Source organism: Telopea speciosissima, chromosome 10, assembly GCF_018873765.1.
Source record: "Telopea speciosissima isolate NSW1024214 ecotype Mountain lineage chromosome 10, Tspe_v1, whole genome shotgun sequence".
NCBI classification, from domain to species: Eukaryota; Viridiplantae; Streptophyta; class Magnoliopsida; order Proteales; family Proteaceae; genus Telopea; species Telopea speciosissima.
In genome coordinates this window covers 19,847,126-19,919,214 of record NC_057925.1, presented here as the reverse complement: position 1 = coordinate 19,919,214, position 72,089 = coordinate 19,847,126, and the positions used below count along the sequence as shown (strand labels likewise).

The 72,089-nt window shown below is 40.0% G+C and overlaps 4 protein-coding genes and 1 non-coding gene across 5 annotated transcripts; 2 read left to right on the top strand and 3 right to left on the bottom strand.

Annotated features, from left to right (window-relative positions):
• Positions 1–23,835: 23,835 nt before the first annotated feature.
• Positions 23,836–26,742, bottom strand: LOC122643402 (receptor-like protein EIX1). The gene has a single exon (XM_043837026.1). It carries the CDS (start codon positions 26,740–26,742, stop codon positions 23,836–23,838), a length of 2,907 nt encoding a protein of 968 aa, XP_043692961.1.
• Positions 26,743–29,265: 2,523 nt separating this feature from the next.
• On the bottom strand, positions 29,266–29,351 carry LOC122644439. Its single transcript, XR_006330368.1, has one exon. It is a non-coding gene; the product is annotated as a small nucleolar RNA snoR14 (small nucleolar RNA).
• An 18,695-nt stretch (positions 29,352–48,046) lies between these two features.
• On the top strand, positions 48,047–49,336 carry LOC122643401 (UPF0481 protein At3g47200-like). Its single transcript, XM_043837025.1, has one exon. It carries the CDS (start codon positions 48,047–48,049, stop codon positions 49,334–49,336), a length of 1,290 nt encoding a protein of 429 aa, XP_043692960.1.
• Positions 49,337–51,015: 1,679 nt separating this feature from the next.
• LOC122642934 (pentatricopeptide repeat-containing protein At2g02980, chloroplastic) lies at positions 51,016–53,217 on the bottom strand. The gene has a single exon (XM_043836548.1). The coding sequence runs from the start codon at positions 52,990–52,992 to the stop codon at positions 51,199–51,201; it is 1,794 nt and encodes a 597-aa protein (XP_043692483.1). The 5' UTR covers positions 52,993–53,217; the 3' UTR covers positions 51,016–51,198.
• A 15,283-nt stretch (positions 53,218–68,500) lies between these two features.
• On the top strand, positions 68,501–69,787 carry LOC122643400. Its single transcript, XM_043837023.1, has one exon. The coding sequence runs from the start codon at positions 68,501–68,503 to the stop codon at positions 69,785–69,787; it is 1,287 nt and encodes a 428-aa protein (XP_043692958.1).
• Positions 69,788–72,089: the final 2,302 nt, after the last annotated feature.

Below are 72,089 nucleotides of genomic sequence, written 5' to 3'. Positions count from 1 at the left end.
TAAATTTTGTAATTTTCTATGTCTAATTTTATTTTTTGGTAAAATTCTCTACGTCTTAGACTGATGAAAGCCACGTGCCCAGTCTCTTCACAACATGGGGACCAGGAATGGAATAATGTGGAAAATAACTTTATGGCTCAACCTAATGTCATGGAATGATGGAAGTGAAGAGAAAGGTTCATTAAGAGTCATCTGAACGACTTCTGCTACTTCTTCAGCTATGGTTTCTAATGTAGGAGAGTTTGAAGATTTCTGAGGAGAGATCAAAAGGGCTGGAGCAACCTCCATCCATGAATGAAAATACCTGACGCCTTGCCATTCAAATTGCAGCAAACCTCCAAGTACTAGGTTAAATATCTCTTCTTTTCTTCCTTAATTATCTCTGGTGGAGGAGAGAAAGAGAGATCTTATGAGAAGATCAAGATGGAGCTATAAGAAGCCTTCTTTACCAAGGGATGAGAAATTTAACTTCGTTCTCAATCAAATCAAATTGGTTAAAGTTTGATCATTTTTTAAATTCGTGTATTTGTATTTGGATTCCAATTTCTTCATAATTTCAGGGTGTACCCTAATGAGAACAACTAAATATGTCCTCTTATTCTCTCAGTTGAACTGTTTGTTTATTTCTTCCTCTTGAATTCGTGAGAGAAAATAGATTCATGCCCCATTGTTTTCGAGGTTCCTTAAAAGCAAATTAATGGAAAACAGTTTATTGGACTCACTGTGTTAATGGTGGCTCTGTGGTAGGAATGTTTGCAGTTGAACAAACTTCTAATGTCTTGAGTTGTTAACCCAAATTTTTTCCCTTTAACCACCCGTCCCTTGCCTATTTTGGAAGGACTGGACAAGAATCCACCACTGTCTCTTCCCCCTTTCATCGTCTGCAACTCATATTTCTAATTATCTATTGGGTTAACCACCAATCTTGACTTAAGGTAATGAAACTGACGTGCTTGCAACGCAAATTATTAAAGGAACACATAATCAATGTTGGACTGAGTTAAATTTCTCTTCCTGTCCTCCTTAATTATCTATGGTGGAGGACAGACTGAGAGATCTTAGGAGAAGATCGAGATGGAACTATAAGAGGCCTTCTTTACCTTTCCAAGGGATGGGTTTCTGTTTACTTGGTGGATGGAATGGAGAGAAGAGGCAGAGGGTCATGGGATGCCAAAGAACCTGTGTTTCCCATTTATAGAGGAGAGAGTCTTAAGTGGAGATCCTGAAAATAAAAACTTGAAGAAGCCATTAACGGTAATAAGGCAAGCCAAGGAAACCGTTACTATTATTACCCAATCTGAGGGAGGGAAACGTGGGAAGAAGAAGAAGGAAGACAAAATTGGTCTGGATTTAAACCAGGGGAGTGGGGTAGTTAGACTGAGAGTGAGAGAGGAGTTGTAGGTGTCACGTGGTGTTTGCCGAAAAAGAAGAAAGAACCAGGAAGAAAGAACGAGAAGCGATGGATGGGGACAGATATGACCCCTCTATAGGGTTATGGGACCCGCCTGTAAGGTGAGGGACCCATGTCCCATGGAGGGGTCAGATCTGTCCCCACCCATCCCCATGTGGGTAGCTGATCCGGATTCGGGGAGGAGTGAGGGAGGGGAGAGAATGTTAGGTTAGGTTAGAGTTAAGTTGGGTTAAGGTTGATTACTGTCATCCGTTAGATCAGGTAGTGCCACATGTCGTGATTCTTGGGGTACTTATAGGAACTTATACATGATGGAAACTGGGGGTTGATATGAGTTTCGATTAAAAACCAGGGGCTGATATGTAATTTACCCTTTAAATTATCCCTTCCCTCTCTCACATTACTGACTTTACTATCTCCTGCACTCTCATACTACAAACACTTCTTCATACACATGGGTAATCATGCAGTGTAGGGGAAAAATTTTTGCTGCTATGCCCATAGCAGGAATGTTCCTGCTACAAGGCTAGCAGCCAAGGAAATGGAATAATTCACTTCCCCTTTCGGTTCATAAATACCCTCCTTGGTTTTAGTATTTTCTAATATATCCTTTAAGATCCCATTTCTTTGACTGCCAGCCTTGTAGCAGGATTGTATCTTGCTACTAGTGTAGCAGCAATATTTCGTTCCACTTTACAACATGTCATCCATCATAACCCTACATGACATGACGTGTCACACAAAGTAGTTCATTGAAATTGAGGTATTCGAAGGTTCTCTAGCGCTTTGGACTCTCTTTGCTCCCCTTTTCTTCTCTCCGTTCTATACTCCTTCTCCTCTACCATTTCCTCTACTGTGGCCCTAAGAGGTTCTGGTTCCCTGTTCACCCCACCGATTATAGTGTCCTATGGTTGTGTACTGAACCTTGCATTGCTCCTTTGGGGCTTTGCTTCCCTGATTCTGGTTGAGCACTCTCATGGCCTCTAGGCACTCTGATTCTTGCCATCATCCTTATCACCGATCTTCAGATCATTTTGGTCATCGTCGCAGTTCCCGGATGAATGAGGCCTTACCGAGTTATATATGGATTTCAGCACTGAACTCTTGCCCAATGAATGCCCCTGACGTGGAAGCTCACTCTCTTCATAGGTTTACTATTGGTTTTCCCAAACCTCAAAGGGGGGTTCTTGGCAACTTTCTTGGTAGGCTGTGGGAGCCTCTTGGAGTAATGACTATTCTTTGTTTTGAGAAGGCATGTTTTTATGCTGAATTCCAAACTTCGACTCAAAGGGATCAAATTCTGACGTTAGCACCATGGTGGTTCAATCTGTGTTTGATACAAGTGTTCAAGCACCCTCCTCATGACCCATATTTTTGGTATGAAAGGGAAACGTTCTAGATTTGGGCCCAGGTTAGTGGGATACCTGATAACTGTTTCTCGACCAACTTGGTTCGCCAAGCGGTTTCGTGTGCTGGTAAGGCACTTGAGGTTCAACTGAAATTTGCTGATTTGGGACTACCACAGGGGACTATAAGAGTCAAAATTGCTTTTAAGAAGCGCCGGTCCGTTAGTATTTCCTCTAAGATCCGGGACGAGTTGGGTATTGGATACCCTGTGGATATTTGTTATGAACTGCTACTTTTTTGTGAGTGCTGCGGATGTATCTGTCATGACATCGATCATTGTCCTTTTCTGAGGGGGGCCCAGGATCCAAACCTACCCCTGTTTAGATTTGACCGGCATGCTGCGGTTCCTCCTATACAGGTCAATATTTACTCGGTGCCTAATGAATGAAGCATTGCTAGGGCTGAACGGTCTCCATCTGCTTTGGAGGACTCATATGAAGGCGAAAGGAAATCCTTGGACCAAACCCCTATCAAGCAGGCTTGTGTAGAGTATTCTTCAGTTTTGGCCATTATTGTACCACCTATGCTGGCCCGGAGGGATTCTACTGGCACTTTTGATACTAAGAATCTGCCTGAACTGAATGCTGTACGGACAGAGACTCACTCAAATTTCTTTTCAATGGCTGAAGAGTTGCAATGGAATTGTGTTGGTGTGGCGAGCCCAAGATTAGTGCCGACTCTGTTGTCTAACGCCCCTCCTAAAGTGTCCATCCATCAAGTTTCTGAATCTATGAATTTATTCCACAACACGGTCATCGTTAGTGTTGGCTCTTCGGGGGCGTAGTATTGTAAGCAGGCTGTGTCTTTGGGTGCAATTTTTGTGGGTGCTCAGAGCGCACTGCTTGTGTCCAAGAAGTATAAAATAACTTTTCCTGCATGGCCCCCCACTGTGCTCGTGGAGTTTGACAAACTCAAGGACTCACTTTCCTATGTTTTGGAACTGTCCTTTGATCCCCAAATGCTCATTCCTATGCTTCAAGATTGGTTTTCTGCCATTTCAGTCTCTGATAATGACAAATTGCCTCTTCATCCTCCTGTGTACTCCTCCATCCCCACCTACTGTGTCAGTAACCCCGACTATCCTTCCGCTGAAGCCTAGGTAAGTTACTCTTTCTCTTATTATTATTCTCATGTCTTTGAATTGTGGAATATTTTCTCTGTTCTCCTCCTTTGCCTCTCCCTTTCCTGGTTTATACTGGAAGGTTGATTTTTGAGACGTGGATTTCACCCCCAGGGTTACTCTTAATTCTTAGTTATCTCTTATGTTCTACTTTCGTGTTGGTTGTACTGTCTGCCTACTGTAGTTCTTTGTTGCCTGTTTTCCGGTTTGCTTGTTTATTTACTCTTGTTGCTTTAGCATGCTCTATTTTTTGTTTTAGGTTTGGTGTGCTTCTGTTCTATACTTGTATGTTTTCCTTGTTTGCCTACTGACTGTTTGTTGGGGCCATCATGATTCTTCTCTCTTTGAACGTTAGGGGTTTAAATAATCGTTTCACATCCCACTATCTTCACCATCATTTAACTAAATTCTCTCGTGATATAATTTTCCTTTCTAAAACCAAGGTGGTGAATTATGATGATTGCTGTTGTAAGGATATTACTTCCAAGTAGCGTTTGGTGGCCTCTTTACCTAGTATTGGGGAAGAAAAGGGTTTAAAGGGAGGGCTTTGGGTTCTTGCTAAACCTGGTCTTAGACACCAATTGCTTCATCTCCATGCACATTTTATTTCCATCCTTGTCAACGGCTTGAATATTACCCCATTGGTTGTTGTCTGTGTCATATGCTCCCCCTCACGCTTCCGACCGCCCTACATTTTGGGGAGTGTTGGACGACTATATTGACACTTGTGAATGGGCATTTCCCTTGAACCTTTGTCTTTCCCTGGAACCCCCTTTACTTGGACTAATAAACAACGCAATCTGCTATTAATTAAACAATGTCTGGACCGACCATTTGCTAACCCTACCTTGCTACTTCTTTTTCCTCTGTCTCGCATGCACAAATTGCCTTCGGTGGGCTCGGATCACAATCCCATTGTCATCCACACCTCTCCTTATGTGAAATCCTTTAACAAGTGTTTTCATTTCCAATTTGCCTGGACTTATCAACCTGATTTGAAGGACTGGTGTTCCCATAAATGGGCCACCCTCTCTCCCGAAACCCTCCATTCTAAGCTACCTTCTTTGAGTAAGCTGTTACTTAATTGGAACAATCAGGTTTTTGGAAACATTGCACATCTACGAATTAAATACCTTGACCACCTTGGAATCTTGGAAGATATGTCTTTTTTTTTATTCACAACACTTGAATATCAACGATCTCTCCATGCGTTTGGAGTGGATCTTTGCTGCTGAGGAACCCATTTGCCTCCAGGAATCCAGACATGATTACATTTTTAGTGGTGATAGGAACACTCCATATTACCATTCTTGTGCAAAGCTTAACATTAGGAAAAGGCACACCTACCAACTCCGTTCAGAGGAGGTGATACTCTTGAGGATCCAATTTTAATAGCTGACATTTTTTCTAACCACCTTGCTAAGATATACACTTCCTCTAATCCTCTCGACTCTGATATCATTGGAGGTTTGTCTGACCCAGTGATCCGTCAGGAGGATCATCGATCTCTCCTCTCGCCCCCTTTAGGAAGTGAAATCCACCAAGTAGTTTTTTTCTATGGTGGCCTTCAAAGCCGCAGGAATGGATGGGTTTCAGGCACAGTTTGTATCAAACTTTTTGGGACCTTATTGACCCTGATGTGATTTGGCTTGTGCATTCACTTTTTTCCACTAGGTCGCTTCCTCAAAGGTTGTTTGAATACCCCGATTTGTATGATGATGCTAACACTGCTAATGACTTCAGGCCTATTAGCCTCTGTAATGTTTCTTATAAGGGACAATTACTATCACTACCCTACACTTAGCCTATATTTCTTAAAACTAACCTACCTTAAACTTCTTTCCTAATACTCCCCTACTTTTAAACTTTGACATCTCCTTCTGCCCTTATGTTTTTAAATACCCAGTTCACCTAGTAACCTGCTAATCTATTTAATCTACCATTCATCTTCTATTTTTTACTTTTTTTTGTGTCATTAAAATGGTACAAAATGAAACCACTCACCCACTTCTTTTCTCTCCTAGTTTTTACTACATTTGGTGTTTTTTATTTTATATTTTTTCTTCAATTTTCTAAATTATTCATTTTTTATTCAACATTTCATTCTCCTTGTTCTTCTTCGAAGAGATCATGGTTCTAAGTATCGGTATCATATCGGGCAATGCGTACCTGTTTTGCTAGTCACTAATACCATCACTGTGCCGATACCTTTTCGGTACCACGCTAAATACATGTAGGGCTGTAAACGGATAGGATTCGGCTTGGATAGTGCTATATCTTTATCCGCATCCGAAATCCTTATCGGATAGTGCTAAACCGATACGGACACGGATACGGATCGGATGTTTTATCCGTTTACATGTAAATATAGCCTTTCGGATAGCTATAGCCTATCCATATCCCCATCCGTTTAGCTTTCTGACGGATTCAAATACTGCTAAACGGATACGGGCACGGATACGAAAACAAATTTTGGCTATTCATTTACACCTCTACATACAGGGGTTAAAATTGTGTGCAAGGATATTGGTAATGCCAAAACATCCTTCAGTTGGCATCATCCCTGAGTGCCTACAATACCAACCCATTGTATTCCACCAACCTTCTTACACACGTCGGTACAAATGGTAACTGATCTCTGTTCTAACTCTCGTTGGAATTCTTCTTTACTTAACGATTTATTCCCTCCTTGATTGTTTTATGAAATTTTAAGACTCTCTATTTCAGACTCTGAGGATCAGTGGAAATGCTCCTTAACAAAACTGGGACTTTCTCACTCGACATGCTACCTACTACCTCCTTAACAAATCTATCCACTTGGGGCACTAACGAGGATCGGAGTGTCTACTGCAGGTTTACTGTCAAGGATATTATCTCTCATCGGCTGCCGGTCGAGCCTACATGTTTTCTTTGTGGTGCTCGTGATGAAACCGAATGGCATTTTTTTATATCTTGTGAATGGACTAAGCATGTCTGGGCATCTGGGCCCCTCTGCCTGAGAACAAAGAACCTTAGCAGTCCCAATATTGCACATCTTTGTGCCTTCCTTAGCTTTGGATTTGACTTCTCCTTCCTCATTTTTTTCCATTTTTATTTTAAGTTGTTATTTTTTGTGCTTTGTAAGAAATAATGTCTCAAGAGGGTTGTCTCGGGCCGACCCGTACTTGGTTTTATCTAATGTCAATTGTTGGATGTGCTATTTGAATTTTTAACCCCTCCTATTAATGCACTCACATCCCCTTCCCCCCAGAATATAACATAGACCAGTAATTATAGTACCCTGCCTAATAACGATATCCCATTCCCTATTCTATGCTGCGCAGGCCTCTCTGAATCGTCCATGAGCCTAACTAACCAGGGGTATTCATGCTTTTTGTTAGATGGCAAAAGTGTTTTTGTGTCTGCAGGAATTTCGCGTTCAACTAACCCAAGGGAGGCTGAGCTAACAAGATTCTTGCAGGGGTGGAAACATGCGCTCTGGAACGGATTCAATCCAAAGGAGATATGGATATATAACCATGGTCTTAGTTCGTTTTTGTGACCTAACTCTCACATAGCTGTAACATGGAATATGCTCTTTTTTTTGTTTTTAAGAAGTAGCAAAACTCACCTCTAACTTTACTACTATCCCCATATCTCTAAAACATAATCAATGGACGGCTTCTCTCCAATCCAATATTTTAGCTACCCTCCGAACTAAGGATGCCTCCAAGTGTTTTGTCTATGATGTCCATACCCTCCGAACTAAGGATGCCTCCAACTATTTTGTCTATGATGTACATACTTTTCTTCTTTTTTAATAATAAACTTCCTTTTTTCTCATCCAAAAATAAATAAAATTAACAAAAAAAGTAAGCATCCCATACCAGCTTCCTAGGTTGGTAGGTTCAATGGGGATTTTACTCCTCCCAGGTTCCCGAATGTGTAGGTTCCTATAAGTACCCCTTACAATCCTGACACGTAGCAGAGGTGGTCAAACGATCTCATTGTAAAATAAGATTTTCAATTATTAACTAACCTTCCTTATCTAAACCCATATCCTGACCCTGATTAACCAAACCATACCCCTACCTTCACCCTGGTTTACTATACCATTGTTGAACGATTCAAAAAAGGGTTTTCCATTTTTCTCGTTAATGCCGTTGCTGGAGAGGAAGAAGGTGAACCAGCGGCTGTGAAGCTCCCAGTTGCAGCGCTCTGTTGGAAGGAAAAGGCTCGAATACACAAATTTAACTTCACAGATAGATAGAGACAGAATAAGAGAGGTAGACAGATACAGATAGATAGAGACAGAATAAGAGAGGTAGAGGGAGATGGAGGGGTGCAATAATAAGATATTAGCAGGCGATGACATCCAGTACGACAATAGGATAGTAGGCACTACCCACGAAATTAGGATTGACGGTGGTTACAGTAGGTTAACTTTGAAAGAAATCTTAAATGGGAGACAGTTGCAGAAGGCTCGATTCAAATCAACAAAAGAAATAGGAATGAGAGAGAGAAACTGCCATGTTACTGTGTATGAGAGCGTGAAACAAAGAGAGACACTAAAGTAATGTGGGGGAAATATGTTAATTTGGCGGGAAAATATATCCAAGTTGGCACAGGAATGTTCCAACTTCAAAACCAAACAAATGGAATCAATTAATGGTCAACTACCTCAATTGATAATCCCTTGGTAACTAGTGCTTCTTCAAGATGGGTGGGCCCCACACCCCTCTTGTGAGAGGAACTAGGGAACTGCACCGGTCAGAGAACCGTAGGTGCAACAAATTCTACCTCCTCCCCCTCCTCTAACGAGTCCACATTGTCTACGCTATTCAATAACCCACGTCTCAATCCTTCATTCATTTCTTCTTCTCCGCAGTAACTCCCCTCTAACTCCTCTAAGTCTTCTGGCTACTCCATCTTCTCCACCCTCTTTTTCCCATCAGCCTAAACCCTCTTGGCCAAGAATCTTTCTAATCTAAAACCTTAGGCACACCCATTTCTATCTCCATCACATTTCTTGTACCCAATTATATCCCCAAATCTCTTCTTCCCAGAAACCCTAACCATCATATACATGGCATCAAAAAAGCAGTCGGGAATAGTCTTTGGAGACCCTAAAATAAACGACGACTTGAAGCAAGTAATGGGTCCTTCATCATCTCCAATTCACATATATACACCAAAATCCCCAACTCTTCTATTCCCAGAAACTATACCCAACATATCTACGGGATCACCATCAGAATCTGGAATATTTCTGGGAACATTCCAAGTTACAGTTGGAGAGTATGAGAGTGACGGTGATTTGGAGAGCAACAGATGTTCTCTAACTGACAACGACGGAGATTCATTTAAGCATGGTTCCTCAACCCCCCAGGTAAGTTTATTCGACTCTGATAAAGGGCGGTTTAGTTGGTATCTTTATCAGTCTAGAAACATCGAACAAGGAAGAAAGGTCATATATCAACATGTCTCTGCTTTAAATATCCCCCATCTCTTCGAGGGAAAGTTGAATTTGCTCTATCCTACCATAGACTGCTACCCTGTATTAGTAAGACTGTTCTACTGCAATATGCGCATTGAGCAGACTGGCTCAACCATCAGAATTATTTCTTTTGTCAAAGGAGTATATTTTGAATTTGGACTCGAAGAATTGGACTGTATTCTAGACTTAGAGGCATTGGACACACAAAAGTACTTCCCTCCATCCATCCGTTTAAATGAATTGGATGTGGCCAATGAGATTTTGGAAACCATTTTACGCAAATCTCCATCTTCTCCAAACCTTAAAATAACGTCCAACCATTTGAACACTGTAGCAAAGGTGCTACATTTGATTGTCCAATCAAATATACTACCCCGTGGCAGTAGACGTGATTTAGTTCGTCCTTTTGAAGCATATATCATTTACTGTCTGATGTGTGAAAAGAAAATATGTATGTCTTGGATCATCATGAATCACATGGTGTGGTTCGGCATTCACAGTGACCAAGGGAACCTCCCATATGGGCGCCTCATCACTAAAATTCTACAACATTTCAATGTTGATCTCACCCATGAGGTTACTATTCAACCACCTGCAGATATTGACACCAACAGTCTGAAGATGCTCAAGATTCCAAACACCACAACTCTCACTGACAGTCATGGAACTGATTGATTGTCGGGACACTATTTGTTTCTTTTTGGGTTGTAATTGAACATTTCATGCCACATTTCTACTCTTAAGTGGACTGTTTATTTAGATACAATTCTTATGTTTTGTGGATTTAATTTTTATGGGGTCAATTGACCATTACCTCTCTTTGGATCTGTGTGTGGGATAATGTTTCTAATTTTGCCTTTTGTGTTTTTGTTGAAGCAAAGCTTTTTGGAAATTACCTCCATACTCATATATGTTGGGTATAACCAAAACAACGAATCAGGCTGTGGTGGGCAATAGTGTATACAGCCCATCTAACCTGAAACCCTAGTCTTTCCCATAAATACTATAGCTAGAGGCCCCAACATATGCAGGTGGAAGTGGAGGATCCGGACTCCAACATATCCAGTTTATTCAAAAGTTGATATGCAGGGTGTATTGCTTCAACCAAATTTGTGCTTAAACCCTAAACCCTAACAATTTATTCATTTGATATACATTTTTGTGCATGCCGTTTCCTTCCTCATCATTACATTATTCGTACGAATTAACGACCGTAAAAGAAAGGGAAGGAAATTTAGTGACCAAGAGAAGAAGGAAATACAAGGCACTCTCCCCTTATAAAATTATTCTTAATCAATGGATATTGAGCCTTCAAATATTGAACACCTTTTCATTTTATTGCCCAGGTTTGTTGCTCATCTAAAGCCTTTCCATGAATTTCTTTTGGGATACTATTGGAAATGTTTTGTGGGGACTTAGTCTTTGTCTTCAACGTTTGCACCTCTTTGACCTCAGGAGGAGACTTATCTCATCTCGCAGGTATGTATGGATGTATAAGGGTGCCTATGTATATTGGGATTAAAGGAAGTGGACAAAGTAAACTCATGAAGGGGTACAGTTCGCAGCCTAACTTAGCCGATAAAAAATCAAGTATTATGGTCGCCAAAATGTCATTTTTTCATTTCCATCATTGCTTTTTTACTGGAGTTTGCCCCAAAACCCTTATACTTGCACATCTTGGCCAAACTCTTGCAACACAACTTACTTTAAAACTTCATTATGCCTTATGATAGACTACTTTAGTTACATTTCAGCACAAATGATAAACCCTTAAGTTCCTATTTGTTGATTTCTCTATTAAATCATTTGTCATACGCTTAGGGTACCGCCTTTATTGAAGTTTCCCTACCCCATGTTTAATGGGAGCTGCTGAACGTTGCAGCAAAAGCTATAGTTGTTATTGATGCTGGAAATTTATTTCGTTCTCCCATACACCCCTTCAACCTAGGGCATGCTCTGTGAAAACCTAGGACACACCCAAGGTGATCCAATACATTTCGTGCTGTCTATGTTGGAATCAACATTATTGAACGTAGAATTAAATTCCTTATCATTTTCATTCGTATACTTTTGCCCATTCTTAATGTCAATTAGTCATTAAACCACCCTTCTTATTGTGCCTCATATCCTCAAATACTTGGTGCTTAATCATACGAAAGATAAACTCCATATACTTCGTTACAAAGGGACTATATAATGCTAATCTTGCATTTTTAGTGCACATAATATCAGATCATCTCACTTTCTCTTTAGAAATTTTGCATTATTCTCATCAGATTTGTGCATGGACAATCCAAATGAAACAACCAAATCGTTCAAGATTGAGGATTATTTTCTATTCACAACTCATCTAATTTGTGCAACCAACATGACTACTAATTAAAGTAAGCTATTTTTTCTACCGGTTCTCCACCACATTTTTTTGCATAACTTGTTCCTAGGTAGTACAGCCCCTAACCACAAGACTTAACACGCCACACAACATTTTTCAATGAATACCAAAAATTTTTACATTAATAAAGCAAGGACAATTGTGTTGCAATTTCATACATTTAAAGTAAGTATAAAAAACATATCACACATTACTGTTACTAATTACATATAAAGTATACTAAGGAATGAAATACCCAATCATTATTCTTAATACTAAGAAAAAGCAAGTAAATGTGATTGCCACTATAAATTTCATGCAAGTCCCTTCATTCAAAGAGTTGTGTGACCCTCCATAGACATCTACATGGCTTTGATGACTTTCATCCAACCCGGCTTTGACAATTGATTTCATCTCCAACGATCGTTCATGGACATCACCACTCAATATATTCCTTTGCGATACCCCTTCTATCCCATCTGACTGTTGACTGGAATTGTATAATTTGAACATACTTTCAGCTTCGGAATGGCAACTGTAAGCCTTATACATAATATTTGGATAACGAAGGACATGCATACTGCATTCTTCCCAACTCATGTAAATTCCTGGTTTACACCCCTGAAAGACAACATAATACTTTTGGCCCATTTTCCCTCTTCAACGATCTGCAACCCATTATAAGATTTTAGCATGACTATCTAATTTCCACACAACATAAGGGAACTACTTGCCAACAAATTTCAGCCTTTGACAGAAGAGTACGATACAGTGGTTCCTATACATGCTGGTTCGATTAACATCTAATTAATCTAAAATCCCAACATTTAAATCCATGCAATAGTGGTCATCAACAACAGTTTTTTTTTTTAATCCATACATAATTACATCAAATGCCTATGTTACCAACACAAATCAAATACATTACTGAAATTTTTTTATTTCTTATTTTTTATTTTTTGGAATTGGAAGCTTTATATATATAAATTTTGTATAGAGGGGGGGGGGGGTTTGAACCGGGGAGGGGATAAGGTAGCAGCCAAGAGACTTGAACTTGAGACCTCCTAGTGACCATGGGCATCAAGCGCACCACGGCTCACCAACTGAGCTAGGCAGTTGTTGGTACATTACTGAAATTAACCCATACTAGTTCTTATGATACTCTAACAATAAGACAATTCAGACCTCATAACAATCCAACAGGGGGATATGTTACATGCGATAAATACTCAAATCAAATACAAATCAAACTAAGTGTAGATCTAAACACACCTCCATTCATATGAACGAGAAAAATAACTCTACATTATACACATCCATTTGATAACAAATAACTCTGATATTTCAACACTTTAATTTCTATACACTTGCATTCAACATTGTTCTTCTATGGAATCCTATATGTTAGAAACACATAGTTGTCCATTAACACAACTTGTTAGGAGACATCCAACCAAACCCACAATCCCACTTCAATATAACCCACATTCCAACTTCATCGAAAACCCATAACAAAACGACCTGACCTCCAAAATTGGGGTAAAATGTAACATGAACAGTTACTAAAACCCATACCTGGGTTTTGAAAACTTAATTAAATAGCAGGACTGAATGAGTTGAAGGCAAGAAAACAAACTTTGGGTTTACCACATTGACAATAGAGTAATAGACGAACTGATTGCTACAGGAAGTAGATACATAAATATTAGGGATCTGAAATGTATCGGAGGTGGAAGAAGATGAATCAGGGTAAATCTACAGGGGACAATTTTTTTTCGCACACAGATTACCCATCAGGTTTTGACCGATGGGGTTTGGGTGTTAAAATGGATGGTAAGACTTAAAGAAGGCATTCGAAAATGAAACTAAAAATCATTAATGAGTTCTGGTTTAAACGTATAACAGGCACAACAAGAACTACAAAATCATTAACGACTTCTCATTTTTATGTCTAACAGCCACAACAAGAACATAAACTCATGAATAAAGCTCATTATTTTAAACTAGGAAAATTTATATCGGAAAGTAACCTCTCTAAATTGTAGTCGCGGTGCTGAAAAATAAACAACTTCGATATACCGATGAAAAAATCCTCACGATAATGGAAATGCCGGTGGTCCCTGTTTGTTCAGAGCTATGGAAGACAACAAATACTGAAAAACCCTCTTTTACCCTTTCCAACCACTACGTTATATGACGTTTTGCAATATCCTTCAATTCCACACAACAATTTGGATTGTGCAATAGACGGATTTGTCCTCATTTTTCAAAATCTACTTCAAAAGGAAAATTATAAATCAACTGTCAGGTTGTCAGACTAACACATAAATGCTGAAGGCATAATCGACGCCTCAAAAGTAACCGTCTGATATGGAAGGTCAAATTTCAACAACGCCTTTCCAGCCTATTCCCACGTACGTTCCGCGACCTTTAAGCCTATTTTGAATGATATGATTATGAGGTGAATGAAATGATGTTAAGTATATGTTGAAATGCTGTATGACAGGTTGTTTGTGTACAAAAAGTATGAGTATGTAAATGAGAAATGTGAATACATGTACAAGGTATGTAAACAAGAGTATGAGTTATGTGAACAAGTGTATGAGTCTATAGTAGTAGCATTATGAGAACATGACCTGATGAATACCATCCCTTTCAATAGGGGGTTAGGTACTGGATGAGGTTTCTTACGAGATATCATTCGGGATTACAAGTTATCCTTCGGGACTACGAGTTATCCTTTAGGACTATGAGTTATCATTCGGGACTACGAGCTATTGTTCGAGGACTATGAGAACACGAATACGAGAATACGCTATGTCATTCCTCTCCCGGCTGCGATCTGGGATAAAAGGTTGAATAGATGATACGAGGTAAGGCTAACCTCAACTATTATGTGCACAATCAGTATTTCACAATATTGACTAAGATCTAAAATATTTTATAAATATTCTTTTCAGATGATGAGTTCAAAGGAGAGGTGTGCACAACTCCAGACTCTATAGGTGTGAGTGCACGTGGTGCACTAACCTTAAAGATAGCTCATGAGAACTTATGATGTTTGGATAAATAATGTGATAATACAGTCTTTTGATAAATATGTTGAAATTTAGTATTTGTCATCAGTATATGTATATATAATGTTTAAACCTTAAATCCAGCTTCAACTGTTGTTAAATCTTCTGTTGTGTATGTATGTGATGTATGGGAGTTAGGTTATTATACAAATGTGAATGGTGGTTTCTGACTAATGCCTGTGAGGGCAATTTCTTATACCCTACCCGGGTTTGGGTCGTTACACTTAATGCATAATAATGAGTAATTATTAGTGCATTCACTGGGAGGACTCCAACCGTGCATCTACTTGTGCACCAAGTCTTCCAGATTTTCTTTCTCTATTTCCTTTCCTAAATTCTCTCTACTTTCCTTATCTTATTCACTTGTATCCATATCAAGATTCTTCCCCACACTCTACGGGATTCTATAATATAATCTATATCTATATATTCACATATGATAATGAAAACGTTCAAGCTTTCCCACTCAATATCTTCTCTATTTGACATGCTATCAGCCTAAACGGTCTTGGCTTTTTGATTATCTTCTTCTTTGTTCTATTCTCTCATCTGCCGAAGCTGTTGCAACCAGTTCGCCATTCTCTCCAGTCGGCCTTGCTACCGATCCCAATTCCCCTTATTATCTCCATCATTCCGATAATCCGGATACCGTTCTCATCTCCACTCTACTCAATGCAGGCAACTACCCTACTTGGTGGCGCGCTATGCGGATGGCCCTTTACGCCAAAAACAAAACATGTTCGTCGATGGCTCCCAATGACCTCTTCTTATGATATTCAGATTTGGGGACGATGCAACTTTATGGTCTTGTCATGGATCATGAATGTCCTCACTCCTACTATCACCGATAGCGTGTTATACACCGATACGACTTCCTTAGCATGGAAGGACCTTGAAGAACATTTTTCTCGCAGCATTTGGTCCGCGTGTGTTCCATCTCAAGCGATCGATTTCAACGATCCAAAAGGGGACTGATTCTCTTTTCATCTATTTCACTCAGCTCAAGATGATTTGGGACGAATTGACATCGTATGTCCCGCTTACCACGTGCACGTGTGGGGCTTAGTCCTCTCTTCACATGACCAGCCAACAAGAACGCATGTACCAATTTCTCATGGGCCTTGCCGATAGCTATGCTGTTGTTCGCTCCTAGATCCTTACCATGGATCCTCTCCCCGATGTGAATCGATGTGAATCGGGCTTATTAGCTTCTTCTCCAAGAGAAGCAATAGTGCGTGCTCTCTCTCCCTACCATTCCCAACACAGCGGCAATGGCGGCCAATCGTCCCCTATAGGTAAACCGCAAGGCCATGGGCGCCCCTTCTGCGATCACTGCAATGTGTTTGGTCATACATGCTCTACTTGTTGGCCCCTCTATGGCTATCCACCAGGCCATCAGCCACGCAACCGGCGTTCATCTACTGGTGCTCTACCGCCTAAGGCTACCTCTCTAGGCCGTTCCTTACCTCAGGCCCATACTGCCACCACTCAGGCCATTGCTGCTACCATTCCTACTACCACTACCGCTACCGCTGCTTCGACTCCTCTTCTTGGCCTCACCTCGGCACAATACCAGCAGCTCCTCACTCTTTTAAGCACCAATGCTTCCCCCTCTATTGTAAACCTCGCTGGTATAGAGACATGTCTGTCTGTTTCAGGTATGATTCTATTTCTTGGCTATTCGACAGTGGGGCGTCCAATCATATGACTTGTGATCTTTCTCGGCTTACCGATCCCATTCCTGTCTCTCATACTAAACCTGTCCGCCTTCCTAATGGCACCACTTTACCTATAACCTATGTTGGTACCCTTCACCTTAGCCCTACCATCACCCTCAAAGATGTTCTATATGTTCCCTCTTTCACATTTAATTTGCTTTCAGTTAGTAAACTAACCTCTTCTCTTAATTGTTCTACCTTTTTTTTCCTTCCTTTTGTGTTATACAGGACCTGTCATCAAGGAGGCTGATTGGGATGGGAATCATGCGTAATGGACTTTATTATTTCTCCTCCTCTTCTCCGCACACCACCCATTCTCCTGTGTCTTCACCGGCTGTTCGTGACTCTTCTTCGCTGTGGCACATGCGTCTTGGTCATCCTTCTACGGACCGACTTTTTTGTTTATTTACTTTTGTTCCTGATGTTCCTAAATTATCTATTTCCCTATCCCCTTGTGATGTTTGTCATCGTTCTAAACAAGTGTGTCTTCCTTTTCCTCTTCGTAGTACAAGATCTTTATATCCTTTTGATCTTGTACATTATGACATTTGGGGTGGTTACCGTACTACATCTCTCTCTGGTGCACATTATTTTTTAACTCTTGTTGATGATCATTCTCTTTGTGTTTGGATTTATTTATGTGTCATAAATCTGAAACCTTTTCTTTGCTTACTTCATTTTATGTGATGGTTAACACTCAATTTAATTGTCGTATTAAAAAATTTCATTCTGACAATGACAAGGAGTTTCTCTCAACCCCTTTAAGACAATTTTTTTCCCAACACGGGATTATCCTCCAGCATTCTTGTATGGGTAGCCCACAACAAAACGGGGTCGCCGAACGCAAGCATCGACATCTCCTTGAGGTTACCCGTGCCTTATGCTTTTAGGCCCATTTACCTATTCGTTTTTGGGGGGAGTGCGTACTCACCATTGCCTACCTCATCAACCGTCTCTCTACCCCCAACCTCAATGGGCAAACTCCCCATGAACTCTTATTTAACCAACCACCTACCTATGACCATCTTCGGGTTTTTGGTTCTCTATGTTATGCCCATAACCATTCCCCTGGTCATCAGAAATTCGACCCACGTGCCACTCGTTGCATTTTCTTGGGTTATCCATTTGCCCAAAAGGGTTACCGCGTTTATGACCTCACCAATCATATGTTGTTCATTTCTCGCGATGTTGTATTCCATGAAGAAATTTTTCCCTTTGCCACTCATCCCGATCCACCTGTGCCGCCATCTGTGTTACCCCTTCCCACTCCTGATCTCCCTTCTTCTCTCTCCTCACCACCTCCTTTACTACCCTCTTCCCCTCCCCGGTCTTCTCCATCACTGCCCCCTCCTCCACCCTCACCCTACTCCCTCCTCGTCGTTCCACTCGCTCTCATATTCCCTCCTCTCACCTCAGGGGTTTTGTCTGCTCCTCCTCCACCACTGCGGATGATTTCCCCTCCATGGTGCTGCCCGTGACAGGTATTGTTTCTTTTCCCATTCAAAATTATGTTTCTTATAGTAATTTTTTTGATTATCATTATTCTTTTTTATCTTCTTTATTCACTGACCATGAACCTACTTCTTTCACTGAAGCCGTTAAACACTCCCACTGGCACATTGCCATGGAGGATGAAATTCATGCTTTGGAACAAAATGATTGTTGGTCTATAAGGCTTGCCTCATTGTTGAAGGCTATACTCAACAGGAAGGCATACATTACATAGATACTTTTGCTCCTATCACTAAGCTCGTCACCGTCCGTAGTCTGCTTGTAGTTGCAGCCATTCGCGGTTGGCATCTCCACCAGTTGGATGTTCATAACGCATTCCTCCATGGTGGTCTTCATGAGGAGGTATATATGTGTTTCTTGCCTGGCTATTCGGGCAAAGGGGAGACCCATTATTGCCGGCTCAATAAGTCCTTATATTTCCTCAAGCAGGCATTCAGGAATTGGTTCTCTACTCTTGCCCGTGCTCTGAAGGATGCTGGTTATCGTCAATCTTTGGTCGATTATTCTCTCTTTGTCAAGTCCACTGCTGCCTGCTATACTGCTGTTCTTGTCAATGTGGACGATATTATCATTGTTGGTGATGATCAGACTGCTATTTAGGGCCTTATTTCATTCCTCTAGTTCCACTTTCACATCTAGGACTTGGGTCACCTCAAGTATTTTCTTGGCATAGAGGTTGCCCGTAGCCCCATAGGGATATTTATCAATCAGCGGAAATACACACTCGACATCCTCTCAGAGGATGGTTTGCATGCTTCTAAGCCTGTCGCCTTCCCTATGGAACAAAATCTTCAGTTGAACCCTGATGCTGGCTCGATTTTGGTTGATCCCTTTCCTTTTGGTGGCTTATTGGTCGTTTAATTTACCTCATCATCACTCGACCAGATATCACATTTGCCGTTAACTCTCTCAGTCAGTTTATGCATCAACCCTGCCAACCACATATGGATGCCGCGCTTCGTGTTCTATGCTATCTCAAGTCTTCTCCTGGCTCTGGTGTCTTTTACTCAACCACTAGCGACCTCCATCCTAGTGGTTTTTTTTATTCAGATTGGGCTGCCTGCCCCACTATCTGTCGCTCGGTCACCGGCTTTATCACTTTTCTTGGCAGTAGCCTATTGTCTTGGAAGTCCAAGAAACAGCACACCGTCTCTTGCTCTTTCGCTGAGGTAGAATACCGGTCTATGGCTACCAAGGTTCAAAATCAGGGTATCGGACTCGGGATCGGTCATGGTCGAAACCTTTCTGGATCAGGATCGGATCGGTCCAAATTGGTCAGGATCGGTCCAAAAACCCCCCAAAATCATTTTTTTTATGGATCGGGTCATGTATCAACCAGAGTTGGTGGGTGTTGTGATCTTGGGATCGGATAGGCCGATATTATCTGGATCAGATCGGTCAAAACCGGTTGGTATTGGTCAGTATCGGTCAAGATAATATAAAAAAATAAAAAAAAACTTAAAAACTTTGAAAAAATAAAAAAATATTCAGTTGGATCGGTCAAGGATCGGATCGGATCGACCAATCCAACCGAGTTGGGCGATCAAATCAACGATCCAGTCAAACCTTGTTGTATCGATCAAATCTCAGGATCGGCCTCGACCAATACCGATCCAATCCAGCCAATATCAGCCGATCCAATCCGATACCTCAAACCATGATGGCTACTACCACTTGTGAGCTTGTTTGGTTGCACTCTCTTCTAGGTGACCTCAGTGTGTCTCACCCTCTTCCTATGCAGCTTTACTGCGACAACCAAGTTGCCCTCCACATTGTGCCTAATCCCGTCTTCCACGAGCGCACGAAGCATATTGATATTGATTGCCACGTTGTCCGTGAACATCTTCAGTCTGGTTTCCTTCTCACTGCTCATGTTCTTTCCCACATGCAGCTTGCGGATATTTTCACCAAGGCGCTCGGGCATGATCCTTTTCACCTTTTATCCAAGTTGGGCATTCATAACCTACACGCTCCACCTTGAGGGGGAGTATTAGTGGATTCACTGGGAGGACTCCAACCATGCATATACTTGCGCACCAAGTCTCCCAGATTTTCTTTCTCTATTTCCTTTCCTAAATTCTCTCTGCTTTCCTTAGCTTATTCACTTGTATCCTTATTAGGATTCTTCCCCACCCTCAATGGGATTCTACAATGTAATATGTATCCATATATTCATATATAATAATGAATACGTTCAAGCTTTCCCACTCAATATCTTCTCTATTTGACAATAATCATATTCACTAACCTCAAGAGCCTCAAGTGTTGCTCCTCCTCCAAATGGCCAGATCATGAAAAAAATCTCTCTATGTGGATCTATAGGAAAAAAAAATTTATTTTATGTTTCCAATTACTCACAATATATTGATCAGACGATTAAAAAATGGTCATAGTATTGTTTTAAACAGATCATATTGTCAAAAATCCATATAATATGCCAATTTTTGGATTAGGCAAACTTTGTTGTGGGATGCATTCAATGGAGGGTCATGATCCTCTTAAATGACATTTGTCACTAACAGTCATGCCCAAACTCATTCAATGACATTGCCTTACATGGACTATAAACCATTCTCATTCTCAAAATTTTGTTAGAACTGATTGTACTTCTACTTATGATCCAAGTTTTAGAAAGAACAAAAGTGCCAAATTTAATTCGAATTTTGATCTGCCTGGTCATTTATGTAATTTTTGTTTCAATCAATGCACCAAATTCATTTTCAATCGATGTTGACAACTATGAATAACACCATAGCCAAGCCACATTTTTCCACAAGACTTTAGACATGTTTTATTTTTTTTTATTTTTTATTTTTTTTTATGGTGTATAAATTTGGAATTGTATTTTGGATGATACGTCTAAAGGAACAATCATCACCATAACCAACTTGGCTTATAGCATTGTTGAATTTTGGATGATATGTCTAAAGGAACAGTCATCACCCAAAGGACTCTACTTTTAATAGTTAATTGAGGCCCAAAGGAACAGTCATCACCATGTTGCCTAGGTGACCCTCTTTCTTCTTATCTCTTCGTCTTGTGCACTGAAGTTCTTTCTACCAAACTTGTCATTGCCCAACAAGAGAATCACATTTAAGGTTTACAAATTAAAAGAGGGGGAAAAAGCATATCTCATATGGCTTTTGCTGACGATTTAATCTTATTTGGAGAAGCCTCAATGTCGGAAGCAAGAGCCTTTAATAGGGTGTTAGAGGAGTATTGCAGATTTTTTGGACAAGCCATCAATATAAATAAAACTAGGGCTCAATTTAGCCCTAGTGTGGATTCAGCCGTGAAAAGCCAACGGAGAGACTTCTTTCAAATCAGTCCAACTACGTCTCTGGATACCTATCTCGGCATTCCTTATATTAGTGGTAAGTTATCAAAAAATCACTGCTCAGATCTGATCACAAGGGTGTCAAAGAAACTACAGCATTGGAAAACACAATTTTTGAGCCCAGCAGGAAAACTAATTTTGGTCCAATCAACCCTTTCTGCCATGCCTCTTTACACTATGTCTTTCTCAAGCTCCCTTCATCTATTCACAAGACATTGGATGCCACTAATAGGGAATTCTTTTGGTCAAATGGATGCAAGTCTATGGTTCCCACAGTCTCTTGGAAAACAATTTGTCAGCTGAAAAGGTTTGGAGGCTTGAATGTGAAATTATCTGCACCCATGAACCAAGCACTGGTAGCCAAGAAAGCATGGGTGCTTCTTATATCACCTATTTCTCTTTGGGGAAGGATCATGAAGGAGAAATATTTCCCTAATACCTCCATTTTAAATGCCAATTGTCCTTCCACTGCGTCTTGGGGATGGAAATCTGTCTGCACGACAAGAAATCTTATTCACAAAGGTCTTTTCATGAGAGTTGGAAATGGGCTCTCAATAGATCCATGGACTGACTTTTGGATGCCCGATCAACCTCCTTTGGAAGCCCCTTTTCCCCTCCCCCTTGAAGCGCCTCGAAAGGTGGTAGATTTGATTGATCCTTCTACAAACTCTTGGAAGTGTGATCTGATCTTTCATTGGTGGCCTCCGGACATTCTTTCAGAATTCTCTCCATTCCTATTCCTATCTTCCCCAATAATGATAAAAATATATGGGCAGCAACTTCCAATGGTATCTTCTCAGTGGCATTGGCTTATAGCATTGCAATCAATGGCTACATTCCTTCAACTAATACCTCTTGACTCAAGGTTTGGCACCTCCCAGCTGTTCCCAAGGCACAACATCTCATTTGGAAGATTCTTCATCAAAAAGTTCCTTTGCCGGATCTATTGAACATTAGAGGTCTCAATTTAAATCCTTATTGTCCCTTCTGCCATAACCAACTTCAGTCTTCAGATCACTTGTTTTTAGGTTGTCCTCAAATTCAGCAACTTTGGCATCAAGTCGGTTTATTACCTCAAGCCACAGGTCACAATATATCTTCTCTGATTTTGGAGCTTATGCAGAAACAAAATAATTGCAGTAGAGACAATATTCTTATGATTGCGACTTATTGCAGCATCATTTGGAACATATGGATTGGGTATTGAGATTTCATCTTTAGAAATCAGAATTTTAATCAAAGGGACATTCTTAGGACAATTTCAGGAGGTAAAGATGTCATCGCTCATTTCCAATTCACAAGAAGAAGGTCGCCTAGATTCATCAAATGGATTTCCCCGCCACATTCTATGGTAAAGTTTAATGTTGATGGAACTAGCAAAGGGAATCCAGGTTAAGTAGGGATTGGGGGTGTTTGTCGAGACTCCAATTCATCCTTCTTATGTTGTTTCTCAGATGGAATTGGCTGGAATTATGCTCTTATTACAAAGGCTTTGGCAATGAGGAGGGCCATTCGGCTAGCTCTTTCCCTCAACTTCAGGAAAGTTATTTTCGAAAGCGACAACCTCCAGGTGGTTCACATTCTAAGAGGTATTTCTTTGGCAATTCCTTAGAGGATAGCTCATGTTATTCAAGACTGCTTTCTTCTTATTTCTTACTTTGAAGAGGTCTATTTCAATCATTCTCTTAGGGAAGCCAACGCTGTAGTTGACCGTCTTGCCTCCTCTGATGCTACTGATCAAAGAAGTGTATTTTGTTCTTCCCATCCCCCCTCCTTCATTTCTCCTTTGTTGTATGCTGATCTTGCGGGAACCTTGTTCCCTCGTTAATAAAAGTTCTTTACCAAAAAAAAAAAAAAAGTGTTGTAAACCTAGAACTTTTCTAACGTCAGATGTCAGAATACCATTAAAGTCTTATTTTGAAATCATTCAACTGAAGAGCAGTATAAGACACGATATATTATATTCCATACCCCAAAACCAACCAAATTGAAGAACTCAAGCCAACATTGAGCTCAAGTTAGCTTATAGAGGGAGAGAATCCTATGGAAATTAAAATCTTGAATTTTTTTTTAATATCTCTAAAGCAGGTTTTTCCCTCTTCCTCTAATTGAACCTTGTCAATTATAGCCATAATTTAGGATTTTATCCAATTATTTTCCAATTAGAATTCCCAAGCTGCTCTTTCGGAGTTGAAATTTGTTTATGGAGTCTCATAAGGCCTTGGTTCCTGATGGCTTTAGAGTATAACTTCTTCAAAATTTATGGGCTTTAGTAAATGTGTTAATTGTTTGGACACACACACACACACACACACACACACACAGAGAGAGAGAGAGAGAGAATGCTATTATTAGTTCATAAACGAGCATTGATCAAACTATGCAATTTCGCTTACATCTGATGGTTTAGCCAAAATATTTGTCTATCATATCAGCCAAAAACTGAAAATATGCAAATCTCCAAGATTTTTTGAACAGTAAGGGACCCCATACACACAAAAAGCCAACCACAAATCCCAAGGCCATGCTGACATAAAACCCTTCCATTTGAAAGACACTGCCTTCATCTTCTCTTCTAACATCATTGTTAAGCCCATCTTCAATGCAATTCTGTGTGAGTGGAGGTCCACAGAGTTCTGGGGTGTTGCCTATAAAGCTGGATGCATCAAAGCTTTGGAGCTGGGTACTCAATGGAATAGTACCTGACAAACTGTTATATGACAAGTTTAAGACACTCAAAAATGTTATCTTTGACATGCTTTGAGGAATTTCACCAGAGAGTTTGTTAATTGATAAATCCAGAGATTCCAATAGTTTCATGTCCCCAATCTTCTCAGGGATGTTCCCAGTCAAATCATTTCTGGATAAGTTCAACGATCGCAACCCAAGAAGACTTATCAATTCTTTGGGAATCTCTCCTGACAAATGATTGTCTGCAAGGTCTATGGTCACTAGAAGCTTAAGAGTATTGCTATACTCAAGCTCGTTTCCTTTGATAATCACCCATACCTCCTCAACTTGACTTACATAATCTGAAAGCAGAATTTCTCCATTTAATGGGAGTTTTGAGAAACTCATACGTCCACTTGAATTTTGTTCTATGGCCATAGCACTGAAATTGCTGAAGCAGTGTGGTATGGTTCCTGAAAGGTGGTTATCAGCAAGGTCCAGAATTTGAAGTGATGATAGATCACAAAGTTCTTGTGGAATGCTACCACCAAAATTGTTTGAATGTAAGACCAGAACTATTAGCTTTGCTAGGATTTTCCCCAACCATGTCGGTATGCTTCCAGAAAACTCATTCTTATCGAGATCAATGATCTGCAACTCTCTGCAATTTTGCAAAGATGAAGGTAATTCCCCAGAAAGATGACTATTGCGCAAATGAAGCGATTGAAGCCCAGATAAAGAACCCAAAGAATCTGGAAGATTTCCAGTGAAATTATTGTTTCCCAAATTTATTGCTTCTAGTGATTTCCAATTCATCCAACAATCAGGGATCTCTTCAGATAAGAGATTGTCTGAGAGATCAAGAAGTTGCAAGTTGCTTGGTTCATCCATTTCTTGACAAAGAAAATGGAAAATAGACCCAGAAAAGGAATTTTTGGAAAGATCTAGCTGGAGAACATTGGAAGAGAAATGAGGCAGTGGTCCCTCGAGGTTGTTTGAACCAAAAAATAACACTGAGTCAACAGAATCAAGTTTCAGTCTTCTTGGGAGCTCACCATGTATCTGATTGTTGGAGAGATTTAAATATGAAATTTGTGAAGTTAAGTTCCAAAACCAAGAGGGAATTTCATCAGAAATTCTTGTATAAGATAAATCTAGGTAAGAAATGTTCCTCTGAGTTTGAAGCCATGCTGGGAATTCAGGTCCTACATGCCATGATCGCAATTGTATTGCTTTGAGTTGGAAGGGAGGAATCCAATTAGAGCTGACTTTCAAATACAATGAGTTTGAAGATGCGTAGAATGATTTTAGTCTAGTGAGATTGGCAAAGTGAACCTCAGACACCTCACCTTCCAAGAAATTATTACAGATGAACAATTCCTCAAGCTGCGAAAGTTGTCCAATACTTTCTGGAATAGATCCATTCAATTGACTACCAACCAGATATAGTATTCTTAATGATGACAATCTTCCCATGGACGGAGGAATTGAACCAGAAAACGAGTTTCCGTATCCCAATTGGTCACGCCAAGAACCTGAGAGATACAATTCCTGCAACTTGGAAAGATTTCCCAATGTTGTCGGTAACTCACCTTTGAGCTTATTGCCCCACAGGTAGAGCCTTGTGAGTGAAGTCATGTTACCAACTGCACTCATAATTGAACCTTTCAAATTGTTATTGGAGATGTTAAGGGTTACAAGACTACCCAAATTATACAACCAACCAGGTATGTCGGAATTAAAATTGTTTTCAGAGAGGTCTAGGGCCCTTAGAGAAGTCATGTTCTGAAGACCACTTGGTATTGGACCATGAAAAGCATTCTGTCTCAATTGAAGAGAAACAAGGCCCCTAATAATGAACAACCACTTTGGAGGAGATGAATTGAAATTGTTTTCCGAAAGGTCAATGATGATGAGTGATGTAAAATTAACAAGTGGGGCAGGAATATCAGGAATTGGATTAAGTTCACATGATGATAAGATTAACTCTGTTAAAGAAGGGAGGATATTCAATACCTGCAAGTAATCAGTTGCTTTGCTAAGGTTAACTCGACTCATGTCAAGGTATTGCAGGAAAGAAAGATGAGAAACCCATTCAAAACTCTCAGTATGTAATCCAATTCCACCATAAGATGAAAATAAAGAATTAGTACTGAGATCAAGATAACGCACACTTGATAGATTCCTCAGCTGATAAGGAACCATTCCACCAAAACCAGCATTAGAGAGGTTAAGATATCTCAAGCTCTTAAGGGAACCAAGGAACTCAGGAATGCGAATACCATCAAACCTTTTCACACTTAGGTCTAGGTACTTCAGATGCTTCAGCTCAACTAAAGAAGGACTTATCTCTCCACCCAACAAGGAATTCATCATATGATTAGCATCAAATTGTTGTCTGAGGTTGAGCTTGATGACATGTCCAGTTCTGTTGCTGCAACTAACTCCTTTCCATGTACAACAATCCTCACCAATCCAAGATGAGAGCCAATTTGTTGGATCTTTAAGTCCCTTCTTAAAGCTGAGAAGGGCTTGTCTCTCTATCTTACTACAAACCACTACTTTTGTGTTTGTACCAGTAACACTAGAGTTGGTGGTTTGTATGCATAAGAAAATAAACAAGAGAAGCTCAAAACTTTTCATGATAAACTAAGAACAGGGTATGAGAAAAATAAGGAAAGTTGTTCTAGTAGAAGATATGTGAGTGTGAGAGAATGCAAAACTTCCAGATAATTTATAAGCCAAGGATAGTGCAGGGAATGTTCATGTGAACGAACTCTTAGATGGAATCCACTTTTTGAAAATGTTGCTTTTGAACGACTGTGAGTCATTCATGAACATTCACTCCTGAGCCAAGGAGAAAAATGTTATGTAAGCTTCGTCAAGGGGAAGGAGCTGTCAATCAATCACAATTCTCCATCAAGTAAACAAGTCAAGTCATGTCTTGTCAGAAGTCAAGTTTTCAACAACTTACAATGCTCTCGATCATGTGGAATTTAGGAAACCAAACAGGCAAACAAACAAAGAAGGGGCAACTATATACGCTACCCTACATTTAGCTTATATTTATTAAATGTATCCTACCTTAAAATTCTTTTCTAATACTACTCTACTTTTAAACTTTTACATGTTTTTCTACCCTCGTATTTTTAAATACCCTGATTACCTTTCCCTTTCACCTATTAACCTGTTAATCTATTTAACCTCTCATTCATCATCTACTTTTTACATTTTTTGTCATTAAAATAGTGAAAAATGAAAGCACCCATCCACTTCTTTTGTCTCCTGTTTTTTAGTTCGTTGGTTTTTTTGTTTTTTTGTTTTTTCTTTAATTTTTTTATTTAATTAATTTTTTATTCAACATTTTATCTTCATCGTTCTTTTTCGAAGTTTGAACAAATCATGGTTCTAAGTATCGGTATCGTATCGCCTATATCGGGTGATACGTACTTGTTTTGCTAGTCACCGATACCGTATCAATAGCACGGTATGGACAAGGGGTAAAATGGACATAAAACTCATTTTTAAGGAGATTCAGGGGTAATTTTTCCCGATACAGCCGATCTTGTATCGATATTGTATCAATTTTGTAGGTTATTGATACCCTTTCCAATACCGTGGGTCGACTCTCTTCAAAGCACCCCACTTCTCTCTCTTCCTGTTTTTATTTAATTTACTTTTTATTATTTTTGAAGAGAGTTGATCTGTTTCATGGTTTTAGTATACAATATCGGGACGAGTATCAGTAACCTGCAAAACCGATACGATATTGGCCTAGATAGGCTGTATCGGACAAAATTACCCCTGAATCTCCTTAAAAATGAGTTTTCTGATCATTGTACCCCTTGTTTGTACGGATCGTGCTACCAATATGGTATCGGCATGGTATTGATATCGGTGACTACCAAAAGTGGTACGTATTGCCCGATACAATAACGATACTTAGAATCATGATCTGTTCTAAGAAGAACAATAAAAATGAAATGTTGAATAAAAGATTAATTAAATAGAACAATTGAAGAAAAAAAAATGAATGAAATAAAAAATGGAAGAGAGAAGAAGTGGATGGGTGTTTTCACTTTTTACTATTTTAATGACAAAAAGAAAATGTAAAAAATAGACGATGAATGGTAGGTTAAATAGATTAGCAGGTTACTAGGTGAAAAGGAAGGGCAATCTACGTATTTAAAAATATGAAGATAGAGAGAGATGTAAAAGTTTAAAAGCAGGGTATTAACAGAAAAGAAGTTTAAGGTAAGGTAGTTTTAATAAGGGAAAATATCATCCCCCTCCCTTCTAAGTTTGCCTAATATCAATCCAATACCCAAGTTTTGAAAAATATCTACCTCTCTCTTATTTTATAAAGATTATATCAACCGTACCCTAACCATGTAACGGTGTTAAAAAAAACCTGTGTAAAAACAAAACTACCTTTTTTAATATCTATTGAAAACATATGCATTTCTCCCTTGTTTATGAAAAGATTATATTACCCTTATGTAGAGTTAAAAGGCAAAAGCCTTTCTTCTCCCTTGCAACCCTTTTGCCCTCCTGAGTCTTCTTCTCCGTTTGTTCTTCTTCCTCTGTGCTTCTTCTTCCAGCACCACCATCATCGCCACCACTGCCGCCACCATCAAAACCCCTTCTGCGATGAAGGGTTATCAACATTTCTTGCAGAGAGTCCCCGAGCCACAAATGTCTTCTGAGGGATCATTCAAAAATTGTTTGAAGATTAGTGATTTTTTAACCATTTCAGCAAAGTCTTTTATTTCTTATCGATAGAGATTCTTGAATTTTTTGTTATATAGCCTTTGGGTTTTGCTTCCACCTGCTATAGAACTAAAAATGAGAAAAAAAATAAAGGGCTAACCTTGTAACAAAAAATAAGGAACTCAAAGATCCGAAACAATAAAGGAGAGAGAAATTAAAAGGGAAGAAAGAGAAAACCAGATTGTCGGAACATAATCAGTTTGGATTAAATTCTTTCATCAGCTGTTCAGAATTCCACCTCTCTCCGAAAAAGAATTAGAAGAAGCTAAAAAGAGAAAAACAGATTGCTGAAAAACAAACCTTCAATCATAAAAAAGAAATCCAAAAATTCGAAGCAATTAAAAAAAAAACTAACAATAAAAAAGCCTTGGAGGGTTTGTTTGTTCTTGGGGAGTTACGATCAGAACCTGTCGGGATTCATGAATAGACATCACATTGTAATTTCAGTGGATTAACAGACATGAATTTTATCATCACCTCGCTTTCCCCCCTTTTTCTTAAACCTAATACCCACCATTTCCAAATCTTCGATAAATAGAAAGAAGGAACCCTAACCCTTACCACAAATTAGACAAGAAGCAATGTTAAGAAGAAGAAGAAAGCTGAAGGGAGAAGAAAGAAATGCTCAGAACTTCTTAGAAGCAGTCAAGATAGCTCGAAAGGAAATCATCCAACAAGGTGAAGCTCAAGAATTTGAAATTTCAGATTTCGATCATCATTTCGAGTTCTGTCGAAATGAAAATATTTTGGTGAAATTTCAGTCCATTTCACACATTTCAATCCACTTTTATACTGGAATTATGTTAATTATTTGTTTTGAAATGATTAGCAAAATAACTAGAACTGTTTCAGCCACTGGTTCTGATCTCTTTCAACCACCAACTAGATCAGTTCAGCTTAGAGAGCCCATAGAACCAGGCCAGTTCATCAATGGGCTGTCATCAATGCCCCAACCATGAAGAAGATCAGAGGCGGCAGCGGTGGTGGTGTTGCTGGTGGTAGTTTAGGTTTCTTGATATATTTTACACCTTCAACGGTAATTCCTTCTGCGATTCTCTCTGTTGACGATTGAGCTTTTTTCAATCACAAGGCATCATACGCTGCAGAATTGTTTGTCTCTGTCTCTCATTCATTGCTTTATGTTCTTTTACGATTTAATGTCTGTTTTATTTGTGTCAGTCGCTTGGGATTTTTCCCCCTGTACTAATCGGTTTATTCATTTGCCCTCACTCCACCTTCTTATGTGATGGGATGATAACGATCGCAGCTTCGTTTCTGCTTTATTATGTAATTACTTCTCTAGAGGATAAGAAGAGGGTCTGTCAGAGAAGAAGAAACCGAAGAGGATCTGCCAGAGAAGCAGAGGAAGAAGAATGGTATTTTGGGATTGAAGGGGTAAAATTAGAATTAAAATAATTTAAGGGTAATTTAGGGTTTTAGATAAATTAGATCTGCCCATATCATTAGTTAATAGTCATTTTTAACGATTAAGATACGATTGATATAATCTTTATAAAGTAAAGGAAGGGATAGATATTTTTTAAAACTTAGGTACTAGATTGATATTAGGCAAACTTAGAGGGGAGGGGATGATATATTCCCTTTTAATAAATATGGGCTAAATGTAAGATACTGATAGTAATTGCCCCAAAAGAACTGATCAAAAGTCACCAGAAAGCAAATAACACGTAGTCGAAAAGACCATGATAAGGAAATGCAGACCCTGTGGCTGCAACCATGAATGACACGTAGTCCTGTTTAATTGAGATATTAATGTTGCCACCAAAAAAAATGACCGGGTCAAAGGGTGTCAGTCTGGGGGGGGTCTAATAGTCACCTACTTCAATCGTATCAATCAGGGAAGTTTGAAACAATTTGATCTGTCTCGATCCAGTCTCTTCACCTACCAGCACAGAAGATGTAATTTCTATCTTTGTTCTTATCTTGGAAATCAAAGTGACCTGTTTTGAAAGCATTCTTTCTTGATTGGAGATATCAAACGTAATTTCTCCATGAATTTTTAAGTCTTCTTGTAAATCATTTTGGCAAAATTTTCTATAAATTCCAATACTACAATTTGTTTTGTTTGAATGAACTTAATTAATGAGTTTTTTTTTTGGGGGTAGAAAAATGAATTTAATGATCATCATATATATTATTCTTGGAGAAAATCTCAAGTCTACACCACATGGGTTGTGAGCTTTAATTTTCTTGTATGAAAGACTTCATCTCATACTATTAATGTAGAAGGTGTTATTAGTGAAGTCTGATCTATATCTAGAAAGTATAGTGGGAAATCTTCAAAAATCTTCAGAGGCCGTTTCGATCTCGAAACACGTCTGGATGGTCTAAAAAGTGGATACGTCACCGCCAGAGACAATGAGTCCTGAAGAGTGTGTTGAGGAATCGTTATCCCCTCCAATTCACTGCCTACTCTAGTTCCTCAAATTCCTCACATAGGGGGCAGAAATGACCACCCTACCCCCTACCTGAACACACTACCCAAGGTGGGGTCCACTCCCCTATTAGAGGAATTGGAGCGGGCAGTGAATTATAGGTGAAAATTATTCCTCGTTGAGGCCTTCGAAATGATATATATTTCTACATTGGAGCGGGCAGTGAATTATAGGTGAAAATTATTCCTCGTTCAGTTCTGGTTTGACCCTGATTAGGTGGTCTGTTTTGGGTTACTAGGGGCATTTCTGTACTTTTCTAGGTTAGGGCTTCTTTATAAGTCTTCTTATCTCGTTGAGAGATGTCTGAGATTTGAGGGTTTGTAATCTTTCTTCAGAGAATTAGTGAAAGCTAGTTCTATCGCTGGCCGTGGATGTAGCTTACTTTCTTGAAGGTGAACCACGTAAAATCTCTATGTCGTGCATTTGTGCGATTGATTTTTCTCTTTTATTTTCGTTTTCTTCTGCAAATCCTATTTCTATGCATTGTTTTCTTAACAGAAGGGATTAATTGTACGGTTTTATTTGGAAATATGTTTTTTTTTTTTTTTGGTGATAAAAAGAAAAAATGCATTAAGATAAAAAAATATATACAGTTTTGGTGTTTAGTGCATGTCGAGCCAGATTCATAGATATAGTTATACAAAAAGGATCTTCCTAAGTTATAAACTTGATGTTACTATACGAGTCCGATATATAGAGCAGATCATTAATATGCTGCAAAGGCCAAGCAGATTTGGTTGGAGATGGAAATATTTTAATATGGCACTAAATTATTCCAATCTATTGTTGTAGATATGACCAACTTGATCCCACTTGCTCGAGGATCAGCTCTTAACTCATTGTTATCTAAATTGGGTCAAATTTAGGGTTCTTGAACAGTTCCTTTCCTTTCGATATATGATATGATTAGATAGGAGCTTGGCTAGCTGGGGTCCTAGTTGTCTACCAAACAAGACCTACAGGACCAAGTCTATGTTTCTCGATGGAGAGAAAAATGGAAAGGATATGCCACGTGTAGGCTATACAAGATATGCCACATTCCCAACCATTCGGCTCATAAATGTAAAATGTTTGGATATTAATTGAAAATCCGATCGGGTCCTCCTAACTCCTAACCCTATAAGCATTTTATGCATTAAAAAAATTTATCATGGTTATGTGAATTCATCTTGATTCCAAACGTATGGGAGCATCAAGCCATCAATATGTTCTCACTCAACATAAAAGATCGTTTGTATTAAAAGAATGAAAAGAATTACAAAGAAACATTGGCAAACACCAAAAACTTAAACATAAAATGCAAAGTCAGTTCCTCCCACCTTCGACATTGCTATCAACAAGAGGGACAGACTTGCAAATAAAAAATAAGGAACAACTAACAAGATCACAACCTTCCTTGCACAGGCTAACAGGGTGAAAAACTAATTAAGGATAAATGCAGGCGGAATCTTGGGTTCCTTAAGCATCGATCCTGAGCTCCTCTAACATTGCACTAGGACAATAATCAACAGGAATGGAAACTTCATATTTTGCTACCAACTTTGCAAGGAAGTCCGCTAGCGGGTTGGTTTTCCAAAAACAATGGGTAATTTTCCACTCAATGACACTAAGGAAGCAACTCTGAAGAGCAGACCATTATTGTCAAACAAATGGTCCCTTTCGTAGAAAAACAGTTTTCTCTTCTAATTCTATCAAATTACATAAAAATCTCATCTCTTGGCATAATTTTCATAACACAAATAAATGAGAAAATATCACTAATTTCAACATGTCTAAAATAATTTCAATACTAAATATAATGTTCTTACACATCAAAAAAACTATTGATTAATTTTTATCGAATTGGATGAATGTTTCTTGATAAAGCCAACTGGTTTGCAATGTTCTTTTTAAGTTCATCCATCTCTCTTGTTGATGAGTACATTTATGTGTGAAATCTTAGGGCATAAAGCATACATTTTACCACATTGAACATAGTTACTCAAGTATTTTTCTGTGTTTTTCAGGTTTTAGGTCATTTTATGCTATTCTGGGCTATCGGGAGCTGTATCTCCTAATCTACAAGTAAAGTTACCATGTTTCTTTCCATGGCTATGAAGAGGGATGAATTTTGACGTGATGCATTAAAAGTACATATTCGTTTAGGCCATCATGCAAGCGATTATTCTTTTTGGGCCAGGAAAGAATAATGTACCAGAAATGAGCTAGAATGCAAGCCCAAGCCAATCTACGACTTTCTAGGGGTATTTTCGGCATCAAAGAAGATGATTGTGATCAAGGGTTGAGATTTTATCAAGCACAAGACACCCTTCTGTGTTTTTTATTGTTATAAGAGAGAGAATGGATGCCAACTACACATGGACCCCACCTTTCACCTTTTTTTAGAGCATCCCATGGTCCACGTTTTTTAAAGGGTAGAGTGGGCATTAAATTAATTCTTGAAGAAGGAATCCCAGCTATCACACACACACTCTCCCCATCGAATTTCTAAAGGCTCTATGGGGATTTAACAAGTGGTGGATATTTTGTGGGAAATATTTTCTTATTCTTGAAAAGTTGAAAAGTCAAAGATTGAAGAATTCATGTTCACATTACTTGCAGAAGACAACTGCAAGAAAGAAGAAATACAAGAGAGTAAAATCTATGCTCAAGAGTCAAATTAGAAAATAGAAGGTGTATTAAGCTAGGAACTTGTATATCTTGCTTTCTATTTTTTTTTTTCTTTTTCTTGAAAATCAAGCTTTGATGTAAAAGGAAGAAGGGATAAAAATCCAATATTGAGAGAGAGCTTCTCCACGCTCCAATGATTTTTAGAGGAGGGGCTCACTCAAAAACTTGGAGGCCTCTCTCCTCCCCTCTCTTCCTTCTCCTTCACTTGTAAATACATAGAGTGGTTGGGCTGTAATACCCCCAAAACCACCCTAGCGGTTTAGGGACCTTGATGGTTCATAAGATCGTTTATGTCAAGGAGATATAAATCGGAGTAGAACCAAAATACAAACACATGTCTAATATGTATAGATTAAGACTTCAACTACAGTAATGTAGTTAAACTAAGCTATTATAATTTCGAATTTAAACTTAAAATTCTGAAATAAAGGTTACAATCTTCAAAATTAAATTAAACTCAAACAAATTACAAGTTCTTCTAAAATTGAAAGAATGTGTAAAGTTTCTAATAGTAGTTGTCCTCTTCTAATCTAAGTGCTTCGTCCTCTTGGACCTCCTCCTCTAGTACATCCTCACATCCAGGTTCGCATTCATAAAGTTGTTCATCTGAAAGGTGGTGAGGATAATCTTCGGAAAAAGTTTAGCAAGTAAATCCACAACAACTATACAGGTCTAAAAATATGCACAAGTAATACAAAATGTAAAGATAATATAATAATATGTATATATAGATCTGAAACAAAACAAAACAAAATGATCATAATCATATTTGTTTATCACCACTACCGTAATGAAAAGCATATATAGCAACAATCAACAAAAGATGCATCAAAAGAACATAAAATAACAAACACATCACTCCCTGATAAACTAGTGTGAACTAGTTACTATATACTGGTCAAGGCCCTAATGATAGTAGCGTATGAACTCCAGTTATGATCAACTACAACACCACTGTCCCCTCTCAACATCAAGAAAGTAATGGAGAAACTAGTGACCAAACTTGCCCCAGACTGAGTCAAAGCCTCCGAAAATTTTACCAGCAATGACCTCCTAGAGAGTTTTTTATCATCTCCCTCTTTCTAGTAGTCTATGTGGTTCCAATAAAGAGAAGCCCGTAGCTCAAAAACTCGCTAACTTATCCTTACTCCAAAATATTCACCAATGTTGGTAAGGTAAACAACAAAATAACAATCAAGGGTTTACTCATAATTTAAAGCTATACATCCAAGTTCGAAATTTAGGGGTCATGATTCCCCAATTCCACCCTAGCACATGCTATTGAAAAGAATGAAGATAAAGTTTGACAACATTAATTTTCATCAATATATCAATGCATAAAATGAAGAACAATAATAGGGAAGATTGGGCAAAATCTTTGCAATCACATATCCAACAATAACATCAATGAAAATTAAAAGGTAAACCCTACACAAAATCAGATTTTTATGCATCATCCAAAAACATTATGCATTAGGTTATAATCATGAAGAATCATTCATAGACCTTTCTCATACTATCAACAAATAAGCATTGGATTCATTAGTCTATAAACATGACATTATTAAAATTTTTGCACACACATATGTGAATTAAATCATAAGGAAATCACCATTCCTTGCAAGCAATCATATGTGCACAATTTAATTGAGTCACCCATGATAAATCTCAATCTAAAACTAAATTCTAGATTTAAAACAATGTTTCAAAACAAATTTTATATGTAAAGAAAAACATCAAGTATAATGGTTGAAGATCTACTCACCTTATGTGAAGCGACTAGGGTTTCTATAGGTGACCTCAAATCAATGCTTCAATGGTGTTGATATACCTCTTCTTAGTTCAAAATCACTTTAATGGAGTCCTATGAGTAAGGTAATGATGAAATCAGGTTCAAGGTATTGCTTAAACTCGGATTTGGAAAACAGAAATTTTTGATAAAAAGACCTATCTTTCGTAAATCAGCAATATCTCTCTTCTTAGATCTCCAATTAGACTGATTCAAGTTGGGTTGCGAACATAAGAGATGAGGCTACGTATTATTATGAAATATGATTTTTTAATTCGACTCCAAAAATGATCGAAATTGGCCTTCAAGTGACTAGTTTTGCACAGTCAAAATCTCCTTCTCATTCCTTCTTCTTCTCTTCCTCTCTATAGTCCACAAATTTTTCTCTCTTCCTCTCTCTCTCTCTCTCTGTCTCTCTCTCATACACACACACACACACACACACACACACACACACACACACATTTATGATAATTTATTCCTAACAAGAGAGAAGGAGATGGGAAAAATTCGATTTAGTCTCTAACTAGATCACTTTACTTTTCCTCCAATGAAAATATTTTAAAAGGAATCTTGACTTAAGATTTTAAAAAGATTTAGATTTAGTAGTTTAATTTTAGTTTTAGTTCAATTCTTTCTTATTTTATTATTATTGCTTTGTTCTTAGTTGCTTAGAACCAGAATTCTCCAATCCCTCTCATGCGTGGAACCTCCCTTGCTATCGTACATTCTCTGCTCTCTATTTTCCTTCTTTCATTCCAACTCCTTTTCTTTCTTCTTTTTTCCTATTATTATTATTATTACTATTATATATATATATATATATATATATATTTTAAACGTGGGAGAGTTTCCACATCTCCACGGTTTCGTAGTTAGCTAGTTGTGATATGAGGCCCATCATAAGGTAAATTCATAAAAATAAAATTTCTTTAATTCATCCAAAGTGTAAGTAGGTGAATTTGAACCTAAGACCTAATACCTTGTTGAACTAAGGGTCCAACCAGCACACAAGATTAGTAAATATTTATTACTTTCCAAATAAAATCATGTATTTTTTTAACAAACCCTAATTCTTCACTTAGGCAAGGAATAATTCAAATTAAGGGTGTTAAACTCACAGTACTTATCATGAATATATGTGTACACCTCCAGCTAGTCTAAGGTCCTACATATCAGTTTGCCCTAATCCTGTATAAAAGATCAAAATACCCCTAGTCCAAAATTAGGGTATTATAATTCTCCACCCCTTAACAAAATTCATCCTCAAAATTTAAATTTACCTGGATAACTAAATAAATGCGGGATATTACAATCCACCCTCCTTAAAGAAATTTCGTCCTCAAAATTTACATATCAAGATCTCTAAACAATTGTGGATACTTGGATCGCATTTCATCTTCTTTCTCCCACAACCCTTTGAATATCATGATTCCTCCAGAGAATCGTCACAATTGAAATAGTATGGTTATATAAGACTTGCCCTTTGCGATCCAAAGCAAATAAGTGTTTTCTCAAAATCTGAGACAGTCTCTCTGACTGTCCATCAATTGTTGATCAACACATTATGTTTAGAAACTTAACCAATTTACTAAATCAGACTCCCGAAAATTCGACTTTGATCAGACTATTTCTATTGACCGATACTAATAATATCCAACATGGTATCTTGGTTCTTTGTTAAAACGTTGACTCGCTGAGCTGAACCAAAATCAATCCTACTGTTCTTGAACCACTGATGTAATATGCGAACCTAGCCAAATAAATCTCTAAAAGTTTCTAGATCATTATCTCTATATCTTTATTTATTCAATCATGATCTATATTAATGGTCCGAAATAACTTGGCTACAACTGAATTACTCACACTTGAGTTGGACTAACCAATAAATTGACCCAGAATTGACTTGGTCCACAACCATTCAGCATTTATCCATGTAAAATCACGCAAGTTCAAATCATTCAAGTTCTTTTGTGTGAACCAACCAAAGTCATGTATCACATAATATCACATACATACATCTTATATTAATAGTTAAATCATTTTTACCTTAGTATGTACCACTAATAGATTTCCAAAAAAAAAAAAAATTTCAAGGTATTACATCCTCCCCTTTAAAAAAAATCCATCCTCGAAATTATGTGTATCTCAATCTAGAAGGGTCCCAAAAGTCTAGGGCTTAATTTGTCCTCCATTACCAAACATCATTGGTCCCTCAAAAATAATAAACACTATCATAGTAGGAGAATAATCAATTCATGCCAAGTATGACATCAAGATCCGTCAATTCTAAAAGGATCAAGGCTGCTGGTATAACTCTACCTTCTATTTATACTTAACAAGACATATATACAGTGTCTTCCACAAACGTCTCCTCAAATGGTAAAGAACATATATCATTAACACTCCACAACTCAAGTTCACAACAACATGTTAGAGAGTTTCAACCTATATTTAATATCTCTATGTTCAAGGTTCAGTAAAACTCGTCTATAATAATTCTCATGTGATTTCATAATTCAATGTTCATCCTTAGTTAGTGGTGGTGAAGGATTTTCATCATTTGGTAGTGTATTGCCACCATTCCATTTTACTCTTCACGGAGCCGTTATTACAAAGTACATAAAACCAACAACTCACACCCAAAATTACAACTCATTAAAAATTATGTTTTCAACAATTCTGTCCACCTATAGGATAAAATAGGAAAATAATACTCCTGAAATTTCAGATCTGATGAAACAAAATTTCTAAGAAACCTAACTTAAATTTTTAAAACAAATCTGTCCATTTGCTTGCCTAGACTTGGATGACTTTATGTCCCAGAATGACTTCAGTAATTCCAAAAAAGCTAGAGTTCTGAATTCTTCAATGGATGCTTTGCTCGAAAAATTGAATGATCTCTCTCTTGGTGTTGAACAAGATGGTTCATTCACCATGTATTCCTCTACTAGACATTTTCCTACATTTTCTGTTATCTCCACATCTTATGATAGTGACCACACCTCAACTCCCTCCGAACCCCACAGCAGGGAGTAATCATGGAATCGATATTTGCACATGCATCATGGTTAAGTTTCAAGGAATGTGCAATGGAGGAAAGTACACTTAGCTTACTCTTACTAGATCATTCGAATTGAAATCAAACATTGAAATCCAAAGAATCCCACAGTTTAAGAGTAGAAGCCAAAATTTGGATTTTGTTCCAGATTCTCTCACACAAAAATACAAACATCATGAATATATACAGAAAATAAAACAAACCTTGGGTAGAAAATAGTCAAACCAATTCCTCCCTCGCACTTTCAAAATGTCATACCGAAATCCACATAAAGCAAAACTGAAAAGCGGAGGGAGAGAGAGCCCACAAATCAAAAGCAAAGACGAAAGAAAAGCAGATATGGCACTGATAAATAATAATGCAAGAATTATTTCTAAAAATGTCAAGATTATAGGCAACGTAAGCAACTTGGAAGGCTGCAGTTGTTAAAATGGGTGGTGGTCGTCGATCAATTGTAGCAATGGCAAGTGGCAGTCGTTCCTTGTCAGACCTGTCGTCATTTAGTTGGAGGAAATAAAAACAAACTTGCAGAGGCATACCAAGGTTACTGTTGTAGATGAGAAAGAAAGGGTGAGTACTATGATCATGTTAGGGAAACATACATCCAATTCCATATACACAAAGGTTTAGGGATTACTTGAACCGAATGGAATCACGGCGGAAGAAATAATCGAAGGCGGCTTGTAGTTACGAGCACAACGCGATCTCTACAGGCTTCTCCATAGAGAACTCCACACCACCAAACCCTAGGCAACTGAATGGAAACCCTAGGAAAACACAGAACTTAAAAGAGGGAGAGATCTAATCAATTAATGCACACCTAGGGTTTTATGTCTTATATCTCTATATAGGCTAAAACCCTGGATAGGCCTCTCTCTCTCTCTCTCTCTCTCTCTCTCTCTCTCTCTCTCGCTCTCTCGCTCTCTCTCTCTCTCTCTCTCATTTTTGGCTCGGCTTGTCCCATGTGGGCATACCAGCTGGGCCTCAGGCCCATCACCAATTTACATCTCCCACTCGCCCACATAGGGCGCATTTATTATGCATTCAAGTTTCTCTCATTCCGTGTTATCCTCCATACAGGTAATGGGGCATGTGACCTGTTGAGATGATACAAGATAGGAGTACTATATCAAACTTCCATCTAGCCAACATAGTACATCACTCTCAAAAGTCTCGAAATGCCCCAAACGATCTACTTACACCCTATCTAACACTCTCGACCCCTCACGATGAGCAGTGTTAATCCTTGGTATGTAATGTATTCATGACTGAGTCGATTACAAATACGACACATCGCCCAGGCAATGAGTCACATAACAAAGGTGTAACGTCCAATGGTTTTCTCTGAGCCCCTCATATCAATCCAAATATCCCCAACAACTTTCCCAATCGCTTCCCGCTAGATCGCATCATCCATGGTCCTAAGGAGAACGTCAAAGTAGCGTCATTGGGTGTCTTTTTCATGACATTGTCTCAGGTAATAAGGGTACTATGGGATTAATATAATCCACGTGACTTACAGAGTAACGAAGCAGGGATCCATTCGGTTACTCTCACTGTTGGTCATCATGAGCACATGTAGTATAATGTGCATGCTATGGCATAACTCCCACTAGGGTGGGCATGTCACTCGCAATAAATAAACATCATACAGATCTTAGTCTAGCCGCTACTCTAACCGCCTAACCTAAGTCTCTAGCACACCCTCATGGTTTCTGCCTAGAACCTCCCATCTGGCTTCTAGCAGGCTACTCAGAAGTATGGTATCTTCCAAGTTGGACCAAGTAAAAGTCTCATCTTAACTCTAACTAAAGCACCATAGAGCACACATGCTCATGGGCTCATCTCGTTCGCTACAACCCAACGTCGAGGCGAATCACCCGTGTGAGTGGGTTGATTCTAAGCCTCATGACATCTTTACAAACAATGAATGTATACACACAAGATTACTCAAATAAATATATGCTCATTAATAAATGTAAGAGAAATACAGATAAATGTCCATCACAAACAAAGTGTTCCCAAAGCAAATACATATTAGATCTGCTTGAGTCCCAAGTTCCTAACGTGAACTAGGAAAACATCTCTGGCAATGGACTTAGTCAATGGATCAGCCAACATATTGCCAATGGAGATATGCTACAGAACCACTTCACTTTGAGCTACCATGTCTCGAATGTAGTGATACCGTATGTCAATGTGCTTGGCTTTACCGTAGAACTTGAGGTCCTTCGCAAATACAAGCGCTGTCGTGCTATCACAGTGTATAAGCACAGCGTCGTCTGAGTGAGTAGAAACGCTAAGTCTCTACAAGAACCACCTGAGCCAAACGGCCTCCTGTACTGTTGACGAACATGCGACGTACTTCGACTCCATCGTGGACAGGGCGATGCAGGTCTACAGCCTCCCAGGACAAATGTATACCCTGAAGTAGACTTACGCTCGTCTTTATCACTAGCCGAATCAACATCATTGTAGCCTCTCAGTCCCAAATCTAAACCACAAAAGGTGAGCGAGAGGTCTACAGTGTCACATAGGTATCGAAGTATCCTCTTAATTGTCTGCCAATGAACTGGCCCTGGTTACTCTAATAACGGCTCACCATGCCAACGACAAAGCAAATATCTAGATGCGTGCACATCATCGCATACACCAGACTACCTACTGCCGCTGCATAGGGTATTTTGGACATTTGATTTCTCTCTTCATCACTCTTATGGCATTAGTCTAGGCTCAAAGTGCATGCCTTGTCCATTGGAGTGTCAATGGGTTTCAAGTTGCTAATATGAAACCACTCTAGGACTTTATTTATGTAAGTCTCTTGAGACAAACTAAGAAGTCTCCTAGTGCGATCCTTTACAATCTTCACGTCCAACACAAAGTTGGCCTCACCTATGTCCTTCATCTCAAAAGTGGAGGACCACTCTTTAGTGCCGACAATCATTTCAATGTCATTCCCAGTCAACAAGATGTCGTCAATATACAATGATAGGATGAGAAACCCCGCCTTGGACCGTTTAACATACACACAGTAGTCCTCTACGATCATATCAAAACCTGCAGTGGTAATGGCATGGTGAAATCTAATGTACCACTGCCTGGACGATTACTTAAAGCCATAAATGAAACGTTTGAGATGGCATACTTTGTGCTCATGTCCCTTCTTCTCAAAGCCCACAGGCTCAGCCATAAAGATCTCCTCGTCCAGTTCTCCATTGAGAAAAATAGTTTTAACGCCCATTTGGTAGAGTTCCAAATCCAACTTTACAACAATGGCTAGAATGAGGCGCATTGAGGCCATTCTCACCACAGGGGAAAACATCTCATCATAGTTTATACCCTCCTTTTGATCCATCTGTCTTTCGCTTGACCTTTAGGACCCACTTGTTCCCGATGGCCTTGCGCCCAGGTGGAAGATCAACTAACTCCCAGACTTGGTTCTTGCTCATAGAACTCAACTCATCTTCCATAGCAGCTTACCACATTTCCTTAGCTGGAGAAGAGAGCGCCTCACTCACCGAGGCTAGCTCATCATCATCCCTCGGGACATAGACAAGGGTAGCGTCCCCTTCAATCTCAAAAAGATGTCAAGGAACGTGTTCACGTGCACCTTTTCACGCAAAGGGTTCTTGACCCGCGGGTTGTGCACTTTCATTAAGTAATGTACTCCCACTGGACTGATGATCACTCTCACCCTCTCTGATGTTCTCTTGATGAGTGTTTAATTCCTCACCCTCGCCAAGAGTAGGTGAGACGCTTTCATCAGTCTCTATCTCAAAAAGATCAAGGTCTCTGCCCGCATCACTGATGCTAGGAAAATCGGTCTCAAGAAAATCCACATCGTGGGACTCACTCTCTATCATTCCTCCATCTTGATGTTCACTGTACACTACATAGCCTTTCGAGGTATCGGAATATCTTATAAAGATACTCTTTTTAGCTCTAGGGCCGAGTTTTCCAAACTTATGGGAGGTACTATGAACATATCCTGCACATCCCCATGGTCGCATATGCCCCAAAGTGGGCTTTGCACCTTTCCACAATTCATAGGGAGTGGAGGGAACTGACTATGACGGCACGCGGTTAAGGATGTAGGCAGTGGTCAACATAGCATCCCCCCCCCAAAAAGATATTAGGAGGTTAGCCTGCGCTATCATCGATCTAACCATATCTAAAAGTGTCTTATTCCTCTGCTCTGCTACACCATTTTGCTATGAAATGTGGGGAATAGTCAGCTGCCTAGTGATTCCTTTTTCCTCACACATCTCTCTAAATTGATCGGACAAATACTCGCATCCTCGATCAATGCGCAGAGTTTTTAACCTCTTGCCTTGCTGATTCTCAACCTCTGCTACAAAGCGTTTGAAGCAATCTAGAGCTTCGTAGCGGTGAGCGATCAGATACATAACCATATCGTGAATAATCATTGATAAAGGTGAGAAAATAGGAAGCACCATTATGTGCCTTCACGTTCATTGGTCCATAGATATCCGGATAGACAAGCTCTAGGGTCTGGGTTGCCCGTTTAGCCTTTCCAAAAGGCTTTCGGTGGGCCTTACCCGCTAAACAAGCCTCATATGCCGGTAGATTGACTTTAGCGAGTGAGCCAAGAAGGCCTTCTCGAGCTAGCCGTCCTATCCTATCTCGACCTATATGTCCTAGTCTAGCATGCCATGTAACTGACTTTGGACTAGTATTAAAATCAACTACAAAAGATGAAGAGGAAACAGCAGAAATTATTAAATCTAATTTAACAAAACCATTCTCAAGTCTACAATATCCAAAACTACTACCATCCTAATGAAGCTCAAAAGAGTCACCATAAAAAATAAAGGAATATATCCTAAAGTCAATACTGCAGTAATGGAAAGTAGATTATGCTGGATTTTTGGTGTGTATAGCACATCATGAAGTAGCAAGATGCACCCAGTGCGCAAGGTAAGCTGGTAAGTACCAACTCCTCGAACTGCTTCACTTGTGCTATTCCCCATGTATATATTTTGGGCGCCATCTAGAATCTTTCTATAATCTACGAACCCTCCTCGATCTCGCGCTATGTGTCCTGTTGCACCTGTATCCACAATCCAATCAGATTGGGTTTGGACAACCAAAAAGTGTGTACATACAAAAGTATAAGGAGAGAGAGGCAGAAATGGTACCTGCTCGTTTTAGTGCAGTCATGAGCGAAGTGCCCCATCTTGTAGCAGTTATAGCACTTGACCTTGGTAATATCTTTCTTTCCACCTCTCTTGCCGCATCGGCGCTTGGTGGCCTTACTCCCAGTTGGCTCAGCTTTCTGAGCTTGATCCTGATTCCCAGTGTTTCTCTATCTCTTACGCTTAGACCTATTCTTGCGCTGCCCCGCTTGGGCGACAAGGGCACGTGATTGGGTCGCCTCTAGTTCCACATGAGCAGCAATATCATTAAATGTCTTGACAGTGTCATTATGTGTCAGAACTATCTTCATCTGCCCCCAGGAATCAGGCAACGTCTTGATGATGGCCTGTACTTGCTACTCATCGATAAGGTGTGCCCCAGCATCATCCAATTTTCGGATCATGTCTTTCAAGACCCTGAGGTGTTCAACCATAGTGTGCTTGGGGTCCTTACACTACTTCTCAAACTTCAAGGTCATGGACCTAAGTTTGATCGTGGATGTACTGCTACAGTCGAGCCTTACCTGGTCCTGAATGGACTTGGCAGTCTCGCACTTCTCATACTGGCCGATGAGATCATCGCGTATCGTGCTTAACATAAGAAAGTGCACACTACGATCTCTCTTAAATCAATTGTCGCAAGCCTCTTTTTTCTTGACGGTGACAGGCAGTAGTACCCACTTCGGGTGGGGCCATCTCAGTGGTCAGGTGTTCAAGGTAATCTTACTCATTTAGCAAGAACTTGGCCTTGGTTAAGGTTGACAACAACACTCTTAGAGACCATCACTACAATGTGCAAGGGAGGACATTTAGTATACATCTATAAATCCACAAATTTATTCAAGTAACCCTAATTAAAATTAATGGTACCCTTCTCGCACAGTGAGACCAAAAACTTCGCTAAGCTGGTAATCAAATCTCACAATGTATGGGTTTGGGGACGTATAACTTTAACTGATTTCGAACAAATGTAGGAGAAAAAATAAGAATCTCCAAATCACAGTTTAATGCGCCATACATACGGGTGCGCAAGGGACTCACACAAGAGACCTAAATTTGGTACTTGAAGTGATATGCCGAGTCGGTACGGGGTTGTGATACGCAGTGCAGTAGCTCCCATTACACGGCTTCTCAAAAAATATTAAAATTATAATCCGCTCTTTACATTCAAGATCCTATTACAAACTGCCGGCGAGCACTGCACTTTGTATCACTTCCAGGTACTAACTTTAATGCACATCTATCCAAAAAAACACGTCACTTGACAAGTATCAAATCCATCCCATGAAGATATAAAAAATAACAAAATACATGGTGTGCATGGGATGGGGTGTTTGACAACGATACCCTAATGGCAGCATCAAACAGATCTGTACCGTGATGGGGGGAACACATGTTTCTCTATTAACAAAGTGGCTTTAGGCGATTTCCAATACACATGGGAAAAATATGGGACGATTTGGGGCAACACCCTATCTCCCATTTTTCTCCCATGGATCTCACAAAATGATTTTTCACTAATGAGAAACCACATGACATAAATAAAATACTCCCAAAAAACGAGAAACCCTATAGGGGAGATCCCTAAAATTTATTAGGGACCACAAAAACAAAACATAAACCCAAGATATGCTTCAATAAAGAAACCACATGAATAAGCTATCATGGACAAATCTCAATGCATGCATAACAAAAATAAAACATATGCATATAATAAAAACCATACCACATACATGTAGTTAAAACCATATTATATGCATTTTGTTAGAACCAAACCCCCCATATTATGCATATAGTTATAACAAAAAAACAAACGTATATGCAATGCTTTATTATTAAAATAAAACAAACAAAACAAAATAGGGTTTTTTTTATAAAAAAATTTCTCTCTTTTTTCACTTTCTTGTTCTTCTTTTTCTTCTCTGTTTCGGTTCTAACGTGCTGCTGCTGCCTGTAGCTTCTTCCTCCTTTTTCTTTCCTCCTTTATCTTTTTTAATAAAAACGTGGACTGTGGCAGGCCGTGCTTGGAGCTGCCGAGCATGGCTGCTGCCCCAACTTGTTGCACGCATGACGCTGCCCCAACTTGTTGCCAGCCACGTGCCGAGGCCCACATCCTCGCTGCTGCCGCCACACAACTTGCCCCTCCCCTTCGTCCCTTCGGCTTCTTTCTCTCCTGCACGCACTCACACACAACAGCGATAGCAATTGGGTGCCGCTGCCTCGTTGTGCGCCAAAGGCCACGACCTCCATGTAATACATCGAATGGGAAGAAGAGCAAAGGAAGGGGAAAAACAAAAGAAGAACAAAAAGAAGAATGAAAGAGAGAGCAAAAGAAGAGGGGGAAAAAAGAAAATCAGGAAAAGGAAAGAAAGAGATTCACTTGTGCATCTTCAAAAACTTTTTTTTTTTAAATCTAAAAAAAAATGCACCATGTGCGACCTGCAAACCTTAATAGCTCTGATGCCACTATTAGGAAAACATACATCCAATTCCATATATTCAAAAGTTTAGGGATTACCTGAACTGAATGGAATCGAAGCGGAAGGGACGATCGAAGGCGGCTTAGCACAACGCAATCTCTACAGACTTCTCCACAGAGAACTTCACACCACAAAACCGTAGGCAACTGAATAGAAACCCTAGAAAAACACAGAACTTGAAAGAGAGAGAGATCTAATCAATTATTGCACACCTAGGGTTTTATGTCTTATATCTTATATCTATATATAGGCTAAAACCTTGGGATAGGCCAATCAGAGAAGGGATCGGTCACTTCAGTGATCGTCCCTCTCTCTCTCTCTCTCTCTCGTTTTTGGCTCGGCCTGCCCCATGTGGGCGGACCAGCTGGGCCTCAGGCCCATCACCGATTTCCAGATCACAAAATGGTGGGCACGCTTGGGTACCTAGAGCCGGATTTGGCGAACACGGTGACGCCGACGGCGGCCAGCGATGCGGTGGTGGTGCTGGAGGTGGCGTGTGGGTAGAGGCCCATCGGTCTGATAGATTGAGTGAAGGAGCTCTATGCGGAAATGAGGCTCAGCGAAGCTGCTGACCCGAGGGTTGCAGGGGGAGTATAAGGTGGAGGACATGGAGGCGGTGCTCAAGATTCGGCTGGCTTGCTACAATCTCTTGGTGTGGGGGTGGGGAGGAGGAAATGCTTCACGTCGGAGATGACGGCGTAAAGATTCTCGTTGTGGTCCTTCTGGAATGAGGTCTCTGAGAGATGGTTACCGATCCAGAGATTGACAGCATCAGGGAGGTAACATAGAGCTTGGGTAGCCCAGAGGATGTGGGAATCGACATCGGCAGCAAAAGCAGAGTATTATGAGTGGAAGCAATCGTTCCGGTGCTGGACATGGGCATATGCGACGAATGAATAGGAAGGCGAAAAAGAAGAGATGAGACTGAGAGCAGCAGAAAAGGGAAAGAGCTGGACATGGGCGGAAGCGCAGCAGTGGCAAGAAGGGTCGTCGGGTCTGGGGACAAGGGCGTCTGAAAGGCCATTAGGGGTAGAGTGAGCCAGACAAGGAAGAGAGGGCATGGGAGAGGAAGGAGTGCTGGGTAACACTTGCGGTGCTGTCGTGAATGCTTCTCCACGCAGAGAGAGTAATGGCGGAGATGGGGACTGAAAGAGGGTGAGAGTGGGGGTGGGGGAGGGGAATCAGGAATAACTAGTCCATCTCATCTGGAGGTAATTTGGTAAACAAAGTAAAAGTCCTTTGTTCTTGAATCTTGATTTGAGAACTTCAGGAGAGAAGAAGGAACCCATCACAGAACCCAACTGATACAACCTGATGGGCACAAATTTGTTACTGTTTCACCTTCAAGATTGGATCCATGAAGAAGGGAATCCCTCATGCTATGCAGCTTTATCCTTGCCTTGCAAATTCTGCATAAGTATCTCCCTAAAGCAAGCATACTCACTACATTCACAACCAGAGAGAAGGTAAGGTACCTCCCCCTCCTTTGCATCCATTCAATACCATAAAAAGTGTCAATGAATTGAAGGAGCACCAATCTGATTAAAATTCACTATTCTTAAATGATGGCAAGCTCTTCTGCTCTTGTGGTTGGAGATGAAATACAGATTGAGCCTATTCTACCAGAGTGGTGGATCTCAATGACTAGGAATGGAGAAGAACAAGGAACCTGTCAATCTTCTATATATAAGCTACAGAGGGTTCCCATGACTTTGAGAGAGATTGAGAAAAACAAAGGATGCTATGATCCAATTGTGGTTTCCATTGGTCCATTTCACCATAGGCATCCCAAGCTTCAATCATTGGAGAAGCTCAAGGCTACAATTGCACAGAAGTTCATCTCAGGCCGAGACACCAGAAAATTCTACTTCAATTTTGTTGTGGTAAGCCACAAAGCAAGGGACTGTTATGCTGAAGGTTCAATTGATGCATTCAAAGATGATGAATTTATGCGCATGATGTTCCTGGATGGTTGTTTTCTTCTCTATTTTATTGATTGTGCGGTGAAAGGCAGGCTCCAGGATATGAAGATGAAAGATGACCAGATAGCTTTTGTGTTAAGGGACATGTTCTTGCTAGAGAATCAAATTCCATTTCTAGTCCTCCAGGCATTGATGAGCTTTCGCTTAACTGAAGGGCAACAAATGATCCGAAAATTCATCGGGAGGCTATCTGGGGCCAACTCTTCTTCGCAGGAATACGATCATCCTCCTCATCTCCTCCACCTAGTCTGGAATGAATTTGTTGGTGCTACACCTTCGCCGAAGATATTTCTATTTACACAGAAAGAGCACCATTTATTTCACCCATTCAGATCAATCCAAGAGCTTCGAGCTGCCGGGATAGTGTGCAAGAGAAGTACTAGTTCAAGCTTAAGAAGTGTAAATTTTGTACCTCAACTCATCCATGGTGAGCTTTTACTTCCTGCAGTTGTGGTTGATCAATCAACTAAGACCATGTTTTTAAATCTGGTAGCTTATGAAGCATGCCCTGATGCTTCTAGTGACTTTGCCATCACCTCCTACATCTGTCTCCTGGAGTCACTTATTGCGAATGCTGATGATGTGAAAGAGCTGAGATCAAAGAACATAATCTTTAACTTCCTTGGAGGTGACCAAGAAGTGGCTGATCTCTTCCACGATTTGACGGCCAACTTGGTACCAAATCTTAGTGAATACCGGGAAGTTACACTCCATATTGAAAATCACTACAGAAGGAAGATGAACTTTGTGCCTGTGATGTTATATAAATTCCATAAGAGTTTCAGGGGCCAATGGACCCTTTTTGTATACATCACAACGATCATGATCATGCTAATATTCATTGTTCAGACATATTTCTCTGTCTTCCAATAAAAAGGTAGATACTTGAGAACTAGTAGAGCTTTGTATAATTGATATCTATTCTTTTTCCTTCAGAATTTGGATTTCCATCTGTATTTGTTAGTTCCACAAGTTTCACAGGTCTTGTTTATGTTTATTATACTTGATTGTATTATTATGGTTGCCCAGAGCAATAATTTGTAAACCTCTGTCCTCTTGAAATCTGATAATGTTCAACACAAAGAGACCTTTTTCACCCAATTGTTCAGGGAAACAAACTAATACCTTTTCATATGCTTTGCGTCATTTGTGTCACCAAACAAATAAAAAGATTTCTTGAAAGGGAGTACTTATCTTGGATATGCCTGACAATAAGGAGCTCCCCTGGTGCTGGTGGTAGGTTACTTTTGCTATAAAATAAATTCTTTTTTTTGGGTTTCATATTTTCCTTTGGATTTCACAATTAGTCCAGTGGATTAACTTGATCCTCTATTAATGGAAGTTTAATGCACAAATAGCTCCACCATCTACAAACCAAGCCTTGAGAATAGGTATTCTTTCTAAGGTCCAAAAATGAACAAATTTTCTTTAGGCCAGATTGGCTTGGCCAGTGTAGGTGATTATGGGAAGAGTAAACCAAAAAAAGAAAGAAGGAACATATTAGGGAAGTAGTCTACAAGTTATCATGGTGTAGTTCTTAGTAAAGATTATGGCTCTATGTAATTTGAGTACAATGTTAGCTTTATATCCAATGCATGTTTAGATGTTGAGTTCTGTATGTAGAATCCCCTGTCTTGGGTATCATGAAAATCTCCATATGAATCCTATTTGCTTTTGATGGTAATTACTAAAAAACAAAACGAACTTCACCTTTCAAAACAACTAAAGCTTCATCATGTACTGGGGACCGGTTCATTCTCGGTGTCATTAGTTGCAATTTCAAGGAAGCACCTCTGGATTCTTCAACTTTCAAAAACACTATACGTTAATCATAATTTGAATTTTTACTAGGCCTGTTTATTGATTATCAGTCATTTCTTTCTTAAATTTCATTAACTGTGTTCTTGAGAGATAGAGAAAGAGAGAAGAAAGTGATCGTGATGAGGAATTGAACAAGGTTTTTTTCATTTTAGAAAATAAATTATTTTCTGCTGTTATATTTTTTCCCCTAAATTTTTCAAAGATGAAGCTATTCAAGTTGTTCCACTTCACCACAAACATGAAGAGGGTAGATTTGGGCTCCTGGGTGAGCTTGCTCCTCTAACTATGAAGGTTGTTTTTTCCATCAGTTATTTAAAGCTTTTAAAAGTTGAAATTGAGGCTGAGCTGGCTGGACATTATAAGTAGAGTAGCTAGATTTCTCCCCTAAGGTGGTGTTTCTGATTGTATGTTTATACAGATTTTTCACTAGCCTCCATCATGGATTTTGGTGGTTCAATCAGTATGAACATATGCACTTGAATAGTATAAATGTGTTATATCATAAAGCAATTATACTTATTCACAAGAAAACTACAAATTGAAATTTCCTGAATGATGATTAAATTTCTCAAAAACTAACACGTATAACTGTCCAACTGCACAAGGTCACTTTGAAGGATAGAAGTAATAAAGTACTCCAACTAATATTGTTTTGCTGAAACCAATTTCTATTTGGGAGGGCATGCTCAGACTTGACCCAAGACTGCTTCTGACCGATAAACGTTTTGCTGGAAGCCTGTGTTGAATGGGGACAATCCTATATGATTTTCAATTGTCAATTATGCCAAGGAATTCTGAAATTAATGGTACATTTGAATACAATCTACAATAATAATATTCTCTGTGTACAAACATATGTAAATTTCGCAAAAAGAAAAAAAAAATTAATAATGGAAGATTACAACAAATTTTTACTACCAGTAATCTCCACAAGAACACTTGCCATCCTTGAAATGATGGAAGCGTTGGAGGTCTCTGAGGATTATCTGCCTACCAAAGATCATTGAAATAAGTTTTGCAGCAGAATGACAATCTCCACAGACACGGAGGTTCTTCACTACACGTATACTTGTCCCTGGAGGAGTGTTTATTAGCCCAAAAGCAATTGCCAACTTTTCACTGTGATATCTAAGAGTGGCTTCTTTCTCCTCCTCTTCCATGTCCGCGTGAACAACCAAAGAAGTATCAGGCACATATCCAACCAACTTTAATTCCTTAACTAAGTCATCCAGTACCCTATGCAATCCCTTAGACTCAGAATGTGTTCCATCCCCTGAGAAGAACTCGTGCACCACATTGTCCACCTCGACTGAACTACATCCCGGGACCTTTACAACTCCTCTATCTTTCATCATCTTCCTCAAATTATTCACATCTTCCCATCTCCCAGCTCTTGCAAACATATTTGATAATATCACATAGTCCCCTCCATGTGAGTCATCTAATTCAAAAATCCGCTCAAACACATGCTTTGCCAATTCCACATTGCCATGACTGCTACATGCAGATAATAAAGTTCGCCATAATATGGGTGTGGGATTGATTGGCAGGTCCTCAATAAACCGAAAAGCCTCATCCAAGCGCCCTGCTCGACCAAACAAATCCACCATACAGCCATAATGCTTGACACTAGGAACAATCCCATAATGGTTAACCATGCTGTGAAAATAATTGCAACCTTCATCCACCAACCCTGTATGACTGCATGCATATAAAATACCAAGAAATGTAATTTCATCCGGTTGCACACCTGCTCTTATCATCTCTTCAAACATAGATATTGCTTTGCTACCATGTCCATGAATTGCATAAGCCACAACCATTGCTGACCAAGCCTGCGTATCTCTAAACTGTGTACTCTCAAACACAGATACAGCATCCTCCAAGCTCCCACACTTTGCATACATGTCAATAAGGGCAGTGTTCACCTTTACATATTCATCGAACCCATTCTTTCTAATGTACTCATGTATCCACTTCCCCAACTCCAATGCACCCAACATAGCACAAGAAGAAAGTACGCTAAGCATGGTAACATAGGTGGATTTGAGATTGCTTGCTTGCAATTGCCTAAACAAGGCCAACGCCTTGTTAGGCCTGCTGTTTCTAGTATAACCGGTGATTAGTGCATTGTAAGTAACAACACAGGGTTCCAAAATCTTGTCAAAGACTCGGCTTGCAGCATCCGCATCACCACACTCGGCATACATAGTGATAAGGGTGGGGTGGACATAGACATTAAAATGAAAGCCATGTTTGATGGCAACGCAATGCAATTGTTTCCCATCTCCAATGGCTTTAGCGTTGGCACACGCCTTGAGAAGGGACGGGAATGTGTAGTCATCAGGGTAGAGGCCCAAATTAAGTACACGGGCAAAGAGAGCCATAGCACGAACTGGGTAATGGCTGCGAGCATACCCACGAGCCATGCTGTTAAATAGCATGATATCAGGTTGGGGAATTCTGTCGAACAAGTGTTGGGCGTGTTCCATAGAGGAAGATGGGTTTGCCGTACAGGAATTTATGAGCTTGGTGAGGACAGAGAACTCATGTTGGAGTTGGGACTTTATGATGGCAGCTTGGATTTGCTTGATTTCTCTGAGAGATCTGCATTTGGGTAAGAGAGAGAGTGGAGGAAAGGGTGCCTCATGGGGAGTTGCTGAGTTGGGGGAAGACAAATGGATTAGTTGAAGAGTAGAAATCGCCATTCGCGTTCTTGAGGACTTGGGCTGTACCCCTATCAGTCATCAATTTCTTTTATATCTGGGTTAAAAGGCAAGTAGATTGGGTACATCATAAAACCCACAACCATCAATTCCAAACCACCATAACAAGAGACTCATCGCAGCTTATCAACTCAAATATATTCTATTCTCTGCTAAACGTAGACAACACCAACGGATAGTGGTAAGTGGATAAACCAGGATTTTGCAAAAGCAGATAGGATCTTCAAGGGCACAAGGAATTTGTATTTTGTAAGTTGTTACTTGAGCTCGTGGGTCCGACAGAAAGCCAAGTTTAATCTAGATATGGGCTGAGCTTAACTTAGCCCATCGCAATGGCCTGAACTACTTGCAGCTAAGGGTGTCAACTGGGATGGTTCCCATTATTTGGGATGGGATGGTACCGGTACCGGGACCAAAAGTGCCAATCCCAGTACCGTTCCATTTAGTTAACGGGACCAAACCTAGATCCCAGTCCCGATTATTAGTGGGACAGGACGGTACCGGTTCTTAAACGATTCTAGGTACTGTAGAAAAAGGGAGAAGAAGTTTAATTGTTTCAAACAAGGCGGGTTTATTAGTGTTATGGAATTTTTTCACTATCATGAAATCTAAATTGTCTGCTACTTTTTATAAAACAACTTAAATTATGAAATCATAGTTTTACTTCTTCAAACTCCCCTAAGGTCACATGTAATAAGCCTCTCATTTTTTTAAATCTAGAGAAGTCCTACAAAATGGAAGAATCTCATTGTGTTTTCTCTTTGATTTTCCTAAACAAAACTCTATTTATCACACATGTCACATGGTAGTATGGTCCAAAGTACGAAGTGCAAAAAAGAAGAACTTGGTAGATGTAGTTGGTCAACGGAGGAGGGAGGAGGGAGTAGCACTGTAGCAGGTTCTGTGAGGAGAGACTTCAAGCTACAGCTGTTGACCTGTTGTTCCTCTTCGTATTCAAAAGGCAATTAACCCTAATGAGTCGTAAATCTTATATTCTTTTATTTTTTTTTCAAAAGATCTTATACACTCTTTTTTTTTAAACGGTACTAGTAGTTTTAGTCCCATCCGGTACCTAATTGGTATTTCGGTACTGGTACCGTTGGGAATCCCGTCCCAGAACCATCCCGTCCCATTAATCATTCGGCACCAAAATCAGATACCAGTACCGTCCCATTTACTAATGGGACGGTCCGGTACCGGGTTTTAGCGGGACAATATTGGGACGGTTCCAGGTTCCGGTCCCAAATTGACACCCTTGCTTGCAGCCATGAAAGTTCAAGAAGATTTTGGTCCTACCTTGGCCATGAACGTCTCAGACCTCGGTCCTCAATGGCTGACAATCCTCCAACTTTATTTTCCTTAATTTTCTCCCATCCACGTCATACTCTTCCCTTGCTTTCCAATCCTACACAATACTTTCCTCCAGACCACTCAGGGACTCCAGTGGTTATGCACACTTGAAGATTCCAGCTCTCCATCAATTAGGGAGGAGTTGAAGATTTCACTGAGTGGTTGGTAATCCCAGCTCCATCTTTGGATACCAGAAATCAGACACATTGCATGGTTGTGAGCATTTCTATTACTTGGCCTTCTTTTTTAATTTCTGTATTCATTTGTATATGCTAGTCTTGGAGGTTTGTAGTTGAGACCCTAGACTGGATGTGATTGCTTTTAGGGCATTCATATAAGCCCAACTTGTTTGTATGTGAGTATGTTCAGTTGGTACTGGACACCAGTAGCATTGACTACCTAAATTGGCTAGTTGTTTGGCCTCTTGGTTTGATGCATGAAAATTGTCATGGGTGCAACCTCCTAGATCATTCGAGGTAGATGGGTGAAGGCTTAGTATTTAGACATCAAGGGTGGGAACTTGGAAATTGTCGTCGTTGTGGCCTCCTAGCTTTATGCTGGGAAAATAGTGATAAGTAGATGCTAAGGTCAGCGTGACCATTACTTTGTGCCTCTAGGCAACTTGCCGAAACATGTGTATTCTGTGTTGTAGATGTCTGCTTGTGTATTTGGAGTACTTTTTTGTGGGATGGTTTTGCACATTGGGTGGACCTTGCCACAGGAATTGTATATGTCTACCTGTGGTTGAGAGGAAAGGTGTCACACGATAGTGGGTGTGTATGCATGTCAACAGTGAGGATCTCCAATAGTGATTGGGGTTGTCTGCTTGAGTAACAATCACATAATATATGTATTAGCTCTGGGCAACACTGAGGGACTTCCAACATTAGGTATAGCAGCTCTGGTTAGCAGTGTTGTGATTGTGATTGGGTGTGCCTATGTCAAGTTATTAGACTTGTATGGTAGTCTGATTGTGCATATGAGAGGATTACATGGGAAGTTATTTGCTTACATGGGAAGTCAAATTAACTTAGTTGGTCTCTACATTTAACATGGTCCAACCAAACTATTTCTCGTGAATCCATGGTCAAGCCAATCACATTTGTATAGATTATCTGATTTGTTTAGCCATAGTTGTCAAGGCGCCTAGGAGAACCAAGGCGATCAAGGGGTAAAAAACCAAGGCGACACCAACAAGTTGACCAAGGCAACACCACAAAACAGGATAAGAGAAAGGTGCCTGGTTGCCTATGGTTTTAACCATTCCACAGGGTTTTTAATGTAGTTAATTTGTTGATTGCTATCTAAATGAATGCTTCGATGAACCCAGGGTACCTATCTAGCCTACCCCTAAAACTGCAATGTGCCATGTAGGTCCGATCAAATTTGAGAGACCTCTAGATGGCTGACCCTGGGTTCCCCTTAATACTTCATTGTAGCTACTTTAGCACTTGCATCTAGAATCTCTACTTTGTTTATGGAAGAAATTTTTTGTGGGAATGTGCGCCTTGTGCCCAATCATAGAGGGGGCAAAATGATTGCCCTGCCCCATGAATGGCAGTAATGACTACCTTATTCATGCCTCTGCATGTGCTCCCATTTGCCCGTGCATGCAAAGGGGCCAAACTCCCCCACAGAGAACTATTCCCCAAATATTTACGGGGCATAGGTCAAAATTAAGGTTCAACAGTTATAGAATCTTCCATTGGAAAAAACGGTAACTGTATATTGAACAGGATGCTTGTCTAGAGTAAACAGCATATCAAGCTTCCTTTCTTTTCTTTCCTTTTCTTTTTAATTATTGTTTTAAAGGGGAGGTGTTTAGAATGTAGCTAGCTCCCTTTCTTGCACTTTATTTATAAAAGTCAGTCTTGTCTCTAGCTTGCTTCCTTCAGAAGAGAGAGAGAGAGAAGTGTTTTTCTACTTTGAACCTTAATCGGAAAATGCCAAACCATTTCTTGATCCTTCTTGTGTGATATAATAAATAGGGAAAATTTCACAGACACCCCCTATAACTATTCGAAATGGCAAGTACACCCTAAATTTTGCAAAAATATCAACCTTCCCCTTGACGTTAAGCAAGGTTACCCCCAAAAGATAAAATGACAATTTTACCCTCTTAGTAAGAGTTACCATCCAAAGTGACAATGTCGATTTTACCCTTTTAGTAAATTTTCCTAAAAATTACTAAGAAATCTATCATCTTCCACATTTCTCTTTCCACTGGAGCGTGTTGAGGCACCGTAGGAGAGCACAACCACCATGGGCGGCCATCACTGCTCCAACTCCAGCTGTCGACAGTCAACTCCGGCGACGATTACTTGCATCAACTCATCCACAAAATAACTTCTAAGCTACCAAATCAGCTTCCATTTTGTTGTTGCAGCGGATCTTACTTCGTTTTGGATCCAAAAATCTAGCGGGTGGAAGTAATGGAAAGTGAGAACAGAGGAAATAAATAACGGAGAAAGAAGAAGAACAGAGAACTCCATGGTGGCATATTATCCCCACTTGTCTCCATCGAAATATCTTCATAGGCATCAAAGTTAATGCCACCGTAGCCAGGCCGTCCCAGATCAGACCTTGGACCTCCCCAACAATTTCCACCTAAAGTACCATCAAACTTGGTCAATCATTACTGACGGAAGAGCCATTGAATACGGTGGCCGGTGGCCGGTTATGAAGGTGTGGAGGAACATAAGACGCTTTTGCAGGACATGAAGTGCTACCAACTTCTTCTTCTTTCTCCTTTTGCATGTATTTCCCTAATCCCCCTCTCCTCTCTTTCTTTTCTTTGCCTTACTTCTTAAGCCTCTACAACTTTCGACCTAAAAAAAAAAAAAAAGAAGCCTCTGCAACTTTGCATCATCAAGCAAGCAAGCATTATTCTCTCTCTTTGTGTCTCATTATTCATCTTAGACTCAGAGCTTGCGTTTCATACAAGGTTAAAAGAGCAGGGTGGAGGGTGGGGTGGAGTTGCAAGAAAGGGGTTGCAAGAGGAAAAAGAAGAAGAAGAAGAAGCCCCATGACCCTCTTCCCTGTTCTTGCTGTTGGGCCTATTTAGGTCCAGCCCATTTTTGGGGTTCCTTTTTTAACCTTTTTTTAAGTGAGGGTTATTTTGGTAATTGCCCCTCCCTTTTTGGTCTTCTCTAATTGCCCTAGCATTCTTTTGGGAGTAGAGGGACAAGAAAAGGAGTGGGAATTTCAGCAGCCTTGAATGAGAAGAAAACCAGAATTTTCGCAGGTTTTAGGTGCTCTACACAGCTACGATCAAACTGAAGATTTGAAGTCGTCCGTGGTCGGATTGAGCTGAAATTTGGACAGTAGGTTCGTGTCTTCTTTCTCTTCATTCTGAACGGTTAAGATCGTTGGTTGAGCTCTCTATCTCTGCAGATCTGAATTTGTTTCAGACCACGTTTTTTGTGAGATCTTCTCTTTTCTTCACCTGTTGGAGTTGATTCTGTTGTTTTATCTTCACTTCCTATTGTGGCTTCAATTGTTGTTGGATGTGGGGTTGTTTCCCCTTTCAAAGTATTGAGAATAGGTTTTGTACCTAGTTGGATTTAGGTTTTGTACCTAAAATATTATAGTGAAGATTTGGGTGGACTCCGAGATCGGTCCCATGGTTTTTATTCTTCGTATTGGAGGAATTTTTCACGTAAAAAATTTTTTGTGTGGTTGCGGTTGCTGTGATTCTTTACATTTGTTATTTGGAATATTGCCATTGCTTGTGTTCGATCGATTCCTCACAGGTTCAATCAGAGAGGGAAGTGGATTTCTTCCTGACAGACTGGTATCAGAGCTTGGTGGATAGTTATTTTGATTGAATGATGGAACCGAGTTTAAATAGAATAGTTAGTTTGAATGGAAAGAATTATCACATTTGGAAGGGTAAAATGGAAGACCTTTTATATGTGAAGCATTGGCATCTACCAGTGTTTGGAGATTCAAAGCCCGACAGCATGTCCGATGCCGAATGGAGTCTTGAGCATAAAGTTGTATGTGGTTTCATTCGACAGTTTGTGGATGATAATGTTTTGAATCACATCAGCGAAGAAACACATGCCAAAAGCCTTTGGAGTTAGCTTGAATCACTGTATGCGAGGAAAATTGACAACAACAAAATGTATTTGATAAAGCAGTTGATGGGTTTGAAATACAGGGATGGTCAATCTTTGTCTGATCACTTGAATGAGTTTCAAGGAGTGATAGATCAGCTTTTGGCCATGGACATTAAATTTGAAGATGAGGTACAAGGACTTTGGTTGCTTGGTACCCTACCGGACTCTTGGGAGACTTTTCGGATGTCATTGAGCAACTCAGCTCCTGATGGTATTGTCACCATGGATTTTGCTAAGAGTGGTATTTTGAATGAGGAGATGAGAAAGAAATCTCAGGGTTCTTCATCAAACTCAGAAGTTTTAGTGGCTGAACACAAAGGAAGAAGTCAAAGTAGAGGCCTGAGAGATAAAAATAAGAGCCGAAGTAAATCAAGGACATCATGGCATAAAAATGTTGAGTGTCATCATTGTGGTAAGATGGGACACATTAAGAAAAATTATTTTCAGCTAAAAAGAGAGAAGAAAAATAGTAGTGACAACAATGAGAAGAAGGATCAGAAAAAGGATGATCGAGTCGCCACTGCCTCTGAGGAACTTGTCATTGTGTGTTATGATGATAATGTGAATTTTGCATGCAATGAGACAAGTTGGGTTATTGATAGTGGAGCTTCGCTTCATATCACTTCAAAGAAAGAGTTTTTTGCTACCTATACACCTGGAGACTTTGGCACATTGAAGATGGGCAATGACGACTTGGCCAAAGTTGTAGGTATTGGAGATGTCTGCTTGGAGACCAACAATGGAACAAGGTTAGTTCTTAGAGATGTCAGGCATGTACCAGATATTCGTTTGAATTTGATCTCGACTGGAAAACTTGATGATGAAGGATTTTGCAATACCTTTGATAAGGGACAGTGGAAACTCACTAAAGGCTCATTAGTTGTGGCTAGAGGAAAGAAGGAGTCTTCTTTGTATTTATTGCAAGCCAAGATTTCCAAGGATACTTGTAATGTTGTGAAAGATGGAAATGCAACTGAGTTACGGTACAAGAGATTGAGTCACATGAGTGAGAAAGGAATGAACTTATTGACCAAGAAGGATTTACTCTCTGGAGTGAAGAGTGCAAAATTAGAGAAGTGTGCACATTGCTTGGCAGGGAAATAGAGAAAAGTTTCATTCAAGAGTCACCCCTCTTCTAGAAAATCTGATTTGTGGGAATTGGTACATTCGGATGTTTGTGGTCCAATCAAACCAATAACACTTGGTGGTGCATCATACTTTGTGACATTCATTGATGACCATTCAAGAAAACTTTGGGTTTATGTCTTGCAGACAAAAGACCAAGTGTTGGATGTATTCAAACAGTTTCAAGCTTCAGTTGAAAGACAGACAGGAAAGAAGTTGAAATGCATCCGAACAGACAATGGTGGTGAATATTGTGGGCCATTTGATGAGCATTGCAGACAGCATGGCATTCGACATCAGAAGACACCTCCTAAGACACCTCAGTTGAATGGCATAGCAGAAAGGATGAACAGAACATTGATTGAAAGAGTTAGGTGTTTGCTTTCAGATGCAAAATTGCCAAAATCCTTTTGGGGTGAGGCATTGAGTACAGTGGTACATGTTATTAATTTATCTCCTATTGTTGCGTTGCATGGTGATGTGCCAGATAGAGTTTGGTTTGGCAAGGATGTTTCCTATGATCACTTGAAAGTATTTGGGTGCAAAGCCTTTATTCATGTTCCTAAAGATGAGAGGTCCAAGTTAAATGTCAAGACGCGAGAATGCATCTTTCTTGGGTATGGTTCTGATGAGTTTGGCTACAGACTTTATGATCCAGTTGAGAAGAAAATTGTGAGGAGCCGAGATGTTGTATTTATTGAGGACCAGACCATAATGGATATTCAAAAAGCAGAGAAGAGAATATCTTGTGATATAGATATGTTGATTGATGTTGATCCGGTCCCACCTACATATTTGTAGGGACAATTGCTTGATCAGATTGGGGATAATATTCAGCATGATGTACAAGATCTGACTCAGGATGACCAGCATGGTGTAGATGATAGTGATGCTTAGGCAGATGATACTTCTGATGTTCCACAGATTACACCTACAGTTCCACCAGCTACTGCATTGAGGAGGTCGACCAGAGACCGCCATCCTTCCACTAGATACTCTGTTGATGAGTAAGTCCTATTGATTGATGGGGGTGAACCCGAAAGTCTTAAAGAAGCAATGGAGGATGAGCACAAGAAGGAAAGGGTTGATGCGATGCAAGATGAGCTAAAATCTTTGCATGATAACCACACCTTTGAGTTGGTGACATTGCCTAAGGGCAAGAGAGCTTTGAAGAATCGATGGATTTACAAGTTGATGCAAGATGAGAATACTTCACGTCCTCGATATAAAGCTAGATTGGTCGTCAAGGGTTTTGGTCAGAAAAAGGGGATTGATTTTGATGAGATATTCTCACCAGTTGTCAAGATGTCTTCAATCCGAGTTATTTTGGGATTGGCAGCTAGCCTGGATCTTGAGATTGAGCAAATGGATGTAAAGACTGCTTTCCTTCACGGTGACTTAGAGGAAGACATTTACATGGAGCAGCCAGAGGGTTTCAAGGTGAAAGGTAAAGAGAACTATGTTTGCAAGTTAAAGAAGAGCTTGTATGGCTTAAAACAAGCACCAAGACAGTGGTATAAAAAGTTTGAATCTTTTATGGGGGAGTACACCTATAAGAAGACTACTTCTGACCACTGTGTATTTGTGAAAAAGTTCTCAGAAGATGACTACATCATTTTGTTGCTTTATGTAGATGACATGCTTATAGTTGGTAAGAATGCTTTGAGGATTGAGAAATTAAAGCAAGATTTGAGCAAGTCATTTGCTAGGAAAGACTTAGGGCCAACTAAGCAAATTCTTGGTATGAGAATCAGTCGTGATAGAAAGGCCAAGAAGTTATGGTTGTCTCAAGAGAAGTACATTGAGAAAATACTTGAAAGGTTTAAAATGGATAAAGCTAAAGTTGTGAGCACTCCTCTTGCCACACACTTTAGGCTTAGTAGCAAACAATGTCCATCTAGTGATAAATAGATGGAAGACATGGAAAGAGTTCCTTATGCATCTGTCGTGGGTAGTTTGATGTATGCAATGGTTTGCACAAGGCCAGACATAGCTCATGCAGTTGGCACAGTTAGTCGTTTTATGTCAAATCCCGGAAGAGAGCATTGGAATGCAGTGAAGTGGATATTAAGGTATCTCAAAGGCACTTTTAGTTTGAGACTTTCATTTGGAAGTGAGAAGCCGATTCTTGTTGGGTACACTGATTCAGACATGGCAGGGGATACTGATACTAGAAAATCTACTTCAGGTTATTTGATTACATTTGCAGGGGGAGCTGTGGCTTGGCAGTCAAGACTACAGAAATGTGTTGCTTTATCCACCACAGAGGCAGAATTCATCGCAGCGACTGAGGCATGTAAAGAGTTGCTTTGGATGAAAAAGTTCGTGCAGGAACTTGGTTTCACTCAAGAAAAGTATGTGTTATTTTGTGATAACCAAAGTGCTATACACCTTGCTAAGAATTCCACATTCCATGCGAGGTCGAAACATATCGATGTGAGGTATCATTGGATATGACAGACTTTGAAATCTAAATTGTTAGAGCTTGCTAAAGTCCACACCGATGATAATGGTTCAGACATGATGACAAAGGTACTTCTGGTGGAGAAGCTTTGGGTTTGTCGGCGACTAGCCGGCATGGATTCCTTTTGATGAATTGTTGTGGTCTTCCCCCTTACTGGGCTGGAGGGGGTGATTTGTTGGGCTAATTTAGGTCCAGCCCATTTTTGGGGTTCCTTTTTGAACCTTTTTTTAAGTGAGGGTTATTTTGGTAATTTTCCCTCCTTTTTTGGTCTTCTTTAATTGTCCTAGCATTCTCTTGGGAGTCGAGGGACAAGAAAAGGAGTGGGAATTTCAGTAGCCTTGAATGAGAAGAAAATCAGAATTTTCGCAGGTTTTAGGTGCTCTGCATAGCTACGATCAAACTGAAGATCTGAAGTCGTCCATGGTCGGATTGAGCTGAAATTTGGACAGTAGGTTCGTGTCTTCTTGTTCTTAATTTTGAACGGTTAAGATCGTTGTTTGAGCTCTCTATCTCTGCAGATCTGAATTTGTTTCAGACCATATTTTTGGTGAGATCTTCTCTTTTCTTCACCTGTTGGAGTTGATTCTGTTGTTTTATCTCACTTCCTATTGTGGCTTCAATTGTTGTTGGATATGGGGTTGTTTCCCCTTTCAAAGTATTGAGAATAGGTTTTGTACCTAAAATATTATAGTGAAGATTTGGGTGAACTCCGAGATCGCTCCCGTGGTTTTTATCCTTCGTATTGGAGGAGTTTTTCACGTAAAAAATCTTTTGTGTGGTTGTGGTTGCTGTGATTCTTTACATTTGTTATTTGGAATATTGCCATTGCTTGTGTTCGATCGATTCCTCACAGGTTCAATCAGAGAGGGAAGTGGGTTTCTTCCTGACACTTGCTTCTTCTGCCGTCAATCAAAGAGAAAATGAAAAGGGTTTCAGATGTTGGAATACCTTCAGGCATTTCAGTGGGTAAAGCAGATTCAACTGTATCTAGAATTATTTGACACTCTTTTGCAGCCTCTGCGAGAAGATGGGGCTAAATATGTCAAAAGTTTTCCTTTTAGAACATATGATTGAATTCAGAAAGTTAATAGAAAACTAATGTACTCAATAGAAAAACTATAAGTCACGGGTCCAACCAGGATACGTTGACTGCAAGAACAAATCAGACTAGATAAGATATCTAAGCCATCTGATATATCAATGCCTACGAGATCAATTAAGTGTTGAGAGTAAAGTTTAGATCACCCAACCAAGTTGATCTTCAGCCTACGAAATCGTGTGGAAACAAAATATCCATGAGCAACATCTCCCGGTATTTAAAGTAATCATACTGTCTATATTCAGGGGCTACCATATCAGTATGGTACTCCAAGATGTCCTTCTTCCCCTTGGGTTTGGTTGAGTGGGAGAGATAAAGAAATAAAAGAGGGTTAAATGGGGTGTTAGAGAAGAAAATGGGACCAGTGATGGTATTTTGCATTTCAAGAAACAGAAAAACAAATAGACAAAATGGAAGAGAAAGTGGGTCAGTGGGTTCAGTAGTGTGGAGAAGAAATAAAAGGGGTAAGAGAAGATGAAGAAGATGCAGCGACAACAGCAACGACAGCGGCAACGACAACGGCGATGGTTAGCGGCAACGACAGTGGCAGCAGTCAACGACAACGGCAACGGCAACGGCAAGACGATGAAGAGACTGATTTGTATTTGAGGTTTTAATCTGAAGGGTATTATGGGAAGTTCATCATGTGGTAAGGGTAATTTTGTCATTATAAAAGAGTTAACAGTGACTTAACTGTGCAGGCCGTTAAAAATGGATTAAGTTGAAATAAAGTCATAAAGTAAGGGGTATCTATGATATTTTTGCAAAATTTAAGGTGTACTTGCCATTTCAAATAGTTATAGCGGGTGTCCGTGAAATTTGCCCTAATAAATACAATCATCTTTATCCCTACCGTGCAGCTATAGAATGAGGATCATCTGCCCAAAGTAATATTTTAACATATATGTTCACTTTGTTCATCAAAAACATATCTATTCACTTTAATGAGAATAAGAAAAAGGGTAAATTACTTGGACACCCCTGTACTATAGCCATTTTGCCTAGATTCCCCAACATTTGAAATAATTACTTGAACACCTCTTGCAGTTTACCATGTCTTTCAAGTAGCCCTTAGTCAGTCACCGTTAACTTGGGTTAAATATTTTATAAATACCTAAACTACCCTTAAGGTGTAGTGAAGTGACATATTTACCCCCTTCTTCTTCCTCCTCTTCTTCTGTAACCCCAACGCATTAACCCTATAGAGGGTTTTTGGGATTCAAGAAAGAATCAAACGAAGAGAATCCTGTTGCACCTAGTGTCTCTTTCTCTGCTGAATGTGAGCTTTGATTCTAGTTTACTGGCGATATTTGCAGAGACGGAGGTTAGAGTTTGGAAAAACGAATTCCAGATTTAAGATTAAATCTAAAAGAAAAATTAGGGGTAATCGTAATGGAGAAGTTAAAATCACAAGACCTTCAAATATAATGGGAGAATGTAATTTATTTGTTCTCTTCACCCAAAAAAAGATGTCTTTTTTTATTTGTTTATGCTTTTTTTTTTGGATTTTATGGATTCATGTAGAGATTTAAACTTGTTAAAAGTCTTTCCTGAAAGGGTAAATTCTTAAGGACTTTGATGGCTTATCGATGCCAATTTTAAAGTAATGCATGGTGACAATGCTTAAAGCCCCGGGAAAGTTCGAAGCTTGATTGAAATTTTAGTTTGAATTTTAATGTACCCAAGAAGAAAATTTTCTCTGTTTTTAAACAATTTTTTTATTTTTATTTTTTATATATATAATAGGAGCTTATATTATATCATTAAATAGAAGGATTACAATCGGACATACCTCTTGCCTCTAGCATCATTCTGAATTAAAGCAGAAAGAGCCAGAGGGAGGGAGTCAATACATAAAGAAATCTCCAAGCCATTGATTTCACGCACCTGATGAGCAAAAGAATAACTGGAAAAGGAATCTCGCAGCCTCCAAATATCCTCAATAAGCCATCTAACATTCCAAGAAATGCTATATGTACCCACAATCATTTGTATAGCCAACATAGAATCAGAACGGACCTGCACATGAGGCAAAGCACGCGCCTTAGCCTGAAGCAACGCTGCCTTGATAGCAAGTAACTCCATATGAACAACAGAAACATTACAAGCACCACCCGCAATAGCAAAAATAGGCTTCCCCCGATGATCACGGCCAATCGCTCCATAGCCACCCCGACCCTCCTTAACTGATCCATCACAATTCAGGGCAACCCATCCTTTCGGTGGGGGTGATCAAACATGGAAGGAGGCCTTGGGAAGCACAAAGGAAACACCAATCCCCCAGCTGTCAGAGAAAGATCTACTCTCCATATTATCTGGAACTGGCTTATGAGAGTTGGAAAAAGCACCACGCGTATCCGAGAGAACGCGTTGAAGAACAGAGGCAGCAGAGCTACACTTGTTCTGAAAAATCCTTGCATTCCTCTCCTGCCAAAGCCTGTAAACTGCTGCAGTGAAGCTAAAACACCGAACCCTGCTCTTAATAGAACTTCCAATAAAATGCAAGACCAACCAGTTCACCTCCTCGCCCCAGGACCCCAAGGAACATCGGTTATAGCCATTCAGCCGAAGGACTTCCTTCCAAACCCCCACTGAGAAAGTGCATCGAAAGAATAAGTGGTCTAAGGAATCTAAGCCATCATGAAAAAGGACACAAGAAGTATCCACCACCATTCCCCATTGAGCAAGAAGACAACGGGTCGTCAACTTTCCCAAACACGCTAACCACGCAACAAAAGAAAAGCAGGGCTGCGAGGAAGGGAACCATACCAGATGACACCAAGGTAATTTCGCACCCCGGCATCGAACAGCATCCCATGCCGTGCGAAGTGAAAATAACCCGTTCGCCGTAGGGGTCCAAACTGCCATATCCTCCGAAAGCCCAGTGTGAACTTTTGTATTTGCCACCTCACTCCACCGCTCCTCAATTGCAATGTCTGCAGAGTCATTCACCCAAATCCTTCGTCTTCCTGCAACCCACCAATTTAAGATTCAAACCCTAATCGATTTTAGAAAAAAAAAATTTCTTTTTTTAAACAAATTTCAAATCAAAATAACCGAAAACCTTAATTGATTTCAGATTCTAACCCTAAGAAATCTCTTTTCATGGTCGATTCAGGTTATGATCTCTTTGTGTAGCTCTGTGATTCCTTCTTCAGGCATCTCACTGTGAGATTTTTAGGAAGAATACTTGAGGGCGTAAGAGATTTGATTAAATTTTCTAATGAGCAGTCCATTGATGTTGAGATTCGGGGCAAAGGAAGCCCTTACACATGTGACCTAAGCTGCAGGAACCCTCATCCTGAATCATTTTCTACAATGAGGATTTAATCCATAATCAGATTTGGACCATTCACTTACCGCCAGACCCCATTGCAACAAGAGATATTATTTTAATACCTGAGTTTTGGGATCTGGTCTACCGCCTTCAACTCTCCCTGATAGGCAAAGCAGATGCTTGATTAACTTACTGTTTTTGTGCTTCAAAATCCAGCCCTTTTCTTGAGTTTTCTAGTCCAACTCAGTGTCTGCGATAGATGTTCTAGACAACAATAAATTTTAATCTTCAATCTCTGATTCTGGAATAGATTAATCTGAAATTATTGAATGTTATTCCTTCCCTAGTCTATCTTCTTCGATCCAAATCTGAAGACCAACAGATGGTTGTATTGCAAGTTATATTAAATCTCCTCTAATTTCTAATTTCTGTTACACAACTTCTAATTCCTGTTTCCATTTGTTTCTCCCACTTCCCCATCGATTTAATCTGTAAATCAAATCTCTTACGGTCCAATTAAAGGTTTCGTTTTTCTCCGACGTTTGCAAATCGCCATAGCAGTAGCCAATGGTTCAGCGATGAAAGGGGTGGGTTGCAGCAGGAGGTGTGGTTGCAATAGGAAGAAGAAGAAGAAGGGTAAATAGATAATTTTAATTTCACTGTTTTCTATTGAATAGGTTATAAGGGTAAAATAGACGTTTCCATTTAAACTCTAACAACAGACTAACACCGTCAAGTTTCGGGAAGTGTCAAGTAATTGTTTCAAACGTTGGTAATCATAACCAAAATGGCCATAGTACAGGTGGTGTCCAAGTAATTTACCCTAGGAAAAACCTTCTTTTCCTAAATTATTATGGTATGAGAATAAAAGTAACAATATAACAGTTTTTTTTTTTGGTAAAAACAATATGGTAAATTACACATCACCTCCTAGTTTTTAGACAAAACTCAGATCATCCCTTAGTTTTTGAAAAAAACTCAAATCACCCCCTATACAGTAACAGTGTTAGTCTGCTGTTAATTGTTGGTGTGAAACGACTATTTTATCTTTGTACTAAAACATTAGAATTAAATTTACAATACTACCCTTCCTTCATCTTCAACATTTGTCAAGGGTAGTTTAGGGATTTAAATTTATTTAACTGATTGACATCATCACTTAACAACATAAAACTAATTGTAGGGACTATTTTGTCATATTGGGGTCTAAATCAAGGGGTGATCTGAGTTTCATTTGAAAACTAGAGGGTGACGTGTAATTTAGTTGATTAATGTAATGGAAAAAGTACATGCCGCAATATATACTTATAAAGGGCGTACCTAGTGTACGAGACTCCTGCCATTGCAGGATCTGAAGAGGGTCATAATGTACGCAGCCTTACCCCTGCTTTTGCAGAGAGTCTGTTTGTTTGCTGACTCAAACCCATGACCACTTGTAATAAATGTCAGTTTCTCTTTTAGAATTTTCCCAAAAAAAACCCAAAATGTCTTGATATTTTACTGAGAAATTTATCATCACCTTCAAATTGGTAAAAATGATAGGGTTCAGACTACACAAGTACTACTGATGGATTTCAGTTTCTACTTGGTATTTGTCCATATACAACTAACAAAGTTGAATCATAAATATAATTCCAACACTTGTAAAAAGGAGAAATTGCACCTCAATCTCTAACTGATGATACATAATTTTCTTTACTATCTTGCTCTCTAAGTATAGTGAAACCTGCGGGAACAAGAGCAAACGATTCCAAACTAATGGGTTTTAATTAGGGACCATGCCACTGGCTATCAACCTTGGTCCATTACATCTCCTCTGCAAAGCAAAAATGGTTCTTTAATCTTTAATTCTTTATTCATGCCTTGGTGGTACTTGCCTAGCATTTGCCAAGTTAAAGTGCATATATTCTTACTGTATCACCAAACTTGGCAAATGAGCAAAGTAAGATCCTTCATTCACAGTATAAAATGCCAATTGAGAAACTTGGAATTAAGCTCAAACATAGTCAAATTCAGTCACTGCTGGTTTGGAGTCTGAACGACCTGAACGTACCATGGCGGCAGCAAGTCAGGCCGATACTGTTGTTCTTTTAGAAGTAGCCAGCAACAATCAATCCAATTCTGGACCTCGAATTCGATCGGTTCCAAGAAAATTGTGTAATATCGACAAAAACAGAGGATGCTATGAACGAATGCTGGTCTCAATTGATCCTTTCTACCATGGCAGACCTGATTTACAACTTCTAGAGCCGCTCAAGATTGAACAGGAGCAGCAATTCATTTCCCATATGGGCAGTGAATTCCCAGCCTTCGATAGAAACTTCGATGAGGTAGCTATTAGAGCGAGAGAGTGCTACGATTTGAGTGATCCCTACTGTGACTTCCCAAACGATGTTTTCATGAGAATCATGTTCAGAGACGGTTGTTTCCTTCTCCATTTCATTTATTGCATTTCAGAAGACAAGCCCGACGATACCAAGAAGAAAACTGATCAAAGGGCTTTAGTGTTAAGGGACTTGTTCTTACTGGAGAACCAATTGCCATTCATAGTTCTCAAGGAACTGATGATGAACTTGAGATATGGTGAAGTCTATTCCAAAGAATTGATCACCAAATTCATCCGAATGCAAAAAGTGTTCACCGGCTATAATCCTCTATGGCTTGTAGACAGTCAACCCCTTCATCTCCTCGACCTACTTTGGAAAGAACTAGTCCGTGCTGCACCTTACAAGAGGCCACTTTTCTCCCACACTTGGCCTATGTCTAGAGCAAGAGATTGCATGGAAGACTGGTATTCATTTCGTACAGTCTCTGAACTTAAAGAATCGGGTATCGAGTGCAAGGGAAGCACTACTTGTAGCCTAAAGGATATGAGTTTCAAAAGGGGCATCACCAGCGGATACCAGCAACTTCCTCCTATTGTCATTGACAACTCAACCAAATCCAAGTTTTTAAACTTGGTAGCTTATGAATCATTACCTGATGCGCCCGATGACCTAGTCGTTACCTCTTACATCTGTTTCTTGGATTCACTCATCCATAGCACCGAGGATGTGAAAGAGTTGAAATCTAAAGGAATACTTCGCAATGCACTTGGAAGCGACCAGCAAATACTTGATCTCTTTAACAACTTGGCTCTCGAGTTGGTACCGGACCCTGAGCTTTATGGAGATGTTAAGAAGGCCATTGAAAGGCACTTCAACAGCGAGGTAAGGTTGTGGCTGGCTGATGTACGTGACACGTATTTCACTGCTGCTTCATTGGCTCTCCTGCTTACCATTGTTCAAACTTATTTTACTGTCTTCCCTCGCAACAACAATGACTGCTGCAAGAAACCCTAATTATAATAATTCACCCTCATTTCACTACCTCGGTTGATCTGGACTTAATTATAACTCCTGGCTCAGCTCTATTTCGTCTGAATAATAGAATTTCTGTTTTTTCTTTTTAAGAACTAGAATTTCATCTTCGAAAGGAATGTGTTTTTCTCCCGGCCCATAGATGAAATTTGGGACTGTTGCGTTAGAAATCCTCCTGGAGCGAGTTCTTCTTGCAAGACAGAGATTAGCAGAGAGTACTGGGCGTCGCCGGTGATCTCACTCCGATGCTTAAGTTAGATCCTTGAGCAATAGTCAATACAATGAATGTTCAGATGGATTAGATGCGTGTTACCTCCCTTATTTAAGGTGGTTGGTAGTTTGAGTTGTGCTTGAATTGGAAAGTTGGAATCTCAGAGTGGAGTGAGACCATTGGAGAATGTAAAACGGGGATAGAGTTTACCTGTTGCTTCCCACGCGCCTGATTAAGCATGACGTGGGCGAAAGTTTCCGGCCTTGTTGGTCCGTGATAGACTTAGAGTGCCTTACGTAAGCTTTAAGGGATATCTCCTTCATTTTTGGAGTTATCAAATAAAATGACGACCTCGCTCCTAAGGCGAGCTCTCAACTTAGCCCTGGACCCACGACCTCTGTAGCTCGTTCTTATCGAGCCTGTTTCCTTATCCCAACACGAGCCCCCCACTCCCTTGATCGTGGGTGTTCAGGGAGGTCAAGTTCATTTGGCTTTACGAAGATCCTTCTGGTGCACGTGTCTTGACAATTAGGCGGCTGAATGTGACTTGTCGCTCCAGCCGTCTTTTGACATGTGTCCGAAACCCTAAAGATGTCTCGATTCGAGGCAACGCTTGACGTTCCTTCTTTGTACGGACACGTGGCCGTAGGCATTATGATCTCTGGGCTAGGCCTACCGTTGGCTGATCCTTGTCATGCTAAGGCCCCCATTACACTTCTACCACGTGGATTGAGCCTTAATTGCCTCGAGCCATCCCAAACGTTGGCTGCCCTTTGCCATTCGATGGGTCGCGCCCCTTGGCCATTGGATTTGGAAGTGTTTCTTCATCCTTATAACTGGGGACTTCACTTTTATAGCAATCTTTTACTGTCTTCCGTCCATTTTGGGGTTTTTTACTCTCGGTACTTCCTGTTGCTGCCGCTGCATTTACTCTGGCGATCATTACATCCAGCGTTTCTCGAGCCTTTTTCAGAAAAGTTCTTTTCTCGCGATCCTTCATTGCTTGCTCCGATCCTATTGCATCCTCAGCTCTCGATCTCTGCTACTTTTTACCAGTAAGTTCTTCTTTAGTCATGTCTTATTTGTTGGATTCTACCAAGGACTCTGGCAATGCTACTGAAATGAGTGGGGGTTCTGACCCTGAGGTGAGTTCCGAGGGGACCCAAGAGGAGCGATCTGCACTCTTTGGATTGCAAAGGTTTGCTACCCGAGCCCAACACTTGACCCTGGGCTCCGTAGTTCGGTCTGACGGCGACCCAATGTCGATCGAGGTTTCAACAGAGCATACGACTGACAGTGGTGGTGCCTCCGGTGTTGAGGAGGAGGAGGAGGCCCTGGTGAGGCCTACCGATGTGGCAGCTTTTGAGAGTTCCATGACTGAGGATTCGTTGGCTGCTCTTCGAATTCAGTATGGTTTCCCTTCGTGGGTGGAGACATGGGTCCCCACTAGAATTGAGAGGGCGAACATGCCTTGGCCAGGCACCGTGTGCTTGTATGAGGTCGCCTTTCAATGTGGTCTTCTCCTCCCCATCCACCGTTTTATCCTGGAGATGTTGGACCGCTTTGGGATTTCTCCGAGCCAGTTAGTGGCGAATGCTTGGAAACACCTCCTCGGCTTCGTTTTTCCCCCAACTTGGTCGTAAGGCCTCCTGGGCACTTTTCCTTTATTTCTATCACCTGAAGCCATCGAGCGAGTGGTTCTACGTGTCCCTGCACAGTACAACGGGGTCATATAGGCCTAAGGCATTCATCTCTCATACGCCTGAATCTGCAAAGAAGTGGAAGGATCGCTTTTTCTTCGCACGTACTAATGGCAATCCCTTCAGACCGGAGTGGGGATTGGTGCGACTACGATCAGTAAACCAGGTCCCCATGCTGAGCTCGTACGATCAACAGTCTCTCAAGCTCATGGCATAGGGCACGGCCTTTGACGTACGCGATCTGGCAAATGAGGGTCTGCTGGTTGAGCAAGGGCTGAGCTCCGTGCGAGGTGAGTCCCTATCCAGAGAGCTTGTTTCCTTGGTGGCTACGAACTGTTTCTGACCTGTATTTATCTTTCTTTCAGTGGACTAC

Bases quoted from the DNA above. Each gene is read 5' to 3' on its own strand.
- LOC122643402 (XM_043837026.1), bottom strand. From the start codon at position 26,742: ATGAAAAGTTTTGAGCTTCTCTTGTTTATTTTCTTATGCATACAAACC.
- LOC122643401 (XM_043837025.1), top strand. From the start codon at position 48,047: ATGGCAAGCTCTTCTGCTCTTGTGGTTGGAGATGAAATACAGATTGAG.
- LOC122642934 (XM_043836548.1), bottom strand. From the start codon at position 52,992: ATGGCGATTTCTACTCTTCAACTAATCCATTTGTCTTCCCCCAACTCA.
- LOC122643400 (XM_043837023.1), top strand. From the start codon at position 68,501: ATGGCGGCAGCAAGTCAGGCCGATACTGTTGTTCTTTTAGAAGTAGCC.